At 33.5% G+C, this 72,089-nt stretch overlaps 2 protein-coding genes and 1 long non-coding RNA gene across 3 annotated transcripts in view; 2 read left to right on the top strand and 1 right to left on the bottom strand.

The window, feature by feature from the left end:
- The window catches only part of LOC139857088 (enolase 1, chloroplastic), a 4,648-nt gene extending 3,645 nt beyond the window's left edge, over positions 1 to 1,003 (top strand). Inside the window, exons 5-7 of the mRNA XM_071845812.1 lie at positions 1 to 40; positions 155 to 205; positions 675 to 1,003. The exon at positions 1 to 40 is cut by the window's left edge and continues 107 nt beyond it. Of these exons, the coding sequence (XP_071701913.1) occupies positions 1 to 40; positions 155 to 205; positions 675 to 740 (157 nt within the window). The 3' untranslated portion in view covers positions 741 to 1,003. The remainder of the gene's footprint in view (positions 41 to 154; positions 206 to 674) is intronic.
- Positions 1,004 to 1,092: 89 nt separating this feature from the next.
- Positions 1,093 to 3,891, bottom strand: LOC139857863 (plant cysteine oxidase 3). The gene is made up of 5 exons (XM_071846705.1): positions 3,575 to 3,891; positions 2,813 to 2,964; positions 2,316 to 2,478; positions 1,691 to 1,891; positions 1,093 to 1,523 (listed from the first exon to the last, which is right to left on the bottom strand). Exons 1-5 carry the CDS (start codon positions 3,795 to 3,797, stop codon positions 1,402 to 1,404), a joined length of 861 nt encoding a protein of 286 aa, XP_071702806.1. The 5' UTR covers positions 3,798 to 3,891; the 3' UTR covers positions 1,093 to 1,401.
- Positions 3,892 to 32,538: 28,647 nt separating this feature from the next.
- LOC139858822 (uncharacterized) lies at positions 32,539 to 39,945 on the top strand. Its single transcript, XR_011763089.1, has 3 exons — positions 32,539 to 33,064; positions 39,587 to 39,647; positions 39,744 to 39,945. It is a non-coding gene; the product is annotated as an uncharacterized lncRNA (long non-coding RNA).
- Positions 39,946 to 72,089: the final 32,144 nt, after the last annotated feature.

The raw sequence follows: 72,089 nt of genomic DNA, 5'->3' as shown, positions 1-72,089 counted from the left end.
CTTTATTGCAGATCTTTCCGTTGGCTTGGCTAGTGGACAGGTTTCATTTTAATTTCTTTTACTTCTACAGTACTATTTTTTTTTTTTTTTCAAAGGCAAGTTGATGTTTTATTTTTTCGCTTTTAAACTTTGCTATTTTTCTCATTGTATCCAGATCAAGACTGGTGCTCCTTGCCGAAGTGAGCGATTGGCCAAGTATAACCAGGTAAGGTTCTATTCTGTTGTGGCGATTCAGATCCATTTACTATAAATAAACAGCCAGCCAATTTTGGTTTTGGTATGATCCTTAAAGGGGTCAAATTGATTACTCACCTTACAACAAAAAAGTTTACAAAGTTCCCATAAAATAGTCGCATAAAAACTAACACGTTGGCATTAACACTAAAAATTCATGTGGATAACTAAATGTTTTCATGATTTTTTTCCGGCATGCTATGCGAATACTTCGTGATCTGTTTATTTCAAAATAAAAAATGCACAAAAAGGTGTTTTCATGTCATATATACGTCACCTGATCGGTTTTTACCCACTACTAAAACCAACTGCTGTCACTTGTTCCACTCTAGCCTTAACTTTGTATCAAATAGGAGCTGATGGACGTATAGTAAAATGCAAGCTTTATGAATTGCCAACTTAATGTTACTTGTACTAAGCTCGGTTTGAAATTGGTGCAGCTTCTGCGCATTGAAGAGGAACTTGGAAATGTCCGATATGCGGGTGAAGCATTCAGATCACCATAAGAAACAACGAATTAAACGTCAAAATCAAATTCAGAATAAAATATGGAGCTAATTGCCAATAAGCTCTGCAGAATATCAAGAGTATTTTTCCGGTTGTCAACTCAACTAGGCCTTTTACCATTTTGTTCTAAATATCAAAGTTTAACCGAGTGTATCGACCAAAGAAAACCTTTAATGTTTTGTACATTCAGATATTGGCATTGTATGTGCACTATTGTATTTGTGGGTTACTGGTTTTACCACCTGCCTTTGGACCTTTTATTGGAGATGTTTGCATACTTGTCATGTTTTCTATTATTTAGTATACAACTCATACAAAAATTAAAGTCAAATACACATTTATCTAACAGAACTGGGAATCACTTAATTATAAGAAAGATAAAAAAAATACATCACTTAAATTATACTGCAGTTGCTTGCAAAAGTTTATATTTTAGTTTACTAGCACTTCCTACTTTTCACAATCTTACACATGCTAGGCATCACAGTGATGCATAACTTGATCTTTGGCCTACAGAAGCACTTGTCCGGACAAACATGATGACAAATATATGGGACAAATGGGACTAAATAAACCCGCTAAGTACTGCAGTTTGAGCAACTGAGCCACAAGGGTTTAGTGACAGTATCAGATGAAGTAAGCACTCAACAGTAACAAATGCTAGATCCGGATGGGTGGGCCTGCATACATGCCTGGTCGCATATAGAGATCATCAGGTGTCTCTATCTCTTCAAGCCATACATATTCATCTTCTTTACCATCAATCGTCTCACCTCCACTTCCTGTCGTTGTAATTAATAATTTAAATTTAGTTTCATTTGAGAAGAATGTAACAAAACTTAACCTGTTCAAGTAAATGCATATTAAACTGCCAACTATAAGGATCTCACAGGAGTTGATACTATGAATCAGATTTACAAATTGGGCTGCAAAATAAGTAAGAACTTACGAAAACTGGAGTACGGATAATCACGATAGTAGGTACACTTTCTGCCTGCAGATTCTTCATATGGAGGTGTTAGAATGTCAAGTACAGCACACGAGGTGACAGCTGTAAAACAATGGATATTGCCACCTGTTTCTGGATATAGAACTGAAGTACTACATGGTGCTGAAAGAACTTTGTCGACTGCCAACTTTGCTAACTTAACTATAAAAAGAATACCATCAACACTATGCATAATAAGTAAGTTTTAAGTAAAGCAGTAATATGAATCAACATAATGAGGAACATGTGGTGCAAATAGCTGTATATGATATCACGCAAATTGTGAAATCGAAGACCAGCAAACTGTTGAATGATTATGTTATGATACACAGAGACTAGAGGTGTTGAGTTAAGACTAAATTATTTTGTATAATGATTAGAAAATAGCTAAAAGTAAGGTATATAAGGATATTGTGATTATTTATTCCTAGAAAGATCCAAAAGCATTATTCTTTCACATCAGTATATCACTAAATTATTAAGTATGTAACCATAGTACCAAAAGCTGTAAACAACTGAAAATAGGACAATAAAAAATGGGAACTAATATCAATGAAAGCATTTAATTTTAAGTTGTAGATAAGACCTGGAGCTCTAGTTTTATCCTTTGAATGCTTGATGCATGCTGGTTCAACCCAATCATAGGCTTTTACGTGTAAGGAACCATAAAGGACCTTGCTTAAAACAGTCATTCTTGGATGGTCATGAAGCGGTATAACTGAAGAAGTGGGAAAGCAAAACATACACATCTGCATTCAAATCATCTTCTTTCAATCGATGCCTGAAATTACTATTAAATAGCTTCAAACCTTGTATTTATTTTAAATTACCACGAGTCCAATCTCATGTAGAATAGTGGTGGACTCCATAAAGAACATGTTTGACTTAAGAAGCTAAGAAATCCTAAAAATTCAACAACTTTCTTTCTGACTACAAACAACATACATAAACGAAAACTTCCCTTAAACTTAACATGATATATCTATTTTATTACAATAACAATTACTAACCAAACATTTGAACAGTTCGTGTAAATGCATAGACAAAATTGAAGCAAGATATGAGGGAAAGAAGAGAGCTTACTGTAAAACTCTCACTTTCATTAAGTCCCACATATGTTATCGGTTGGGCCCAACGGTCTACTCTATTGAGCGTGTTCGCCGTAGAGAAACCATGACCACGATCATCCTCTTGTTGTTCTTCTGTCAGCCCAACATCTGCAGGACCAAGTATATCTGCAGAAACAGTATTTTTGATCAATATCTGTACCTATAGAAGGAAAAAAAGAGCACCTTGTGACAGATTTTAGTCCATTACTCAATAGGTAACACTTAGATGCACAACTTTTAACGTATTAACACTTGGTAACAGAGTACCAACGTTATAGCACAAATCGCATGGTAATAACTCAGCTGAGATGTACAGCTTTATGAGAAAATCAATTTATCAGAGACTTATGTGCAGCAGGATAAACTTATCCAGTACAAAGTAATTATTAAAGATTGAGCTGGATGAATAATTCCGTATAAACGGAATATTTCGCACAAAAACTGAATTGAAACTCCACACACTAACTAAATTAATCACCAAAAAAATGCACAAAAGCTGAAAATCTCTCGGACAGAAATGAAAATTCACAAATAGGTAACTAATAATATTTCTAATAGGTGCTACAAAATATCCTTTATTAGTTTTAACGGGATTTAAACTACTTCATGCAGCATAGGTGCTATAAGGGCATTATTTTATTAAATGTTGGTGCAAAACATGCTAGAAAGTAACATTCTGTATTCAAACTAACTATTTGCTATGCGTATAAAAAAGAAGTTAGGTTATAATAGATACCGAGTAAGGAAGAGAGTTCATGGACGATTTGAGGAGAGGGTGAGGTTGAAAGGCTCAAATTCTTCTTACAGGTGTTATATACATCTTGTATCGAGGTTTTAGGGTAAGAAGCTGATGATGATGAAAAGCTGTAATTCGCCATTGCAAATAGTCGTTGGAAGAACATGGTTGTAGAATTAGGGCAAAATGATTTGGAAAGACGAAAATTTGGGATTCTACTCATTAGGATTAGGATTGTGATTGTGATTTGGTGCAATTATTAGTGGATTTTGGTGATTTACGTTGTGGAACATGTTAATCTACATATGAGCGTGTGTGAGAAGATCCAGTGGAAGATGTGTTTTTAATTACGAAATTGACCTTTTACAACTATGTTTGGTTAAAGGTTTTATCCGAAGATTTTGAGGTCGTGTTTTGAAATGAGGTTGTATTTAGATGAAACTGGCTGGAGCTGAAACATATTTTTAAAGTTAGTATCTGAAATTTATTATTTTTTACAAGTATTTGGTAAATTAGTTGAAACTTATTTTCTAGCTCATAAGTTTTACTTTTTTTTTCTTTCATAAACTGTTATGAGTAGCTTATTTTTACTCTATTTTTATGTCTACCAAACAAAGTTTATGATTTACAGCTAATTAAAATCATAAATTCAAACTCCTATAAGCTCCAACAAGCTGTTGCGCCAAACACACATAAAGTAAGTCTTATCTTATAAAAATATAAAAAACTTTTGAAAGGACACGTTCATATACATTATAAACGATTCACAATAGTTGATTACATCGCGAGGTATTTTACCTCTATATGATACGTTTTACAAACATTGCATTCGTTTTTAAAAGACAAACTTTCTTTACATCAAAAATTGACGGCATGTATACCATTTCATATTACATCCAACTATAATTGACTTAATATTAATCTTGATGAACTCAACGACTCGAATGCAACGTCTTTCAAAGTATGTCATGAATGACTCCAGGTAATATCCTTAAAATGAGCTAATGCACAGCGGAAGATTTCTTTAGTACCTGAGAATAAACATGCTTTAAAGTGTCAACCAAAAGGTTGGTGAGTTCATTAGTTTATCATAATCAATCATTTCCGTAATAGTAATAGACCACAAGATTTCAGTTTTCATAAATATCCGTACAATCGCAAGTGTATAAAAGTATTCTATAAGTTCTTGAGCGCTTCGGTAACCATACTTAACAATTAATGTGGCATATTCCCTTTATTATGAAATCTCCCTACACTGTACCAAGTGTAGTAAAAATGAAGTACTATGCAACCGTTTAAGATACTAGAGCGACTAGCCCGGTTGGGGTTGTCAAACCCGATAGATCTATCAATAGGATTCGCGCTTACATGCCCTTACAACATGTAAATATTAGTTACCAAGCTATTAGGAAAAAATATGCAAAGTGGTACAACTCAACGTAGAATATGTTTTTAGTACTTGTGTCCATTTTGTAAAACGGTTATAAAACAGTGCATGTATTCTCAGCCCAAAAATATATATAAAAAAGGAGTAATGAAACTCACAATACTGTATTTCGTAGCAATTATGTATATGACGGCACTGAACAAGTGCAGGGTTTGTCTCGGATTCACGAACGTATCAATATTGTGATTAAATATTGCAGAAAAGTACGTAGACGCAACGAAAATGATAAACGTTAGATTGACCTCACGAGCAATACCCTCGATCAATACCCATAACCTCCATAGCTATAACCCATAATTTCCTTAGCTCTATCCCGTTTGAAAACTTATTTTGAAATCGTCTGAATATAACTCCGTCGTAGTATTTTATGTATACTAATAATATCTTGAAATAATACAAAGAAAATATATATATGTAATTCGATTGAGAGAGTTTAGAGAAATATATTTTCAAATTTCTATGAAATAATGAAACCTATTGAATTCTATTTATAATAGAATTTTGAATTATTAAAGTGAATTATTAAAGTATGAATTATTAAAGTGAATTATTAAAGTATGAATTATTAAAGTGAATTATTAAAGTATGAATTATTAAAGTGAATTATTAAAGTATGAATTATTAAAGTATGAATTATTAAAGTGAATTATTAAAGTATGAATTATTAAAGTGAATTATTAAAGTATAAATTATTAAAGTGAATTATTAAAGTATGAATTATTAAAGTGAATTATTAAAGTATGAATTATTAAAGTGAATTATTAAAGTATGAATTATTAAAGTTAAATTAAAGTAAAAGTAAAGTAAAGGTAAAGTTAAAGTATAGTAAAAGTATAAAACTATTTACGTATACTACGCGTATAAATATATATAATATTAATTTAAATATTTATATATATTTAATAAAATAAAATATAAATATCGTTATCTTTATCATGCTGGTTAAGTAATGAGTTGTCAAAAGTGGTTCTAGATATTTATAAAAGATATATACATTTTAATAATAAAGATTTTTTTTAAACTGAAAACGTTTTTTGTACTTTTGAAACTAAATCAAATAAATATGATAATTTTGTTTTCCAAAACTAAATATATTTAAGAATCATTTTGTTAAAAGATTAAAATAATGGAAATCGTTATATCATAAAACATTTTAGAAAAGTAGAATTATATATATTCATAATAGGTTTCAAATTTTTAAATTACAGTCTATTGGTGAAGCATGGGATAAAGTCCAAAGGTTAAATAAACGTATGAAATCATCTTAATGAAAAATGTCGAGTTACTTAACTTGTCGATATCCAACATCTAAGTTATTTACACTCCACGTTCTTATTTTCATATTAAATAAAATGAAAGTTTACATAGTTATCTTATCAAGGTCACGAGGAAAATATTATAAAACATGCCTTAGAAATTAAACAGGAATTTCCACTAACCCTTGTCTAGTTCCCGTTAATTGTGTAACATCCCGCCTTTTTCCATTTACTTTTCCGTTATACTAATATAAAGTCCGTTATATGTTTATAACATCTCCCGTTGATACGCGTTTTAAATTATCTCGTTTAGGTAATTCCCGCACCCGAACGAAAGTTGAGGGACTAAACTTGACAAGGGATCAAACCCTTGACTAGGTCAAAGGGTCAAACCCCTTTCACCCATTCATTTCATCTCCATCTCTCTCTCTTTCTCTCTAGCAAGAACACACACACCCAAAACCAAATTCATTCAATCATCATCTAAATTCGATCTAGGAGGCTTACAACAAAATAAATTACATATTCGTGATCCTCTCTTCATCCTCTTCGTTTTGGTACCAACTTCATCTCATTTGGGTAACTTTCTAAAATCACTAGATTTTGTGTTCTTGATGTTTTTAACTTATAAAAGTGTTAATTAGTGTCTATGGCTCAAGTCTAACATGAATATATGATTTATATGCTCGATCTCGTTGTTTTAGTGTAACTAGCATGAACTTGAATTTTGGTGTGTTGTTCTTGAGTTTTGGATGATCATATGTTGTTAGATGTTAAAAGTTGATGTTTTAATTGTGTTACTAGCATCACTAGCTTCAATTTGATGTGTAGGTTGCCTTAGAAAACTTCATGAACTTGATTATTGATTTTGGTGAATTTGGGTTAGGGTTTGATGAACTTGAAATGGACTTTTGATGCATTGAATGCCATGGATTATTATTGGTAAGTGTTTAGTTGGATTGTATGCTTGATTACCTTCGAAACGGCATATCATTCATGTAAATTGGTTGCCCGAATCATTGAATTGCATTTATGAACTTGTATGCGGTTAATGTTAAGCATTAGATGCGGTTTTGGTTGTTGTAATAGGTAGATTGATTGATGAAATGTGTTTAGTTGTTTTCCTCGTCAAATTACCTTCCCAACGGTATAAGATACTTGTCTTGATTGTTTGCGGATCAAAAATGGTGATTGTTTGAAGTTAGGTTCGTGCATAAAACTTAAAAACTGCCAGAATTCTCTGCACAGGTACCCGCGCGGCGCGCCATATACCCGCGCGGCTCGCCATTTGGGTCTGTCCAACTTGGTCAATTTTTGAATAATGTTTGCTATGCTACGCACCTCCGATTCACATGTAACTTGTTCTAACATGCTCATACATGATTAAAAACCTCAGAAAAATAGTTCGGGACACGACCCGAACGTGTTGACTTTTTCGTTGACTTTGACCGACCGAGGTTTGACTTTTTGTCAAACTTAACCAAATGATTATGCAACCTTCCTAACTTGTTTATATACTTGTATCCTACATGAAACTTGACAATTTGATTTCACATGCTAAATAATCGAGTCGTAACGAGCCATAGGACTAATTGAACATCTTTGACCTATCGTGTTTACCATTATTGATACGACCTATTTGTTTAGGTCAAGACTAGCACTATCCTTCACACACGCTATTTTGTGAAGTACTTTTCGTACGTGCACTCAAGGTGAGATCATAGTCCCACTTTTACTCTTTTTGAACTTATATTTGGGATGAGAAAACATAAACGATTCTTTTGAACTAAGTGAACACAAGTACAGGAAAACAAACATTCTACATACGAGTTTAGAACAAAATCCTCAATTCAATTATCATTAGTTACACTTGCCGGGTGTAAGCGAGAACTTATGTTGTATGGATCCATATGGGTTTGACAAACCCTCATTCAAAAGGTTCGCTACCGTTTACGAATGAAATATATTTTCGAGAAACAGTGTATGTTCTAGCACTAAGTGATGGGGTTCAATGGAAGGAAATGTTAAGTATTGATAATTGGGTGCTCGTGAAACAAACTTTTGGAATGTATTACTATTACTTCATTGATGCAAATCTTGTGGTTCACTTGTACTTACTTACTTAAACCTATGATTTCACCAACGTTTTCGTTGACAGATTTCTATGTTTTTCTCAGGTCCTTGAACGATACATGATACATGCTTCCGCTCATTATTTTGATACTTGCATTGGATGTCGAGTATACATGCATAGATGGAGCGTCTTTTGAATACTTTTAAATTGTGTCGCATAAGTTTCATTTGTACTTAAAACTTCGTATCGTAACTTGTGGTGGAACTATTCTTGTAAACTTGAACAACCTTTACATTTGAAATGAATGCGACATATCTTTTGGTCAAACGTTGTTTTAAAGACTTATGACCACGTAACGGGACCTAAGTAGACGGCGCCGTCAATGATGATTTGGTCGGGTCGCTACAGATGGTATCAGAGCGTTGGTTGTAGGGATTTAGAGTTCATTAGTGTCAACCCCGAGTCATAGGGTACATTGGTGAGTCTAGACTACAACCGGCATATAGACTTGAAGTAGGAATTACTTGACTACTTGTGCATTTATACTCGAACGCTTCTACTCATATCTACTCTTAGTTCATCTTAATCTCACGTTGTTTAATTTGATTGACGCGCCACCTTGACTATATGAAATGATGTCGAATGCACATATGAATCAGGGTAATATAATTTCCGGGATTATATTACGGTGACTCATATGAACGTTCCGACATTATGACATAAAGAATTTAAGGCGAGTCGAGGAAAAACTTCTCTTTATCTTTATTCTATATCACGGTTAGTATTATTGAGAATACTAATCAATGATATTCTTGTGTCTTGAAGGAACAATGGCTCCTCGTCGTGTACGCCGCAATGAAACTCCCGAACAAGCTCTCGAACGGATGATAGCTACCGCCGTAGATGCGGCCATGGCCGGTCACTCATCCAACAACAATAATAATAACAACCACAACAACAACAACAACAACAACAATGGAGCTGGAAACTCAAACGAGGGATGCTCCTATAAAGCTTTCATGGGGTGCAAACCTCACACTTTTGATGGAACCGGGGGACCGGTCGTGCTCACCCGATGGTTTGAGCAAACGGAAGCCGTCTTTAGCATAAGCGGTTGTCGGGACCAAGATAAGGTCAAATACTCCACTCACACTTTCTCCGGAATTGCTCTAACATGGTGGAATACCTATGTTCAATCGGTGGGTACCGATGAAGCTCATGCCCTCTCTTGGGCCGATCTAAAGGAAAAGATGATTGTTGAATATTTTCCGCGCGAAGAAACTCGAAAGCTTGAGGAAGAACTAAGAGCTTTGAAAGCGGTAGGAAACGATCTTAAAGCTTATAATCAACGCTTCGCCGAACTATCCTTGATGTGTCCTAATCTTGTTAACCCCGAATCTCAAAGGATTGAGCTCTACATGCTCGGTCTTCCAAAAAGCATCAAACAAGGGGTGATGTCATCCAAACCCACTACTCATCAAGCCGCTATGAACATGGCTCGCCAACTAATTGAAACGGTTGACGAAATCGTAGTTCCGGCACCTAAGGCCGAGGATAAATCGGGCGGCAACAAAAGAAAGTGGGAACCCTCCCAATCAAGCAACAACAACTTTGCCAAGAAATCTTTCACTTCCGACGGCAAGAAGGGTTATGCCGGGAATCTACCTCTTTGCAACAAATGCAACAAACATCACTTTGGTGAATGTGGCAAGTTAATTTGCCACCGGTGCCAAGGAGTTGGTCATAAGGCCAACGATTGTAAAAGTGCCACTCCCGTTGCTCGAAAGTGGCCCAATGCACCAAAGACGGGCACTTGTTACGAATGTGGTCAAACAGGTCATTATAGAAATGCATGCCCGAAAAGGAAAGATAACACCAATACGCGCGGCCGAGCTTTCAACATCAACACCGAGGAAGCCCGGGATGACACTGAACTAGTCACGGGTACGTTTCTTCTCAACAATTCTTATGTCTCCTGTTTATTCGATTCGGGTGCCGATAAATGCTTTGTATCCAAGACTTTGACTCATTCTTTTAGCACTCCACCTCTTCTAATTAGATACCACTTATACCATTGAAGTGGCTAACGGGAAACTATTAAGTGCCAACACATATTACCGGAGGTGTACGTTAAACATTTTGGGTAAGGAATTTGAAATTGACTTGATACCCATGGAACTAGGAAGCTTTGATGTAATAATCGGTATGAATTGGTTAGTCAAAACGAAATCTCACATTCTTTGTGATCTTAACGCAATCCGAATTCCTATCGAGAATGGTGAACCTTTGATCGTCTATGGCGATAAGAGTTGCACCGGACTCAACCTCGTTTCGTGTGTTAAAGTTAGAAAACTACTCCGTAAGGGTTGTTTTGCGATCCTTGCTCACGTTAAGAAAGTCGAGTCCGATGAGAAGCCCATCGATGATGTGCCAATTGTTAGTGACTATTCCGATGTATTTCCCGACGAATTGCCGGGTCTTCCGCCTCATCGACCGGTTGAATTCCAAATCGATCTTATTCCGGGAGCCGCACCCGTAGCACGTGCACCATATAGACTCGCTCCATCTGAAATGCAAGAATTGCAAAGTCAAATCCAAGAACTACTTGATCGAGGTTTTATCCAACCTAGCCATTCACCTTGGGGCGCTCCGATTTTGTTTGTTAAAAAGAAAGACGGATCCCTACGAATGTGCATTGATTATCGTGAACTAAATAAATTGACGGTTAAGAACCGATATCCTCTTCCTCGCATCGATGACCTCTTTGATCAACTACAAGGGTCTTGTGTATATTCGAAAATCGATCTCCGCTCGGGTTATCATCAATTAAGGGTTAAGGGGGAAGATGTCTCCAAAACCGCTTTCCGAACTCGTTATGGTAGTTATGAATTTCTTGTAATGCCATTTGGTCTCACTAACGCACCAGCGGTGTTCATGGATCTTATGAACCGCGTGTGCAAACCGTATCTTGACAAATTCGTTATCGTGTTCATCGATGATATTTTAGTCTATTCAAAAAGCGAAGAAGAACACGAGGAACACCTCCGACTTGTGCTTGAACTTTTAAGACAAGAATAACTCTATGCCAAATTCTCCAAGTGTGAATTTTGGTTAAAGGAAGTTCAATTTCTTGGTCATGTTGTAAGTGATCAAGGTATTAAAGTCGATCCCACGAAAATCGAAGCCATTAGCAAATGGGAGACTCCTACTACTCCTACTCACATTCGTCAATTTTTGGGTCTCGCCGGGTACTATCGTAGATTCATCGAAAATTTCTCTTTGGTTGCACGTCCTCTAACCGCATTGACTCACAAGGGAAAGAAATTCATTTGGGCGACCGAACATGAATCCGCATTCCAAATCTTGAAAACGAAGCTAACCACCGCTCCTATCTTGTCACTTCCCGAAGGCAATGATGACTTTGTCGTATATTGCGATGCCTCAAAACATGGTTTTGGGTGTGTATTGATGCAACGAATGAAAGTCATTGCTTATGCTTCTCGACAACTCAAAATTCATGAACGAAACTATACGACACATGATCTCGAACTCGGAGCCGTTTTCTTTGCACTTAAAATGTGGAGACACTATCTTTATGGAACCAAGAGTACTATCTTCACCGATCACAAAAGCCTTCAACACATTTTCGATCAAAAGCAACTAAACATGAGACAACGAAGGTGGATTGAAACCTTAAACGATTACGATTGCGAGCTTCGTTACCATCCTGGGAAGGCAAATGTAGTAGCCGATGCCTTAAGTCGAAAAGAAAGAGCGGTGCCTCTTCGTGTCCGAGCCTTAAACATCACCATCCACACAAACCTTAATAGCCAAATTCGGGTATCCCAAGATGAGGCTCTCAAGGATGAAAACATCTCTCTCGAACACTTGAACGTCCTCACCTCTCGATTCGAAGTTAAAGAAACCGGACTCCGATATTTCGCCGGAAGAATTTGGGTGCCTAGTTATGGGGATCTACGAAGCCTTATTTTAGATGAAGCCCATAAGTCACGATACTCGATTCACCCCGGTGCCAATAAGATGTACCACGATCTTAAACAACTATATTGGTGGCCGAACATCAAAAGGGACGTAGCTACGTATGTTTCCAAGTGTTTGACATGTTCCAAAGTCAAAGCCGAACACCAAAGACCGTCCGGACTACTTCAACAACCCGAGATCCCGCAATGGAAGTGGGAAAGGATAACGATGGATTTTATCACCAAGCTACCAAAAACGACGGGCGGTTTTGATACCATTTGGGTTATTGTTGACCGTCTCACCAAATCCGCACACTTCCTTGCCATGAAAGAAACGGACAAAATGGAGAAACTTGCACAACTTTACATTAAGGAGATCGTAGCCCGACACGGTGTACCATTATCGATTATCTCCGACCGAGATGGCCGTTTCGTTTCTAGATTTTGGCGTACATTGCAAGAAGTGTTGGGAACGCGTTTAGACATGAGCACCGCATATCATCCTCAAACCGATGGACAAAGCGAACGTACAATTCAAACCTTAGAGGACATGTTACGAGCTTGCGTGGTTGATTTCGGAAAAGCTTGGGACAAGCACTTACCTCTCGCCGAGTTCTCTTACAACAATAGTTATCACGCGAGTATTAAAGCCGCACCTTTTGAAGCGCTATATGGCCGCAAATGTCGTTCACCTCTTTGTTGGGCCGAGGTAGGCGACGTGCAAATCACCGGACCCGAACTCATTCACGAAACCACCGAGAAAATCGTTCAAATCCGAGATAGGCTTAGGACGGCCCGAAGTCGTCAAAAGAGCTATACCGACAAACGACGCAACGATCTTGAATTTCAAGTCGGTGACCGAGTAATGTTAAAAGTCGCACCTTGGAAGGGTGTAATCCATTTTGGGAAACGCGGGAAGCTAAATCCGCGGTATATTGGTCCTTTCGAAATCTTGGAGCGTATTGGAACCGTTGCTTATCGTTTAGATCTTCCGCCTCAACTGAGTTCCGTTCATCCTACCTTCCATGTATCTAACTTGAAAAAGTGTCTTGCCGAACCCGATATCGTCATCCCTCTCGAAGAACTTACTATTGATGACAAACTTCATTTTGTGGAGGAACCGGTTGAAATTGTGGACACCTCCGTCAAGACATTGAAACAAAGCCGAATCCCGATTGTCAAGGTTCGTTGGAATGCCAAAAGAGGACCCGAGTTTACTTGGGAAAGACAAGATCAAATGCAATGGAAGTATCCTCATCTATTCGTGAATTCGGAAACGCAAGATCTCGAGGAAGAAACAACGACTACTACGCCTACCTAAATTTCGGGACGAAATTTCTTTTAAGGAGTAGGTAATGTAACATCCCGCCTTTTTCCATTTACTTTTCCGTTATACTAATATAAAGTCCGTTATATGTTTATAACATCTCCCGTTGATACGCGTTTTAAATTATCTCGTTTAGGTAATTCCCGCACCCGAACGAAAGTTGAGGGACTAAACTTGACAAGGGATCAAACCCTTGACTAGGTCAAAGGGTCAAACCCCTTTCACCCATTCATTTCATCTCCATCTCTCTCTCTTTCTCTCTAGCAAGAACACACACACCCAAAACCAAATTCATTCAATCATCATCTAAATTCGATCTAGGAGGCTTACAACAAAATAAATTACATATTCGTGATCCTCTCTTCATCCTCTTCGTTTTGGTACCAACTTCATCTCATTTGGGTAACTTTCTAAAATCACTAGATTTTGTGTTCTTGATGTTTTTAACTTATAAAAGTGTTAATTAGTGTCTATGGCTCAAGTCTAACATGAATATATGATTTATATGCTCGATCTCGTTGTTTTAGTGTAACTAGCATGAACTTGAATTTTGGTGTGTTGTTCTTGAGTTTTGGATGATCATATGTTGTTAGATGTTAAAAGTTGATGTTTTAATTGTGTTACTAGCATCACTAGCTTCAATTTGATGTGTAGGTTGCCTTAGAAAACTTCATGAACTTGATTATTGATTTTGGTGAATTTGGGTTAGGGTTTGATGAACTTGAAATGGACTTTTGATGCATTGAATGCCATGGATTATTATTGGTAAGTGTTTAGTTGGATTGTATGCTTGATTACCTTCGAAACGGCATATCATTCATGTAAATTGGTTGCCCGAATCATTGAATTGCATTTATGAACTTGTATGCGGTTAATGTTAAGCATTAGATGCGGTTTTGGTTGTTGTAATAGGTAGATTGATTGATGAAATGTGTTTAGTTGTTTTCCTCGTCAAATTACCTTCCCAACGGTATAAGATACTTGTCTTGATTGTTTGCGGATCAAAAATGGTGATTGTTTGAAGTTAGGTTCGTGCATAAAACTTAAAAACTGCCAGAATTCTCTGCACAGGTACCCGCGCGGCGCGCCATATACCCGCGCGGCGCGCCATTTGGGTCTGTCCAACTTGGTCAATTTTTGAATAATGTTTGCTATGCTACGCACCTCCGATTCACATGTAACTTGTTCTAACATGCTCATACATGATTAAAAACCTCAGAAAAATAGTTCGGGACACGACCCGAACGTGTTGACTTTTTCGTTGACTTTGACCGACCGAGGTTTGACTTTTTGTCAAACTTAACCAAATGATTATGCAACCTTCCTAACTTGTTTATATACTTGTATCCTGCATGAAACTTGACAATTTGATTTCACATGCTAAATAATCGAGTCGTAACGAGCCATAGGACTAATTGAACATCTTTGACCTATCGTGTTTACCATTATTGATACGACCTATTTGTTTAGGTCAAGACTAGCACTATCCTTCACACACGCTATTTTGTGAAGTAATTTTCGTACGTGCACTCAAGGTGAGATCATAGTCCCACTTTTACTCTTTTTGAACTTATATTTGGGATGAGAAAACATAAACGATTCTTTTGAACTAAGTGAACACAAGTACAGGAAAACAAACATTCTACATACGAGTTTAGAACAAAATCCTCAATTCAATTATCATTAGTTACACTTGCCGGGTGTAAGCGAGAACTTATGTTGTATGGATCCATATGGGTTTGACAAACCCTCATTCAAACGGTTCGCTACCGTTTACGAATGAAATATATTTTCGAGAAACAGTGTATGTTCTAGCACTAAGTGATGGGGTTCAATGGAAGGAAATGTTAAGTATTGATAATTGGGTGCTCGTGAAACAAACTTTTGGAATGTATTACTATTACTTCATTGATGCAAATCTTGTGGTTCACTTGTACTTACTTACTTAAACCTATGATTTCACCAACGTTTTCGTTGACAGATTTCTATGTTTTTCTCAGGTCCTTGAACGATACATGATACATGCTTCCGCTCATTATTTTGATACTTGCATTGGATGTCGAGTATACATGCATAGATGGAGCGTCTTTTGAATACTTTTAAATTGTGTCGCATAAGTTTCATTTGTACTTAAAACTTCGTATCGTAACTTGTGGTGGAACTATTCTTGTAAACTTGAACAACCTTTACATTTGAAATGAATGCGACATATCTTTTGGTCAAACGTTGTTTTAAAGACTTATGACCACGTAACGGGACCTAAGTAGACGGCGCCGTCAATGATGATTTGGTCGGGTCGCTACAAATTGACACATTTGTTCTTACTTATAAATCACTTTACCATTTTCCGAATGTTGTCAAAAAGAATAGATTTCTTAAATCACAGTGGACCTCATAACATAGGCCCGTAATCATATCATAATGTATCTGATAATTCAATCATTTGATATTATCTCTTAATTCTGTCGATAAATATATCGAAACAAATACGTTCATGTAAAGTATCATATATCTAATACTTTGTTAATGTTTTCAGTTAATATTATATATTATATATACATATCTATATACTCATAATTGTTCGTGAATCGTCCAACACGGTCAAAGGGTAATTGATTACATGAATGTAGTTCCAAACTTTTTGAGATTCAACATTACAAATTCTGCTTATCGTGTCGGAAACATATAAAGGTTAAGTTTAAATTTGATCGGAAATTTCCGGGTCGTCACAACTTTCGTTCGATTTAAAGAGCTTAAAATTTTAGACAGATGAGAAGCTAAAAACTATTAGAACTGGTGTTTAAGAAAAAAAAATCTAGCTTTTTGTCCGTTTACTCTTTTTTAACATCTACTCTGTGAAACAGTTAAATAAATCTAAAAAGCTACTAGTTACCACCTATTAGACCATCTTTATCCCTGAAGGGGATGATGGGCGTGTTGCTGGGTGGGGTGGGGTGCTTGATGAGCGTGCTGCCATGTTGCTGGGTAATGGGTGGCATGCTGAGTGGCGTGTTAGGGGTATTTTTTATTTCTTTTTCATTTTTCTTTCAATTTTATTGATTTATTAATTACTTTATACTATTATTTTATTAATTAAAAAGAAAACAAATACGATTAAATTAAAAATGATGCGATTAAAATTAAATAAAAACGATACGATTACATAATAAAGACGATACGATACACGATACTAAAAAGAAAAGTCATAAACTAATAAATAGAATTCTGACTCACGTAACCTTCTTCAAGGCTACTCGAATCAGAGGGCTCCCGATTAACCGGAGTAACGCCCATGTTTACAAGATACAAGACAATTCGACATGGTCGTGTCCTGGCTCGCTCTTTTTGCTCATCCCATTGCTCATCCGTAAACAAAAACATCAACGATTGATACTCTTCATCGAAATACACAATTTGCGTAAATACGTATGGTGTTTCTTTTTGGAGAAACTTGGACAGCTTCGTCCAATCTTCAATATCGGAAACGTCAACATCTTCAAATGATTTTTTTTCCCCGTCTACGTACGATTTCCAGTCGTACTCAGCTAGGCCCCCGTAGTGAACGTCAAGAGAAAGTTTGGTGGAAGACATTATGTTTTGATAAAATATAGAAGTGTATATGTTTGTGTTGTGTGAATATGTTTGTGTGTATCTGTATGTGTGTATCTGTGTATATATATAGAAGAAGAAGAAACCGTTGCATGAATTATATCTGTTGCAAATAGAATACGTGTATGAATTATATCCATTTGCATGAATTATTACCCAAACACGCCTAAGATTTTCCCGTGTTAACTTGGAGCACGCGGCCCCTTATTCCACCCAACACGCCGCGCTACGGCGTGTACGCCGGCGTGTTGGTGCAGCACACCACCGAGCATGCTCGGTTAAAGAAGGTCTTAGCTACCAGCTACGAGCTATTAGTTAACAACTACCAACTATTAGCAGCTAGCTACCAACTAGTTTTGTCAAACATAGCCCTACTCTAATCTTCTTATCGTAAATAGTTCCAATTATAAAGTTGTAAGTTCCGTTAAACTTAATTTTTATTTTTTTTGAAAAGAATGAAATGTGTTAAAGAAATTGGAGTCCAAATGAATTAAAAATGGATGATTTCAATTGAATTAATAATGGATCATTTCATACAATGTATTCCTAATTCCACTTCTACTGTTTCAAACTCCAACTCGTCTACCTCTATTATATCGAATACGTCTTATGTGTCATCTAATACCAATACTCCTCTACCACCTACTCGCATAATAACAACACGAAGCATGACCATTTTTGGGTTTTTGTTCTTTTTTGTAAAACACAACATAAGGTGCGGTGTATCATAATGCAGGTGCGGCACACCAGGTGCCCATTGTGGCGCACCTTAACACTGATTTTTGACAACTAAAAGTCAGTAGCAAAATTCACTTTATGGTGCGACGCATCCCTTTCGGGTGCGGCGCACCATGCTGAAACTTCAGTTTTGGCCTTTAAAACCCAATTTGACTAATTTCCAAATACACTCTCGACACTTGTAATAACCCGACTTTTTTCGTTAAATACTTAACAATCATTTATTAAATTTAATGATTTTTCCACGCCAAAATATTTTTTTTTGTATATTAAGGAACATACTATTTTTGATATGTGTTATTTATCACTAGAAAATTTTGAAAATTATTAATAATAAAGTTAATAATTGAAACTAATAACTTATGAAGGATATATAAATACTTTATATAATAAATGATTAAATTGAATTTCGACATCACTAGATTCGTATCTATTTCTAGTCATTATTTAGATCCAAGTTGTAAGAAATTTTTATACTTTTTTTAATAAAACACTACGGTTAGTGAAACCAGGAAAATATCTTTTCAGACAACGAAACGTATGAGTACTTATTTTAAATATTATTTTATATAATAATTGAGTTTTAAATATTATTTTAATTAAGTAGGATATTCTTAAATTAAACTCGAGAAAATTAGTTTAAACATTCATATTTTCAGTATTTAATTTAAAAATATAATAAATAAGTATTTTTATGAAACACATCAACTAAGTATAACGTCAAGATTCTAAAAGGTTTTGAACAATATATGAATGTATTTTTTTTAATACAAAATAAATCAATTAAGTAAATCATATTAAGGTAAAATACATTGGGTTTTAGATAACGAATAAGAATTTAATAGAACCCGTGACTATACAATTAATAATCGCGACATCTATAATTATGATTGAGATAGATATAATACCCGTGGTTAACTAATTATTACATCCGTGATTTCTTATATCTATACCCGTGATTATATAGTATAACCCGTGACTACCTAATTATAACTCGTGACTTACCTAATCTAATTATATATTAGATCCAAATTCATTTCATCAGACACACATGTACACACATTCTTCCTCCTCAAGAACACCCACATTTTTCTTCACTTCCAACCTCAAATTCTCCTTCAATATTTGCTTGATCACAAAATCGTTTACATATTCGGATTCCTCTCGAAGAGCTCTACACATCCATACCAACAATTTTATGATTAGGGTAAGTTTTAAAAACTCTAATTTTTGGGTTTTCATGGTTTTGTTACATATTAGGGTAGATATAGTGTCTAGTGCTCAAGTCCATGTTTGTATGCTTGATTTTAGTCGATAATATGATCTTTTTATGAATTATTGTTAAATCACGTTTTTATATCGTGTGATACTGATATTAATATGTTATAATATGTATATTAAAGAAATATAATTGAATAGCTCTTGAAAAATAGTTAATTTTTCATATAGATATTGCATGAATTCGATTTCTAGATCAAAAGATATGATTAATTGATTTTGGTTTGAAAATTCGTATTTGAAATTGAGATTCTGGAAAAATTGAGTTTACAATCTGTTCTTGACATGATGATATTTTAAAAGAGCTAGAAAAATTATTAAGTTTTCATTTAGATATCGCGTGGATTCGATTTGTGAGTCAAAAGTTATGATTAAAATAAGGTACCTTTCAGGATAGGCTGAAAAAGTACATTTTTAAAATAAGGTACCTTTCGGGATAGGCTGAAAAACTTTGCGGACTCATAAGTTAAAATCAGTTAAGTTTGGATAAAAACTATTAATTGGTATTGAAAGTATTTACGGCAAGCTTTAAAATTATATATTATATGTATGACATTGTCGAGCCTAAACTAGTCTAAAACGAGTACGAAAACAGGATCACGCTGCTGATCCATGATGTTAACAGCACCAAATTTCAGCATTTTATGTTTTGAGGGGCAGTTTTCGCAAGGCCATAACTTTTAAACCGTAACTCCGTTTTTGTCAAATAAACTGGCTATATAAAGGTGGGATGGTATACTTTCCAATAGCCGTGACCAAAGGTATTATTTTGAAGTCGGTGGGACCTAAATTCATCTGCAAATTATGTATATGTGCATATACATATATGTTTTAAAAATATATTATTTTGCTATATAAAAATGGGTAACTTAAGTTTGACCTATGTTTGACTATTTAACCAACTTGAGTAATATTATGAGATTGTGACTTGTGTTAACCATGTTGAGTGTGTTTGACTTGCGTTTGACTTACATTTGACTTACATTGACTTACGTTGACTTTTGTTGACTTTTTCTAAATTTGTGAGTCGGACTTGAGCGATAGGACTATACTTACCCTATGGACCGACCTAGATTATTAGACACTTATTGACAAACATATGTTCTCTAGGTTGAGGTCTACGGTTACTTGCATTCCGATTTTCGGTCACATCTCTGTGATTTATTTCTGAAGTTGTCAGGTGAGTTTATAGATTCCCTTTTTAAATGCTTTAAATATTTTGGGATGAGAATACATGCACTTTATTTTATACGCAATGGACACAAGTACATACTTAATTCTACACTGAGTTTGAACCAAAAATTCCTTAGCTTTGGTAACTAGTAACTGCCGATTATAAGAACTGGTGGGCGCGAGTAGTTGTATATGGATCCATAGGGCTTGACATCCCCGTCCATTCCTGGTATAGAGACCCTAGCCTGAACTATAAAGCGGACGTATGCTATTTGAGTTTAGTACACGTTGGTTTGCGTGTATTATACATGTTGGTTGCATGTATGTTAAAACAGGGGTACTTATTATATATACGTTAAGTTTAGTTACCAAGGTGCTCAATTTCGTAGAATATTTTGATAAACCTTTTGGATGAAACAACTGAAATCTTGTGGTCCACCTTTATATACAGATTATGCGCAATATTAAACTATGAACTCACCAACCTTTGTGTTGACACTTTTAGCATGTTTATTCTCAGGTCCCTAGAAGTCTTTCGCTATTTGCTTATACGTTATACAAGCTATGTGCATGGAGTCATACATGTTTTATTCGAGAAAACTTTGCATTCACAAAATCACCACCATGTATCTTATTTTGACTGCATTGTCAACGGACGTATTATTGTAAACTATTATTTACAGTGATTGCCTATATGTAGAAATCATCAGATGTCGAAAACCTTGGATTTAGATATTCATTTATGGTGTGCTTTTTCAAAAGAATGCAATGTTTACAAAACGTATCATATAGAGGTCAATACCTCGCAATGAAACCAGAAAATAACGTACTGCGTCAATAGCGATTTTGGCGGGTCGTTACATGTGGTATCAGAGCGTTGGTTCTAGCGAATTAGGTGCATTAATATGTCTGACCTAGACCGTTAGGATACATTAGTGATCTAGTCTAGAACCGTTTCGTTACACTTATATGTGATTATGTGTATAGTCTGACATTAATATAATATTATTATTACTATCGGTGAGAAAGTATTTCTCCTTTTGATTACAAGCCTTCTCCTGCTCAAGCGAGTTCATTTTCAACACCCCGGTTATTGAAAAACCAGGAAGCGTCATTCAGGACTTTCGAAATTTCCGACATACCTACGTGAGTTATTACTTATATAATTTTATAGATATCATTTGCGTTATATTATGTGCTTATGTGCTTCGATTCAAAAATTCCAGACATCTCGAATTGTGAATCGGAAGAAGTCTTTTCCGACTCACGAAGATTGTCAATAGTTTCAAAGACATTCTTACGTCATTACCCTTTCAATATTATTAATTATAATAAATATTATATTCCCGTACTATTTTTAGTACACCTCTTTTTGAAATCATTTTAATTTATAAATTCTGGAAAACGACACTTGTTTCATATCCATAAAAATTTTGGAGTAGTGTTGGAATGGAAGCATGAGATAATGTAATATAATGACGCATGATGTCATGACCCGGAAATTTCGGTCAAATTTAAACTCTGATAACTCCGACAAGATAAGCAAATTGATGTGTTGCATTAAAATATTTTTTCATACATTTAATTAACCATTGGACTTTACCCTACGATTCACGAACAACCTATAATTTAAAACTCGAACTTGTCATGATTTATATATGATTTTACTTTCTTAAATGAAAACGTTTTATGATATAATAATTTCTATTATTATAACCTCTTAATAAAATGATTTTGAATATAATTAGTTCTAGAAAACTAAATTTTATAATATTTATATATGAAATGATAAAAATTTACTATTAAACGATGCTATTTCAAATTAAAAATTTTACGTATTAAGTCGTTTTATTTTTATGATATAATTTTTGTAATTTTTTTAAGAAACGAAGTTAAATTAAAAATGTACAATTTATAAAGCACAACGTATAGCTTAAATAGTTGAATTTAAATTAATTCATTTACTATTCATTGAATAATAAATGAAACGAAATTAATTCATTTACTATTCACATGAAAACGACATGATTGAAATTATTAATTATAAGTTACATAAAATACTCCTGAAGTATTTTAAAAATACAACTTTTTAAAAATTTACGATTCATATTAGATTTTAGATTTATTATTATATTATTATATTTTATTTCAATATTATTATATTATTATATTTATTATATTATTATATTTAAATTAATATTATATTATATATCTTTGTCCACTCAAAAACTAGGAAAACACATATTACGCTTATAAACTTTATAAACGTACCTTTTTACAACTAAATTTATAAAGCTTAAGACCAAAACAGATATATATATATATATATATATATATATATATATATATATATATATATATATATATATATATATATATATATATATATATATATATATATATATATATATATATATATTCAAATATAAAAAGTGGAATTTTTATTCATATTTTTACCCATCAATTATTAGCAACAGAGTACGAAATGCCGGTCCGTGAAAACTGTCGGCAGATATTATTGAATTCTAATTCACACGTTTTTATTTTCATATTATTATTATATTATTATATTATTATTATATTGTCACTTTATTATAATATTATATTATTATATTCTATTTCAATATTATTCTATTATTATATTTACTTATATATACTACGTTCATGTTCTAGTTGAAATCACACATATCACATATAGATCATATGTTACTCCGCAATTAACTATATTATTGTTATTATTATTATAATTATTATTCTTAATATTATTATTCTTAATCTTATTATTAATTAGTAGTATTAGTATTATGGTTACAAAATATACATAAAATACTACGATGAGGTTAGGTTCAAGTGATTTCAAAATGGGTTTTTCAAATGGTTTAAAGCTAAGGAATTCATGGGTATTAAATAAGGAGGTTATGGGTATTGATCGGGGGTATTGATCGTGAATCAAAGGTCAACCTTGCATTTATCATTTCTGTTGCGTCTGCATACTTTTCCTGCAATATTGAACCACAATATTGATACGTGAGTTTTCATAGATCCCTTTTTATATATATTTTTGGGCTGAGAATACATGCGTATTTTATAACTGTTTTACGAAATGGACACAAGTACTAAAAACATATTCTACGTTGAGTTGTACCACTTTGCATATTTTTCCCTAATAGCTTGGTAACTAATATTTACATGTTGTAAGAGCATGTAAGCGCGAATCCTATTGATAGATCTATCGGGTTTGACAACCCCAACAGGACTAGTCGCTCTAGTATCATAAGCGGTTGCATAGTACTTCGTTTTTACTACACTTGGTACAGTGTAGGAAGATTTCATAATAAAGGGAATATGCCACATTAATTGTTAAGTATGGTTACCAAAGCGCTCAACAACTTATAGAATACTTTTATACACTTGCGAGTGTACGGATATTTATGGAAACTGAAATCTTGTGGTCTATTACTATTACGGAAATGATTGATTATGATAAACTATGAACTCACCAACCTTTTTGGTTGACACTTTTAAGCATGTTTATTCTCAGGTATATAGAAGCTTTCGCTGTTTAACTGCTATGTTCATGGAGTCTTACATGACATATTTTTCAAGGAAACTTTGCATTCATACATTAATATGTATTATATTTTGACTGTTTAGTCAACTGATGTATTATTATAAACTATCATTTATTGGGATTGTCTATATGTAGAAATCACCATAGGACGAAAACATTTATGTACATGCTTTAAAAATGTATACTGATTTAAAAACTTTCTTATATAGAAAGCGCATCTTTTGAAATGAATGCAATGTTTGTAAAATGTATCATATAGAGGGCAAACCTCGCAATGGGACCGATGAATGATGTGATGCGTCAATAGGGATTTTGGCGGGTCGTCATAGTTGGTATCAGAGCAGAGGTCTTAGCGAACCAGAATCTGCATTAGTGTGTCTAACGGGTCTTTGTTAGGATGCATTAGTGAGTCTGGACTTTGACCGTATATGTTTAGTTATAAGTTTTGCTTATCATTCATTGTCGTAAATTACCTACTTATCATTCTAGTCTTGACATGTCTCACTGCAATTATTGCATAGATAGTGTATAGACAAAATCATATCTTATCGTATCTATTATAGTAAATATGCCTTACATATTCCGTAATTTCCTCCGTAACTTGTAGGATTTTGATATTATATATACATATGTAAAATATGTATTTAGAATATCAATTTAAGTCCTATAATCTTTTTCATATCAAAAATCATTTTCTATAATCGTGCAAAGATGTATTCTGCAACTAGTTCGCATTCCTCGGATTCCAACAGCTATTCCGCTATGGAAATCCACTTAAGCTCCGAAAGCAGTGTAACCGGAATGGACCAACCAATTAGTCATCATCTTTTCTGGATGGATTGGGGGTGAGTTCATGGATGACTTAATCAATTTTGACAAGAAGAAGGTGATCCCTTCTACGAGTCGTTTTCGCCTCTTGGCGGAGAACCTGAGGCGCTCACTGGCGAACCCGTTCGCAACACCATTTTCTCTCTCCTTTCCAGGATATGTCACCACAAATATAATATTACTAATATTATTGAGGCTATCCGACCTTTACTCCGCTTAAACAATCAACCGAACCTGGTAGATGAAGTGAATCAACTTCGTGCTCGAGTAGTGGCACTAGAGAATACGGTGCACAATTTGCAAGCACCGCATGCACCACCGTAGGTACCACCACCACCACCACCACCAGCAGTACATGTACCAGCAATAACGATACCACCAACAACAGCGTCAACAGCATCACAAGCCTCAACATCACAATCTGCGCCACGAACATCAACATCATACGCACCATAGATACCAAGAAATACCAATAAAAATGAATGATGAAGTATTGATTCATAACTTCATTTATGTTGGAGAAATATTCCACAGTGATTATGTAATCTCTAAAGTTTTAGGGATTATTCATTTTTAGTTCTAACTGTAAACCAAATGAGATTAATATAAAATTAACTCATTAAATTCATATTACATCTGAAGAAAATATACATACATATATTTTCATAAAGACTGTAATAAAAATTCTTTTGTACAAAATATTACTTGTGAAATTTTATTTTAACGGGTAGGTAATACCCGAGAAATACTTAAGTTCACATTAATATATTACACTGTACATTTTCAATGATGTTTCGACAATCGTTAATTATACTCTCTCCTTTCATAGCAATATACATCATTTCACAAAAATCAAGACAACCATTTTTCATACCAATTCAATTACATATTCTGATTTTGACAGATCAAAATCCAATTCAAGATTTAAGAAGTGTCATCAATCTTAAATTCCTACATCCTTCGAAACCATACTTTGAATTCAAAATGTTATTCATAAAATCGAGGAGAATATTATTCGTATCTTTCATAATTCACGATGATTTCACTTCCACAATCATATACTAACGGATACAACCTGCGTTCAAACACTCCAATTCAAAATTTTTGAAATCACCTCGGATTGAAAATCAACGAATCGGACTCGTTATATATGAGAATGCGGATGAAACAGCCAAAGCTGTTGATGGTCTTAATAGTCAAAAGTTGATAATAAAGAAAAGTATGTTAGAAAAGAAATTTAGAACTGAAAAACGGATTAAGCAAACTATGAAGGAGGCTATTGACAAATCACAAGGACTAAACCCGTACCTAAAGAATTTAGATAATTCAGTTTCTGATGGAAATCTCAGAAGATATGCAATCTCTTTACGTATTCTAAATCCTTGCGGAAGAATTTTCTTCATCATCTTTTGATTTTTTTTAAATTCTAAAATATCATCGTATCTTCCATTATAAATATCCTCAATATTTCTGAAAAATACATTCATAACTATACTTGTCTGAAATTAGTTATCTCTTCGCGTTATCTGTATTACATCATAACGGAAAATGTTTTAGTTTTAAAATTTTTGTAACATTCGAATTTAAATTCTTGATACTTGGAGTAGTGTTGGAATGAAAGCATGAGTTAGTATAATATAATGACGTCCGATCAATGTGATTATATTGCAGTAAGTCATGTGGAAGTTCTAATGGCACATGATGAAGGTAGTACTTGATCAACATTACCCTCACCATGTACCATGTTACGCGAATCTTTTATTTTACTTAACATCTGAATATACCAAGAATGTATTTTCTTGATAGTTCTATACTTTCAGTGATTCCAGCAGTTTGCTAATATAATCGTGCCATTACATTTTTCTTTCTGCGTATAACACTAGTTATGCTCATTTGAAATCCTATCTATCGTATTTTCGGAGAAATCTTTATCATTTCATTTGTATTTCTCAATAGTGAGAAATTATCTATTTATTGAACTTGTGCTTATCATAAAACGGAACTCGACCCATTTAAGGTACTCGAAATACTCCATTCATCGATCTTATCGTTTTCTTTGATAATGATTATACTAACAATCGAATTCATTTAAAGAATTCAAGTTATATCATATTTCATGATAAGAAAATATCCTCGTTTTTGTTATCAACTTTCCTTATCCAAATTTCGGGACGAAATTTCTTTTAACGGGTAGGTACTGTCATGACCCAGAAATTTTGGTCAAATTTAAACTCTGATAACTCCGACAAGATAAGCAAATTGGTGTGTTGCATTAAAATATTTTTTCATACATTTAATTAACCATTAGACTTTATTTTACGATTCACGAACAACCTATAATTTAATACTCGAACCCGTCATGATTTATATATGATTTTACTTTCTTAAATGAAAACGTTTTATGATATAATAATTTCTATTATTATAACCTCTTAATAAAATGATTTTGAATATAATTAGTTCTAGAAAACTAAATTTTATAATATTTATATATGAAATGATAAAAATTTACTATTAAACGATGCTATTTCAAATTAAAAATTTTACGTATTAAGTCGTTTTATTTTTATGATATAATTTTTGTAATTTTTTTAAGAAACAAAGTTAAATTAAAAATGTACAATTTATAAAGCACAACGTACAACAACGTGTAGCTTAAATAGTTGAATTTAAATTAATTCATTTACTATTCATTAAATAGTAAATGAAACAAAATTAATTCATTTAATATTCACATGAAAACGACATAATTGAAATTATTAATTATAAGTTACATAAAATACCCCTGAAGTATTTTAAAAATACGACTTTTTAAAAATTTACGATTCATATTAGATTCTAGATTTATTATTATATTATTATATTTTATTTCAATATTATTATATTTATTATTTTATTATATTTAAATTAATATTATATTATATATTTTTATCCAGTCAAAAACTAGGAAAACACATATTACGCTTATAAACTTTATAAACGAACCTTTTTACAACTAAATTTATAAAGCTTAAGACCAAAACAGATATATATATATATATATATATATATATATATATATATATATATATATATATATATATATATATATATATATATATATATATAATATAAAAAGTGGAATTTTTATTCATATTTTTACCCGTCAATTATTAGCAACAGAGTACGAAATGCCGGTCCGTGAAAACTGTCGGCAGATATTATTGAATTCTAATTCACACATTTTTATTTTCATATTATTATATCATTATTATATTATCACTTTATTATAATATTATATTATTATATTCTATTTCAATATTATCATATTATTATATTTACTTATATATACTACGTTCATGTTCTAGTTGAAATCACACATATCACATATAGATCATATGTTACTCCGCAATTAACTATATTATTGTTATTATTATTATAATTATTATTCTTAATATTATTATTCTTAATCTTATTATTAATTAGTAGTATTAGTATTATGGTTACAATATATACATAAAATACTACGACGAGGTTATGTTCAAGTGATTTCAAAATGGGTTTTTCAAATGGTTTAAAGCTAAGGAATTCATGGGTATTAAATAAGGAGGTTATGGGTATTGATCGGGGGTATTGTTCGTGAATCAAAGGTCAACCTTGCATTTATCATTTCCGTTGCGTCTGCATACTTTTCCTGCAATATTAACCCACAATATTGATACGTGAGTTTTCATAGCTCCCTTTTTATATATATTTTTGGGCTGAGAATACATGCGTATTTTATAACTGTTTTACGAAATGGACACAAGTACTAAAAACATATTCTACGTTGAGTTGTACCACTTTGCATATTTTTCCCTAATAGCTTGGTAACTAATATTTATTGATAGATCTATCGGGTTTGACAACCCCAACCGGGCTAATCGCTCTAGTATCGTAAACGGTTGCATAGTACTTCATTTTTACTACACATGGTACAGTGTAGGGAGATTTCATAATAAAGGGAATATGCCACATTAATTGTTAAGTATGGTTACCGAAGCGCTCAACAACTTATAGAATACTTTTATACACTTGCGAGTGTACGGATATTTATGGAAACTGAAATCTTGTGGTCTATTACTATTACGGAAATGATTGATTATGATAAACTATGAACTCACCAACCTTTTTGGTTGACACTTTTAAGCATGTTTATTCTCAGGTATATAGAAGCTTTCGCTGTTTAACTGCTATGTTCATGGAGTCTTACATGACATATTTTTCAAGGAAACTTTGCATTCATACATTAATATGTATTATATTTTGACTGTTTAGTCAACTGATGTATTATTATGAACTATCATTTATTGGGATTGTCTATATGTAGAAATCACCATAGGACGAAAACATTTATGTACATGCTTTAAAAATGTATACTGATTTAAAAACTTTCTTATATAGAAAGCGCATCTTTTGAAATGAAAGCAATGTTTGTAAAAATGTATCATATAGAGGGCAAACCTCGCAATGGGACCGATGAATGATGTGCTGTGTCAATAGGGATTTTGGCGGGTCATCATACATGATCAACGTGATTATATTACGGTAAGTCATGCGGAAGTTCTAATGGAACGTGATGGTGGTAATGCTTGATCAACCTTACCTTCACGACGCACCATGTTACATGACTCCTTTATTTTCTCTGTTGTCATCTGAATATACTGAGACTCTATATGTGACATCATCGGAGGTCACACATAATTTCCTTCTCATCAGTGGGTGTCGGTTAAGAAAACATATTAGGTTTTATTATAATTATAAATTTCAAGCCACATGGCCATTTACAACATAGAGCTTTTTTCATTTATTTATTTACTCAATTTTCAATTTTTCAAGTTTATACAAAAAAACAAAAGTGAAACTAGGGTTTTGGTTAGGAAAATATTTTCAGGTTTTAAATGCCTTTCATTAACATATTAAATAGCTAAGGTCCATTTTTAACATATTAAATAGCTAAGATTCATTAACAATTTTATGAGTTTGAGCCTAGAAGTTATTAAAAGCTAAAATCCATTAACATATTAAATTGATCATAGATTTTTTTTTTCTATTACCTTTATTTTCTTTATCTATGTACATAGCTAATTGCCTAATTACATATTACAATAATAAACGCAAATGACCGACAATTCATAAACTCGACGCACCGAGGGGCATACCACTAGCTTGCAAACAAAAAGCCAAACACAATGTATTTTAACTTTAAGTTATAATGTAATTGTAATTGTAATAGTAATTAACAAATTACGCTTAAAAGGTTTCTTCTTGTTTCCTCAAGGAATATGCCTAGTAGAAAAAAAAAACGTTCTTTATAGAATTTATTGAGCTTTACTAATTTTTTTTTTTATATAATAATATCAAGTGCTTAATAGGAGTTCATCGTGTGGACTTTCAACTTTAACTACGTATAAGTAGACTAGTATGGTTAATGGCTGTTCTACGAACAGCCCAACATAAAATATGCTGTACCATTTAAGGATGATAATATAATACTTTGTTTTATTTTATTTGATAACAACTATAGAAACACAAGAAAAAATTAACAAAATACTAAGTATACTCCCTAGAAATTAATAAAGGTAAAGTGTTTTTATTGGGCCTTGTTAATTCAATTGTTTGTTTGTAATTTAATGGGTTGGGCCAACGGGCCAACACAACCATTAACACTGAACTTAATATGGTGGAATGAGAAGGTGAGAAGTGATTCGGCAACACACCAAAGTTCACCAAGAAGATTAGATTGAGTTAAAAGAAATGACACGTGGCAATTACAGGAGCGCTACAATAATAAGAGGCCTTTCCTTATATAGTATCAAAGGGCCTACTCCGTAAAATTTAACCGTATATGAAGAGTCCATCAATCAAGAGTTAATAAGTTTAAACTTCGTAGAGCCGTGCAATAAAAAGTAAAAAGATTATATATATATAGTAGATATATAATACGGAAGTAATCTTACTAGCATCAAAGGGCTTACTCCGTATAATTTAACCATATATGAGGAGTCCATCAATCAAGAGTTAACAAGTTTAAACCTCGTAGAGTCGTGAGAGTCAAGGCCGGTCCTGAAAGTTTTGTTGCTCGGTGCGAGATGATAATAAGATGCCCCTATTAAGATTTATGTACTTATGTACTTACTACATGGAGTGTTTGAAACGTTAGTTTATATTGCTCATACTCACATTAATATCTTAACAAATACTCCGTACAGTATAGTGTAATAGTTTGAAGAGATAAACTACACTTAAAAATCACAATGATAATGATAATATAATTCATATTATAAGTCAAGTCTGAGATCGATATATTCAAAAACTAATTCTAATATCAAAACTAAGTTCTTTTCTAGTCGGAATAGTGTGACTTGATACTAGAAAAATATTATATTTCAAAAATATAATATAATTTTTTACTAAATTATTACATACTATGTATAATTTATTTAAGAGGGCATAATAATCATAACTTATTATATCAATAAAGTAAAATATTATTTCATAAACAAGAGTTATTTAAAGTAAAACTACTCCATATAATTCTTCTATTTAACGAAATCTAGAAACATAAAATTTGTATAGAAAAATTGTGTAGCTCGTTTAATATAACAAAGAATCAAAATCGAAGGGAAAAAAAGAAATATAAAGATAAATAATTTTACTAAGCTAAATATATGAAGTTTTGAAAGTCACGAGAACTCCTCGTCATTTTATAATTAACAATTCATTGTTACTTAAAATATTCATATAGTTTCAAAAGATACATATAAATGCATTGCCTACTTTTACTATAAAACAATGTACACATTTTCTCCCTCTAGATCACTCCACATTTCTTTTCTTCCTTATTCTCATTCATCTCTCTACCCAATCACTGCAACTTGATTTTTTTTGAAGAAGAAAAAAATCTGAATGCCATATTTGATGCCCTTTCTAACTTGATGCCCAGTGCGATCGCACCCGCGGCTCTACCCCAGGTCCGGCTCTGGTGAGAGTCATATATGTGTGTGCGCGACATAGATATACTACGTGGTGAGAGCCATATTAATCTGTATGCGATATAGCTATAGTATGTGAAATTAGAAGTAAGATTTTTTTTCTTAATAAAAAATATAAACATAATATTTATTACTCCGTAGTAAATATAAAGATAAATATAAATTAAAAATTATACTTCTTCTATTTATTGTCTGTGTTGATTTTTTGTTAGATTTATAATATATTTGTGATTTGTCTATTGTGCTCTTGATTATATAAGTTGTTTTTTTTTAAAAAAAATTATTAATAAATGTAATTTGTAAATTTATTTCTATATTAAATATTACATTTTCAATATAGAAAGGTGATCCTCACACACTATAAATTGATCCATCTACACTTATTTGTATGAAATTCCTATATTACCCTTAAACTTAATACTGTATTTAATTAATTTTGAGATCAAGCCATCGCACTGCAGTAATCACCACCACTATTCTTCGCCCTTCTTTTTTATTTTTTCTTTTTTTACGTTTTCTTTGATCCGGGGTATCTGTAACATATCATGTTTGGTTCATATATATATATTTCTAAAATTGATTGAATTATATAATTTTATTTGGAATCATTTTTCTTATGACTTTATAATCTGTATATTCATTTTCAACTTTATAATCTGTATATTCATTTTCAACCACATAAAATGATAATATATACTTACAATTGTTGGGATTCTTAGTTAAATTGAGTTTCTCACAATCATGTAGACATCGAAAGTCTATATATCTAAACACATACAAGTTTCAAAAAAAAAAAAAAAAAAAATACGGAAAAGAAGAAGCGTCAGCGTCATCACCATGTCTTGGAATTTTGGTCACCGGTGATGGTTCAAGTCACCATTTTGAACAAGTCTGTTTCAAGGTGTCTTCATGTTGAAAACTTTAAGCAAAGATTTAAAAAAGGGAGATATAGAGATATTAAAGCCTCAAAGTTTATTGAACAAGATCCGGTGGCGATGGGTTTTATATTGCGTGGCGGCGCGTCGATGATCCAAAGCCTTTAAAATTTGGTGGGATAAGTTCGTACATGGATTACGAGTTAATTGGTGGTGGTCGCGTCCTCTAACTTGTAGGGGGCTGGAAGTAATCGTCGATCAAAGCATATTGGGGGTGGACGTCTTGAATGTTGAGGTTGGAAGAAAAGAAGTCAGAGAGAGGTATTAAAACCCGTATTATTTGTGTTTTCAATTTAATCAAAGGGCAATATAGGAATTTCATATAAATGTGTGTAGATAGATCAATTTGTGGTGTGTGAGAATCACCACCCTTATGAAAATAGTACGTAGTAAAATTGAAAATTAAATGATTTTTTATTTTTATTTAAAATAAGAGATAAAATTTTTGAGATAATAAGGTAAATAGTTTTGAAACAAAATAAGTAAATTAATAGAAAACACAATTATTGATGTAATGACATCATTGCTTACTTCACTCACAATTATTGATCTAATTACATCATTGCTTACATCACTCACAATTATTGATCTAATGACATCATTGCACACATCACACCACACTATGACATCATTGCATACATAATATTACACAAATACATAAATACGTATTTTAATCTGTATCCGGCCACTCATCACTGTCGAAATCATCTCTAGGGTGCCTGTACTGTTCTTCTTCTGATGATGTTTCATCCATGTGATTGTTTGGATCTGTATTGATTATGGTTTCCATTAAATCTCTTTCACGAATAGTATTCTTAACAAAAGCATCCAAAGCTGTTCCTGGTGACTGGCTTAGAGGGTGATCTGCTTGTCGAAAAGATGTTGAGTCAATGAATGTATGAGGTAATCCGTTGAGCTGACTCATTTCTACCTTGAATAATAACCATTGTTCTGGGTGAACATCTTTTGTACTGATGAGATTATATCCATACCAGCCATGGATTTTTACAAATGAATCTTGATGGATTATTGTGCCGTTTGGAGACTGTGAACATCGGACCAGGTTCTGATGGAAAATAATTACAACATATGTAGTGAGGAAATTACCAAATATTGATTCCCAATAAGACATTGTTTGATATCTTAGAAGGAATTTGAGAGTATTTCGAAACATTTGTTGTTCATCTTGGGGATTTCCTACTTGTGTTAAGAACAAATATCTGTTCATCACTTGTGCATTGAATACAATTGCAATGTAATGACACCTGGATAGATTGAGGAAGAAAGGGATTGCTTCAGGGACAAGGTGATATGGATCATGAATGTGGAAAAGGTTGAGAAAAGGGTATTCAGAATTGAAGGTCATTCCTCGAAATGGAGATCTTCCATATTTTCTAGCAAGTATTTTCCAATATGCTGTCCATGTTTCATGACAGTAGACAGGAATTGACTTTTCTAGGATTTTTTCTGTGATTTCATGTGGGAGTTGATCCATTCTTTGCCATACTGTTGATTGAGGTGCTGATGATGAAGATGAAGATTCTGCATCTGGTTGTAAAACTGCTATAACAGGAATGAGTAAATTGCTTTGTTCTGCACCTTTTCTTGAAAGAAAATTGGTTGATCCTTTTATGTGTTTGACTTCAAAATCATATTGGGAAAACCATTCTGCCCATCTGAGTAATTGAGGATGTGGGATTGTCTTGTTCTTGAATTGTAACATTTTAGGAAATGAAGACATATCCATTTCAATAAGAAATTTATGACCAATAAGGTGAAAAGCAAACCTTTTGATACCATTTTTGACTGCAAGGATTTCTTTGAAAGTAGAATGGTAGTGTGTTTCAGAAGGTTTGAAATGACCACTTTGATAACCACAGATGTTGCGGTTACCATTAATTTCTTCTAAGAGGACTGCTCCCCAGTGTTCATCACTTGCATCTGTCTGCAATATTCTTTTTCCATTGGATGGAATTTGGAGGGGAGGGAGATTATCAGTTAGTCTCTTAAGTTGTTGCACTGCTTTGGTTTGTTGAAAATTCCAGGGTAGAGGGTTCTTTTTGAGCATATCATACAATGGTTTGGTTAAATGGGAAAGGTTTTTGATGAATGGGGACATGTAATTTACTATACCAAGAAATTGTTGAATTTCCTTGGTAGTGGAAAGCATGTCTGGGAATTCAAGTAGTTTTTTCGCTACATGAGGTTGAAGGTGATATTGAGAGTTGTTGATGGTCATTCCCAAGAAATCAATTTGAGTTGTTGCTAGAATCATCTTTCTTTCTGAGAGCATAATTCCATATTGCAAAAGCAATGAATGAAATTTGTTTAGCAGTACTAAATGCTCTTCTTCATTTTTTGAAAAGAGAAGAATGTCATCAATATAAATTACTGCACTTGAGAGAATTGGTTCAAAGATCTTGATCATTGCTTTTTGAAAAGCTGAAGGAGCACTTTTTAGACCAAAGGGCATCACTGTCCATTGATAGTGATGATCAGGGATACAAAAAGCTGTTTTGTATCTTTCTTCAGGATAAATGCCAATTTGCCAAAAACCTGCTTTAAGATCAAACTTGAAAAAAACTTTTGCATTGGTTAGGCTTTGGAAGAGAGTCCATCTGTTTGGAAGAGGAAACTTATCATCTGCAAGGAATTCATTCAAAGGCTTGTAGTTGATTACAAGTCTTTTCTTGCCACGTATCTGCTCTGAATGTTTGTTGACATAGAAAGCTTCACACGCCCATGGGGATGTTGTTGGTTCGATCAGGCCTTCTTGCTGGAGTTGGGAAAGTTCTTGGACTGCAAGTTGTAAGTCTTCTGGATTCATTCCTTGGTGGCTTGCTTTTGTTGGATTGACATCTTCATTGAGCTTGAAAGGTAGTTTGATGAAAAACTCTGGATTCTGCCATAAAGGATTCTTGCATTTTTGAAGAAATTCTGTATGTGAATTAGCACAGGATGTACTAATTATCTTTGTTGAAAATTCTCCAAAATTGGTGTCAATTGTGTGTACCTGCAAATGGGTTAGTGATAACCAGGGTAATACAAAAGACTTATATTTTAGACCTTGGTTTGACCATGAAAGATTTTTGATTTGACTTAAGACATCAAAACCTAATAACAAATCTTTATTGGGAAGATGAGATCCTAAAACTCTATGACGTATTATACATTGTGGAAAGAGTTTTATGAGTAAAGGTTTACTAATAAGTTCTATAGAAAGAGAAGAACTATTAGCTGTTCGAAAGGTTTGAGAACATGGTTGCCACATATGAGAGGGGAGGAGATCTGGATTCATAATGGTTGAAGAAGAACCTGTATCAAAAAAAGCGATAAGGGTTTGAGGTTTTGAATAGTGGGTAAGGAGTATTTGGACTGGTGCATAAGGGACACTTCTTTCAACAGGATAGATTCCTTGAATATCTATCATCATCGATTCATTTTCTGAAGTATCTTCTGAGCAATTTGATTCAGAATCAGACAATTGGATCATTAAAATTGTTTCATCATTGGGCTCATCATCTAATGAAAATAAAGATTCGACGTCATGATCAGACGAGTCTTCTTCTGTAATCATCGAGACTTGTTTCATGAATTTATCTTTTTTCTTGTTTCTGCATTCCTTTGCAAAATGACCACTTTTGCCACAAATGAAGCATCGATTTTTCCCTTTAAAAGAATTTTTATTTTTCTTTCTTAGGAATTTCCATTTTCCTCGTTTGAAAGGCTTCATCTTGTAGTTTCTGTATTTCTTGAATCTTGTGGATCTTTTGGAAGAACAATTGCACTTTTCATCTTTGCACTTTATCTTAAATCTTCTGTCATCACATGCGTTGCCAAGCTTAGAGCCAGTTTCTTCAACGTATTTGAGAAATTTTTTGTGATTACAAAAATTTTCCAATGCTTCAGTAATGAATTGGTATAGAACACCTAATGAAACATCTTTTAATTGCTTGCCTGTTTTCTGGATAGTTCGTGTTGCTTCTATTGCCAGAGGTTCAGGAAAAGAGTTCAAGAAAACTTGTTTGAGATTAACATCATCTATTCCACCAAGCATATAAAATCTTTTTGACATTCGGTTATAATGCTTATTCAGGTGTTTTGATTCGAAGGAGCAGCATTTCATTTTCAAAAATTCTTCACGAGCTGCAGTAAGCATCTGATCTCCAGTACCAAGAAATTCTGTGTGAATATAATTCATGAGATCAATTGGGGATCTTGCTGAAAGGATTTCTATCTGTCGGTATTCTGTCGGTATTCACCAAGAGAATGATACCAATCAGAGAGTCTGCCTTCAAGTCTTGCAACAAATCGTCTACAGACTTCATGCATATCATTTTCCTCTAATTCAGCCGTGCACCATGCAAGAAAATGTTGCATGCGATCTCGCCATTGCGAAAAAGGAATATCATCAATAGTGAAACTTTTGAACGTTATAGATTGTGGTGTTTGGTGGGTTTCTGTGTAAGGAGTTTCAAGATCATCAAAGTGAAGTTCTTCTTGATCTGCCATGTATAGTTCTTCAAAGGCTTGAAATGGATCAAATGGTTCTGGAATTGGCCTTTTTGGCTTGATATGGGGTTTTGGATTTGGTGGTTGTATGGTAAGAGATTTCAAAAATGCACTTATCGGGTTTTCTTGTTGTAGGGCCATGGTTTCAAGGGTTTCATTTGCTGTTGAGGTTGAGGTTGAAGCACCAATAAAAGCATCGGGTTCATCTGGTTCAGTTCTGGGTACTTTTGGTTTAACTTGTGGTTTGGAGTCTATGGTATGTTTTGGTTTTAGTGAGAACGGGTTAACTGATGGGTGGAATGAAGAGTTTGCTTGAAGTGTTTGAATCTGGATGTTTGGTTGTGAAACTCTTGGGGAAAAAGGGTTTGAAGGAAAAGATGAGGGTTGATTTTGTTTATTCTGAAAATAAAATAACTGGTTTTCAAGGGCTTTTTTCTCTTGTTCTTTTTGAGAGAGGAGTTCAGAATAATTTATGGTACCTTTCATTGTAGTAACCACCATCATCAATTCTTTATGAAGTACATCAATTTTGGCTTTGATTTCTGCAGTAGTTGCTTCTATGGAAAAAACTTTAGATTTCATTTTTTCATTGTCATCTGAAAGCTTTTTTAATACTTTATTTTGAGCAACTTGATTTTCTGATTGCCAATTAAGCACTTGCTCAACAAGTGGTTGTTGAGTTCGTCTGCCTTGATGGTCAATAGCTACAGGGGCTTCTATTTTCCATGAATGAGAGATTTTCTCTGGGTTTTGAAAAGGTTTAAGAGGTGGGAATTCTTGTTCATATGATGGGTTTTGTAGTTCAAACATGTTGCATTCCGGTTGTAGGATACGATTAGATCTGGTTCTGGGGTTTCTTCTTGATCGTCTGGTAGATGGTTGAGGATCTTCTATATCTTCATCAGATTCAGAATCATCTTGATGATTTAGACATAGATAGCATTTACAAATGGAATCATCATACCATATATGTCCTGTGACTGGATCTTTACCATGATAAACAGGATTTCTTTCACTTGTAAAATATGCAACTTTTAGTGGATCAGAATCTAATACGTTTAGTTCTGAGGGAACCACTGGACAATTTTGAACAATATTTGGTTTTGGAAAACGGATCTCAACTAGACCATCTGATCTAGTGTGGAAAATTAGATCTGTTGATTGGGCTGTTTGTGTCTGGGAGTGGATTGATTCATAATTTGTTAACCAAGAAGAAGGGAGTAATTCACAAAGGGCTTCTTTGGTTATTTGTTTTGGGATGTTGGAAAGACTAGGTGTAGCTGTTGAATCTATATTAAGAAATATAGCATCTTCTGTGTTTATGTGAGATGGAACTGGTATGTCAAAAGCATGGTTTTGTACTCTGTAAACCATTTGGTAGTGAAGAGTAGCAGCATATGTGTTTACCTGAGGTGCTCCAGTTATCTGCATCTGGACTTTCAAGGCTGTCAACAGTGATGGATCTGTGAGAGGCATATTGAAATTTGGAAAGAAAGTCAGGAAGACTGTTCCAGCATTCAGAGTTGTTTGTACTGTTGCAATACAAGCATCTTGATATCTTGTAAACCTTGAATCAAGGAGAGCTATTCGAGAGACTACTCCAAGTCCTTTTCTCCCATGAAAAGTAAGAGCTAATCTGATAGCATCAAAGTGCATATGTGTGTAACCTGCTCTCTGCCAATTAGGGATTAAATGTTTTGGTAATTTTAGGAAATGAAGACATGAAATCACATTAAAATTCTATGCAAAGAGTCACTAAACACCACAAACATATCCACCAAAGTTTTACCACCATCAGAGAGTACATCATATATATTTACAAATCATATATATTTACAAAGAACTCCAATACTCACTAATTGTATACACTGATATCACTTATGGTTGCTAGAATATTTACGTTAGCAACAATACACTAACTATATTGACAAAATTTCATTCCTCGTTCCTGAACTTTACATCGACTTTGACTCCCGGTCCTTTTTTTTTTTTGTGCATTCCGCATCCCTAAACTATGAAAAGAGTACATCCCTCGTCCCCCCGTATACTTTCTGTCAAAACCTGCCGTTACCCCTTATCACGTGCATGTCATGTGAGGGTATTTTTTCATTGTTTTTTCTTCTTATATCATAAAAACCCCCAAATCTTCACAATTCACTCTTTATTCCTCGTCCCCAAATTAGGGTTCTCTCTTTCTTAAAATCGGGCACGCAGGTCGTCCTCGTCGTAAGCAATTAACGATGGTTTATTGTAATTGTGGTATACTTGCAGCTCAACGAACGTAACAACACGAAAGAATCCAGATAGGCGTTTCTTCAGATGTCGAAATCAGGTTTTATTTTTTACTAATTTTATTGTAATTTTATTTCTGATGTCGAATCCAGAAATGTGTTTTGATTAAATGCTTTGTAATCTTTTATATTTGCAGTCTTCAGATTGTGGTTTCTTTTGTTGGATTGATCCACCTACGAGGGTTGACGCTATCAGGGATGAGCCACAACAAGATTTGCTTCAATTGGAAAAGGATAAAACAAGAAGACTAAAGTGGATTATTTTTCTTCATTGGGTTGGAATTATATTGTACTTTATTGTATTTTAAGTTGTCAATGGTGCTGTTTGGGATTGTAAAATGTTGGTAATGTATGCTGAAGTAAGCAATGTGCCAATGTTGTGTTTTAACATCAATAAACATCAATGTCTCTAGCCTCACATAGCCATCTATTTAGCACTTCACAATGATTGTTTAACAATATGTCTGAATGTGCACGGCCTATGGAACAGAATATATAAAAAATTCTTAAAATGCAACTGTAAATGGTACCAAACTTTAAATCTAAATGAAGTAAAGACCAATTTTACCTGTAAAATGACTTCTTGCCCATTGTGCAGGTTGAATTTTAGAAAGATACATATGTGCAGGTTCACTAAACTCTTTAAACTCAGCCATTTTCCTTTCAAACTGAGGCACAGTGGTGGCACTTGCACAAGCCCACAAATGATTCTTATATGCAACCCCACTCCAATACTTCTTCATATTCTATTGAATGTGCCTCAAACAGAATCTGTGTTCAGCCACAGGAAAAACTTTACCAACAGTAGCTATTAGTCCCTGTAACCAAACTATATAAATTAGACATTTAAAAATAAATAATATATGACATAAATGGTATAAATGGTACCTTCTGCCTATCACTTATGAAAGTGAAATTAGACATCTCAGTTAGATCCAAATCTCTAGCCAATAATTCAAGAAACCACAACCAAGAACTGTAGCATTATGATTCCACAATTGCATAAGCAAGAGGATAAATTCTATTATTGGAGTCAAGACCAACAGCTGTTAACATAAAACCACTAGCTGGTTCTTTCATAAAAGCTCCATCCAACCCAAGAAGATCTCTTCCAATAGCATTAAATCCTCTTTTCAATGGACCCAAGCATATGTAAATCCTTTTGAACACTCTTGTCATTGATGATGGTGTATCACAATCTTCTACCTCAAGCTTAACAGTGCTACCAGGGTTAGACCTTCTCAGTTCAAGTATATAATCTCTCAGTTCTCCATATTGATCCATGTAGCTTCCCTTTATCAATTGTCTGGCTTTTTGAAGTGTCCTAAAAGCTTTATGTGGATGTATTTTGATCTCCAAATCCTTCTCTAATTGGACTTTCACTGCTTTCACTGGGATTTCTGGGTTTGTTTGTAAATGATCAACCAACTGTTTAGAAAGTAATTTTGATGTACATTGCCTAATTATTCTTGATTCAAAACAATCATGTAGATCTTTGTATGTTTTAACCACCCATGTATCTGCATTAGGTTCCTTGGACACATGTAAAACCCAGTCACATTCAATGTGCTTTGCCCTATGATGTGAGTTTTTATTCTTATCTTTATTGGTTGAAGTGCTTTTTATTTTCTTTTCCTTGGGTGTAGTGGATGTATTTGTCTTTTTCACTTTATTTCTCACCTTTAATTTGGTCCCACTAGTCTCACCTACCTCCACATCTTTTGAAGTTTGACCAGATTCTTTCCAAAAAACACCCTCACATCTTGCCCTCACTCTAATCCTATCATTTTTCACTATTACCAGATTCCTTCTACTCTCAACTGCATGCAAATTAATTGCTTCTGTAACCTCTGCCTTAGTTCTAAACTCTTGACCATGAATGAACCTAATAGTACCAACTCCAGCTGGTCTTTCCTGCTCTTGTGCCTTCAATTCTTTAAAAAAAATTTCCTCATAAAAGCAGGGTCATCCTCATCACCAATATCACTATCAAATTGATCAATACCAAAATCTTCATTATCAACATAGTCATCCTTTTGTGCTTCAGTAGGTTGTTTAGTTGAATTTCCCATGTATTCAACATCAATATCAATATTGTTTACAAATTCTCTCATGTCAACAAACTCATCAAATATATCATTCTCTTCATCTACAATAAACTCAGCATCATCTTCATCATCATTATCACTTTCATTTAATGCCTCAGGTTCATCATCTTCAACACCTTCTTCCCTAACCACTGGAACTTCACTGGATAGGACCAATGGTTCATCATCTTCAACATTATTAGCTTCTTCCCTAACTACTGGAACTTCACATGCAGGGACCAATGGTTCATCAACTTCAACATTAATATCACATTCCTTAATTACTGGAACTTCACTAGATACGACCAATGGTTCATCATCTTCAACAATTAGTTTACCTTTTAAAACTTCAGCTCCTTCTACAACTAGTTTCTTAGCAACTTTACTTTTTTTACCTTTTGGTTTATTCTTAACTGTTATTTGCTCTTCCTCAACTATCTCCTCTAAAACAAATTTACTTCTACCAGCTGGACTAACAAACTCAGGCACAATCACCTTTGGATTGAGTTCATGTTCTGTGTAAACAGACATTTCCACAATCCTATTCTTCTTCCTACTTTCTTTGACATATTTAAGCATATTTCTAACATCATCATCTAAACCTAAGGGTTCTAAACCAAAATTAAGGTCACTATCAGGCCTAAGAAAGTGATATACTATCACCTTAAAACCATCATATCCCAGGTCCTGAATGAGATGGTCAAGCTCATGTATTGAAAACATATCCATGTCAATAAAATCAATGTAACTTACTTTCCCATTCACATATTCCCTTCCTGGAGCATCAGTAAACTCTCCACCATGATGAATCTTTAGTGTAAATAGTAAATCATCACATCCTGTTAAAAATAAAAGACAAAATAAAATAGACAAAATTAGGGTTTAAAAGGATATCGAGTGTGAAATTACAGAACAAAAAATGCAATTAAGATACACAGACACTCACCATAAATAAATCTAAGATCGTAATCAGGATCTTTAGGTCGAATTGTGTAATCCATCGAATACGAGCTTCACATGCAGTCTAATGAAAAAGTTAAAGAGAACCCTAATAAATTTGGGGACGAGGAATAAAGAGTGAATTGTGAAGATTTGGGGGTTTTTATGATATAAGAAGAAAAAACAATGACAAAAATACCCTACATGACATGCACTTGATAAGGGGTAACGGCAGGTTTTGACAGAAAGTAGACGGGAGGACGAGGGATGTACTCTTTTCATAGTTTAGGGACGCGGAATGCACGAAAAAAAGAAAAAGGACCGGGAGTCAAAGTAGATGTAAAGTTCAGGGACGAGGAATGAAATTTTGTCAACTATATTTACAAAAATTCGCATAACATTGACCTTAAACCTACTCGAGTATATCTTCAAATAATCTCTTAATAAGAAGAAGTGACTGTAGCCTAACTTCTTAGCCAATTCCATCCCTACTGCTAACATAATTCGAATAGATTTTGGGATCTTAGATGCATTGCATCCAATCAATCGATCCTTTGTTCCATCTATTTGAGATCGATTCAAAACTTCTTAGTTGAGTCTCTTTAAAAGCAATCGAACTACTCCATCTTACTTTGCTAAAAACAAGTTAATTTCTAACTTGCCAAAACATATAGTCACACGTTGATTCTATAGTTTGCCACAATTTTTTACCCATTAAAATGTTTTTACCCATTAAAATGTTAACTCCCAAACCAACATCTTTAATAGTTTCACCTATGCTTAAGTTTGCAAAAGTGCCCATATCCCACCACTTATAAACCATCTCAAATATCCATAGTGACTTTGCAAAAGTTAATAAAACGTTCCACCGATTCAATGACTTCACTACACATAGGACAAAGAATCGAGTCTAAATCAGTACCTCTTTGTCGAGTTCTTCTCTAACCGGTGGTCTCTTTCTTGAAGCACGCAACACAAATATTCCAACTTTTTGAGGGGTTGGCGAATTGCGGGACAACTTTTTTAGATATCTAATAATGATATTTGATCCATACTTATTGTTTTCCATCATGCATATATGTACAAATATATTTCAATTCAGTTTATTTACAATGGATTATGCACATTACCTGAAAAAGAACCATTATGAAAGCTTAGACCATAAAGCAAAAGTAGTAATATGATAACGGACAAAATATAATAAACCTGTCTAGGCCCAAACAAATATATCATTTGGATCTGTTCAAGCCAACCGTATTGGGTTCTGTACTATAGGCAAAATCTCAAATGGATCAAAAATAAAAGTTAGCTTATACAGAGTAAAAGGTTAAATGGTTTGAACTAATATGCTGCAAGTCACTTAAGGAAACATACTTGAATGCCACAATGGTAGATAAAAACTAATTCAAGAAAACATACTTAAATGACACAATGATGAAAAAGCCACGACTGCCTACATGTAACCGAACAATGTCATCTTACCAGTCCCCTCCTTTCGTAACAGTTTGGGGTGTAACTGAAGTTTAATATTAACTAAAATATTTTACCAGCACAATACCTGTTTGTGTATCCTTTATCAAACATCAAGTCAACCACCCATTTGTTGGTTTTGTTATAGGATCCAATTCACACAGTCGTATGGTAGTAGTGGAATTCCATTTAATATTTGAAAATAATATTTTCATCAGTATGTAATATAATAGTCAAATACCATTCAACTTTTGTTGCTAACTTAATATACTGAAAAAAAATATTTCAGTAAAGGGATTAAAATTTTCACATGCTTATCGAGTTGCATCATGTTGTGAATATGAAAGGATCGCCTGGACTTTGGTAGACACAAATTTGAGAGAAAATAAATCTATTACTCACAAGAATAGATTACAAGAGTATTACAAAACTCAAATAAAAAAAAACTCTCAAACTCACATGCACTAACTAGGTTGTTGATAACTCCTAAATTATACAGTTTTTTAATAACATTTTGAGGAGTTATCTTAGTATTTTAAAGTCATTTTAACCCCAAAACACGCTAAAATGGGTAAAAATGGGAAAAAGGTATTTCTAATGATTTTATCAAAGTTATGTATTAAACAGGATAAAAAACACAGCAAGTTGCAGAACAGCTACATGAAGCCGCCGGCATGGATTCAAGAAAGCCGTCGGCTTTGGAGTCACATGTGTCAGAATGTTTCAGAATCTTCGTAAAATTGAAAGAACTTGTTGATCAAGCAAAAGGCAAAGGAAGCCGCCTGCTTGGCACTGAAGCCGCCGGCCTAGTTGACACGGTTTCTCAACTTATCGGCCAAGTTCAAGCAAAAATGGAAATGAAATCAAAAAGATTTGGCGGATCTACGAAGCCGCCGGGCTTCCCTGAAGCCGCCGGCTTAGTAATGACGGCTAAAAGATTTTATCTTGCAGATTAAGTTTAACTTGTAAAAGGAGTCACCGACCCAGGGCAAGCCACCGGCTTCCCTCTGAAGTCGCCGGCTTGGCCACCGAACTTGAACAGTATAAATACAGGCCTCTGGTCTCAGTTTTCATATGCATTAGATTTCAGAATTCAATAATTCTGATTAGGTCATTTTTAGGGTTTTCTCTAAACCCTTAGGTTAGATTTAGTCATTGTAATCAAGATTCAAGTTTTTTATTCAAGTTATTTTACATCTACCGTCTTTTTAAGGTATGATTCTATCTTTATTTTATTATTTAATTTATTTTATTCACTGTATTCGTTTCTGTTCGCCTTCTGCTATGAACTAAACGTTCATAGTGGTTACGTAGACGAAGATTGACTTCATCTGGGAATCAGATGAAGCCGCCGGCTTGATGAGGAAGGATGCCGCCGGCTTCAGTACTTCATCCGTACAGTTTCTGGTTCTTTTCCAGACATGTATGGTCGAGTTTCTGTGATGATATTTGAACTGTTTTAAATCTGTTATGCTTTAATATGCTTGTTTGCCATGCTTAATGATTAGATAACATGATTTTATGATTGATTAGTACTTGATCCGATGATCTATTACTCGATTCAGGCTACTTGTTTAGATCTAGTCCATCAAACTTGTTAAATTGAATTGCATGCAACTAGGTTAAACAACATAATAGTGATAAACTTGTTTAATTTGAATTACACTTATATAATAGAGTTTGATATTGCTAGGCTTAGTCGAAGATCCTCTGTTTGGATGTGTTTAATTAATGATTGCATGAAAACTAAGTAGTAATTAACTTTCAGCTAGTAACTTGAGTTGATCTACTTGATGTTTAATAGCTTATATAATTTGTCTGTCTATTTGCATATTGATCCGCATCATAAGATTGATATGTATCATGTAATTGAATTGAATGCTAAGAATTGAGATATTAGTCATGCACATCACATGTCTAGTATCTGCTTTAAGTCCTGCTTATTAAATGATATGCAACACTTGTCTTAACCTGCTTAGGGATAATAATTGGTCTATGATTGTTATCTTGATTTGTGTTAATATAAGTTATGAAACTTGCCCAATATGATTTTCGTATGAGTTATTCGTTCATGTAGCTGCTTTTATTTATAATTATTTAATTTGAATCTTTTACTTTATTGCTTTATTTTGTTTATCTTAAATTATCTCTTTCCTAAGAGATAAGAATCTATCCCATAAAAGACATAAAAATATATCTTTAATTCTTTAATAAGAATTAAACTATTTAATAAAACAACTTTTATCCGCATCTACGCTCTCTTGGGACGATAACCTAAAATACTACATCTGATCGGGTTTTGTTGCTCGTTAGAGTATTAAAAGTGTATTAATAAAGGTTTTATAAATTTAAATGTTTGAAAGGCAAATTAAGCACTGCACACTTTTGCACATCAATTGTGATTACTCTTTTCTGAATGAATTACAAAGGAGGTTTTCACCCCTATTTATAGAAAACTTTGAGGAGGTGGAATGGTGTGAACGCGTAACGGTGTGGACTCAAAATGGTGGCTAGCCGTCATTGTGTTCAACTTTGCTACTTCCATGTGTTGTCAAAGTTGGCTACTAGCCGTCATTGTTTCCAATTTGAATACTTCCATATGAGTTGTCAAAGTTAGCTAGCCGTAATTGTTTCCATCTTTGCTTCTTCAACTGGCTTCTTTGAACATCTAGAAAAATCTAGATTACGGCTGGAACTTATCAATTCTCCCTCTCCAGCTGTATACAAGAAAATACATCTCGGTTATGTCTCTGCATGACTCTAGCTTCTCTAGAGTCATCACCTTTGTTAACATATCTGCAAGATTCTCCTTTGCATGGATCTTCACTAGTCTCAACAGTTGTCGATCAATTACCTCGCGTATCCAATGATAGCGAATATCAATATGTTTTGTACGAGAATGGTACATGGAGTCCTTGCTCAAATCTAGATCACTCTGACTATCACAATGTACCTTGTGCTCCTTTTGCTTGATTCCAAATTCTTGGAGATAACGCTTTAACCACAACATTTTTTTCCAGCTTCCGCGGCAGCAATATATTCTGCTTCGGTTGTGGGTAATGCAACACATTTTTGCAGTCTTAACTGCCATGAAACAGTTCCCCCTGTAAAAGTGTAAATGAATCCTGAATTAGATTTCTTACTATCAAGATCTCCAGCCATATCCGATTCTGTATAGCCTTCTAAGATTGGATCTGCTCTACCGTAACAAAGAAATATCTTCTTGTACCTTTAAGATATCTAAGAATCCATGTTACATCATTCCAATGCTCTTTCCCGAGGTTCAAGAGAAAACGAAACACTTTTCCCACTGCGTGAGCAATATCGGGCCTCGTACACACCATTGCATACATCAAACTTCTAACAGCTGAAGAATATAGTACTGACGACATCTCCCCGATCTCTTCCATGGATGATGGGCATGAACTCTTACTTAACTTGAAATGATTGGCTAATGGAATGCTAACAGGCTTGGCGTTGTTCATATTGAACCGTACAAGTACTCGTTCAATATACTTCTCCTGAGATAGCCATAACCTTCTATCCTTCTTGTCTCGGGTAATCTGCTTTCCCAAAAATCGTTGATCTTGTCCTAAGTCTTTCATATCAAAAGACTTAGAGAGTTCCTTCTTCAGCTGGTTCGTTTCGTCTTTCCCTACGATCAAAATATCGTCTACATATAGTAAAAGAGCAACGAAATTTCCTTCAGAAAACTTCTGAATGTAGACACACTCATCTGCTATAGTTTTCTTGTACCCTTGACACACCATGCACGAGTTAAACTTCTTGTACCATTGCTTAGGTGCCTGCTTCAAACCATATAAACTTTTCTTCAGCTTGCATACGAGGTTATCTCCTAAAACCTCAAAACCTTCTGGCTGCTCCATGTAAATTTCTTCATGTAAATCTCCATGAAGAAAAGCTGTCTTTACATCCATCTGTTCAAGCTCTAAGTTTATACTTGCGACCAATCCAAGTATGACTCTAATTGAATTCATCTTGACTACTGGTGAAAATATCTCGTCAAAATCAATCCCCTTCTTCTGTTGGAATCCTTTGACTACAAGTCGTGCTTTGTATTTCACCACTTTTCCACTGCTATCCCTTTTCAGCTTGAACACCCATTTATTTTTCAGTGCCTTCTTCCTTTGTGGAAGTTCTACGATCTCATAAGTCTGATTTTTCTGCAGAGAATCCATCTCATCCTGCATTACGAGCAACCATATTTCTTTGTCCTTATGAGATACTGCTTCATGAAAACTCTCTGGTTCTCCATCTTCAGTAAGTAGAAGGCACTCGGATTCCGGATATCTACTCGATGGAATCCGGCCTCATTCAGATCTACGAACTTCTGGAATATACTAAGGAGATCCACCATCATCTTTGCATTGTGATGGTCCTGGAATGTATGGCAGATGGGGTTGTGGCTCCCCCTGCTCAGCACCATCATTTTCCTCATTATCTTCTACTTCCGGTATTTCATCTTGCACTGTATGTTCATTTCTCATAAATAATTCTGTTGTTGCCTCTGGCTCCTGAGCAACAACATTTGAATTCCGAGATATTGTGGGCTTTTCAATATCTTCTATTGTCTGGCTTTCATGGAACACCACATCCCTACTTCTGATCACCTTCTTCTCCTTTGGATCCCATAATTTGTATTCAATTTCTTCATCTCCATAGCCTATGAATATGCATGGAGAGGTCCTTGCATCCAGCTTCTGTCTGAGCTATTTGGATACATGTGCGTACGCCAAACATCCAAATAATCTTAAGTGAGAATATGATGGGTCCTTTCCAGACCAAAGTTTCTCCAGAACTTCAAAATCTAATTGTACTGATGGAGATCGGTTGATCAAGTAACATGCGGCTCTGACTGCTTCTCCCCAGAATAGATTTGGCAGATTAGCCATACTGAGCATGCTCCGAACACGTTCCATGATTGTTCGATTCATTCTTTCTGCTATACCATTGTGTTGAGGGGTACGTGGAATTGTCTTCTCATGTCGGATGCCATATGAATTGCAATAGGCATCGAACTTTCTGGAAGAGTATTCACGGCCATTGTCGGATCGAAGACACTTTAACTTCTTTCATGTCTCACGTTCTACTATAACATGGAACTGTTTGAAGTAATTGAAAACCTGGTCCTTCGTCCGCAAGAAATATACCCACACCTTTCGAGAAGCATCATCGATAAACGTTAGAAAGTATCGGTTGCTGCCAATTGATTCAACCTCCAAGGTACCGCAAATATCAGAGTGTACCAGACTGAGTAACTCTGATCTTCTATTTGAAGAGGAATTAAACGAGACTCTATGCTGCTTACCAAACAGGCAATGATTGTAAGGATCTAGTACAACGTCCTTATCTACATTCATAAGCTCCTTCTTTATCAGGGTAGACAACCCTTTCTCACTCATGTGACCGAGTCTCTGGTGCCATAAATTTTGTGAAGCCTCCTTTTCTGCAACATTAAGGATGTCTGTACAGATCTTCATATGAGTTTTGTATAGTGTGTCACGGATGTGTTCTCGAGCGACTATCACATCGCCTCTTGAAAATTTCTATGTGCCTCTACTGAAATGACTATCATAGCCTTGTTTGTCTAGAGCTACTCCAGAAAGTAGATTCAGCCGAAGATCTGGCACATGGCGGACATCCTTCAGAGTGATTGTGCTCTCGAAACTTGTCTTTATCGTGACATCACCAATTCCAACAATCTCAGCGGAACTGGAATTTCCCATTTTCACAACTCTGAAGTCACCAGCTTTGTATGTTGTGAAGTATTCCTTGTATGGAGTCACATGGTAGGATGCTGCAGTACCTACCACCCATTCCATGTCTTCTAATGAGACGTGAAGGCATGTCTCATCATGGGTTGAACAATAAGTTACATCACCATTGATAGTAACTAATGTTTCTCCACCCTTATTCTTCGATTGTGAACTGCTCTGACCTTGTTCTTCTTTCCATCTGTAGCAGTTTTTCTTCATATGTACCTCTGACCCACAATGATAACTTCTATATATTAGTTTTCTGCTATCAGCAGACCTTCCCCTGCTCTTGCTTCTGTCTCTCCATTTGTTTTTGCTACTCATTCGTTGTCTCCCTCGATTTTCTGTGACAAAGGCATGGGTCTGATCTGTGCCCATGTCCTTTCTCCTTGCCTCTTCACTGAATAGAGCATCCTTGACCATTGACATGGTAAGTTTGCCATTCGGGGCTGAGTTGCTTAGTGTTACGACCAGCGTCGTCCCAACTATCAGGAAGAGAACTAAGTAGCAGTAGCGCCTGAACTTCATTGCCAAGAGGCATCTCTACAGACGATAACTGGTTGACTAAGCTCTAGAACTCACTGGTATGCTCGGCAACTGAAGCCTCCACTTTTAAGCTTCATGTTGACTAAACGCCTCATCAACAGGACTTTATTCCGAGCAGTCTTGGCCTGGTACATGTCCTTCAACTTTTTTCACAGGACATATGCGTCTGTCTCTTGTGCAACATGGTGGAAGACACTATTATCAATCCATTGACGGATCTGATCGATAGTTTTTCGGTTTAACTTCTTCCACTCGTTCTCTTTGGCGGAATCAGGATTTGTACCGTTTAATTCAATAGGGTCAAACTGAGACGACCCGTCCTAATCCATAAGGACGAATACAATAACATATGGTTACATTGCGAGGTATTGACCTCTATATGATACATTTTACAAACATTGCATTCGTTTTTAAAAGACAAACTTTCATTACATCGAAAGTTGACAAGCATGCATACCATTTCATAATATCCAACTATAAATGACCTAATCTGTCATTTATTTAGTAATAATCTTTATTGAACTCAACGACTTGAATGCAACGTCTTTTGAAATATGTCATGAATGACTCCATGTAATATCTTTAAAATGAGCAAATGCACAGCGGAAGATTTCTTTAATACCTGAGAATAAACATGCTTTAAAGTGTCAACCAAAAGGTTGGTGAGTTTATTAATTTATCATCAATATTCATTTCCATCATTTTTAATAGACCACAAGATTTCATATTTCCATTTCTCATAAACATCATCTCATATCAGGCATTTCGCAAACTGCATAGTGATAAAAATCATTCATATGGTGAACACCTGGTAATCGACCTTAACAAGATGCATATAGAATAACCCCATCATTCCGGGACATCTTTCGGACATGATAAATTCGAAGTACTAAAGCATCCGCGACATGGATGGGGCTTGTTGAGCCCGATAGATCTATCTTTAGGATTCGCGTCAATTAGGGTATCCGTTCCCTAATTCTTAGATTACCAGACTAAAAAGGGGCATATTCGATTTCGATAATTCAACCATAGAATGTAATTTTCGAGTACTTGTGTCTATTTCGTCAAACATTTATAACGATAACGATAACAATAACGATAACGATAACGATAACGATAACGATAACGATAATACTAATCATTTTAACAATAATACTTAAATTTATAGATAATTCAATTGACGATATCTTTTAATCCGTTCATCGAAATCATACGCTTTCTAAATGAGAAGTTATTAATTTTTCGCCAGCTTTCCAATGACATGCATATCGTATACCTTATCTCAATCGCAAAATTATCAAATTCATGATTTATCATAAACTATCTAACGACAAAAATTAAACATACAAGCATGCATAAACCTATAAAATCGAGCACTAGTCAGAGATACACTATTAATATAAAAGTTAAGTTATGAGTGCTCACGTATCAATATTGTGATTCAATATTGCAGGAAGGTACGTAGACGGAACGGAGATGATAAACAGTAGGTTGACCTTACGAGCTATACCCCGAATCATACCCATAACCTCCAAAGCAATAACCCATAATTTCCTTAGCTCTATCCTTCTCAAAATTTCATTTTGAAAACATGCGAGCAGAACCTCGTCGTAGTATTTTATGTATGATACTATTAATAGTTACTCCTAATACTAATAATAATAATCATATGATTAATAATAATAATAATAATAATAATAATAATATTAATAATATAAATAAATATAGAGAGATATAGATTGATATGTGTGTGTGTTGAATGAACCGAACTCGACGCGTTTTATAGACTTTTGCTGAATCCATGTGCCATACGATCGCATGGGGTCCTTCTCCAGCTCATGTTGCACTCGATCAAGGCTGCCGACACTTTATAATATTATTATATATATAATATATTTAATTTATATAATTATATAAATATTATATTATATTTACGTATATAGTTAACGTGTAAAATTAGTTCCATTGTCTTGAACGTTGTCACTCGACTAATGTCCTGGTTCCGGTTTTTCAATCGAAGTTTTGTACGCTTAGAAAATTTGCACTATACGTTACGCGAAGTGTACCTTTATTAATAATTAGACTTAACTTATCAATACATATATCACTCCAAGTGTAACCTAATCATTCAAGTATTTTGGTCATTTGCTTCTATAAATCAATGTCTCGTTGGTTATCAAAATATGTTATTTTAAATCAAACGTTTTATAGTAAAGTTATATTTTATTATTTGGAATATATATATATATATATATATATATATATATATATATATATATATATATATATATATATATATATATATATATTCATTTAGGAATATAAGTTTATATATATTAGAAATATTTATTTACTAATATAATATTTAGTTTTTCAAATACTAATTATATTTCAAAGTGTAACTTAAGATCGTTTACATAATAGGAGTTATTATATTATATGCCGTTTTCATTTTAAAACTTAACTAAGTATAGTTCATTTATGTACTAGCGTTATTTTAACCTCTTAATGCTCTAATTGACAAATCTAAATATCAATCGAATCAATAAGCGAGCGTTACAATCGTTTGCTTAATTAATTTGAAATCAAAATATATCTAATGTACGTAAACACGTTTTAAATACATGTTGCAAGTTATCAACCAATATACGTTATTTAATCAAAGACATTTTAAATAAACAAGTTCTATTATATCGAAAAGCGTTTTGACACTAATTGATTATTATGTAATTTAGTCTTCCACTAACTTTTGTCCAATTCTCATTATTTGACACTTTTGTTCTTACTTGTAAATCACATTACCATTTATTCTGAATACTGTTAAAAAGTAAGGTTTCCTAAATCAAAATGGACCTCTCAACAGAGACTCATAATCATACAATGTATTTGATAAATCAATCATTTGATATTATCTTCTAATTCCATCGATAAACATATTGAAACAAATACGTTCATGTAAAGTATTATATGTTTAATACTTTATTAATATTCTCAAGTTATAATATATACATATACATATATATACATATTCATATCCAATTATATAATGGTTCGTGAATCGTCGGAATTTGGTCGAGGTTAAATGAATGTATGAACATAGTTTAAAATTCTTGAGATTCAATATTACAGACTTTGCTTATCGTGTCGGAAACATATAAAGATTAAAGTTTAAATTTGGTCAGAAATTTCCGGGTTGTCACAGTACCTACCCGTTAAAGAAATTTCGTCCCCGAAATTTGATCGAGGTCGTCATGGATAACAATAAGAATGTTTTCATGACAAATATGAGTTGATAAATAGAATTTTATCATCATTGAGTAGTATGGATAAAACAATCCGTTTATGTGAAGAGTATGAGTGAAGTTATCACAAAAGAGTGAAATGAGTAAATGTAGGTTAGTTTTAACCGGTGACGTAGTCACGGTTGATTTTCGGAATTCAAGGGATTTAGAGGAAATCTTCGTAATAAGATTTGGTTCTTCGGTAATTAAGGAAATTAGGATCCACTTTGATTAAATACGATAACCTGTCACGATTTCTCTGTCAGATTTTTTGCTATAAATCCACTCCATTCGTTTCTTTATTTCCACAGCTCACCTTCTATTCTTCTTCCCTCAACTCATACTTTAAAGTATTCATCAATATTCTCCATCCTGTTCTGATTCTTGATATACTCCTAACCTTCATATCTGTCATTCTCCTTTTTCATCTGCCGCCGGAAGAATCTATTCACTTCTACTATACTCTTGGTTTTATAGTGTTTTTAGTTCTCCCGTGTCTTTATATTGCTATACACATTGATATACACGGTTTGTAATTTCTAGGTTATTGTTGGGCTTTATATCTTCCCTTATATTTCGATATCTCTGCTTCTGTTTTGCTATAATCATTGACATCCATAGCTAATGCTCCCTTTTATTTGCTGCGATTTATACTCCTATTTATATTTCAGAGCTTCATTCTTTCATTTTTTCTTCTTGCGATTAAACATCGTATGTAATGGTCCAGAATTCGTAGATATGAATTTCGGAATGAACATAGTTAATGTTCTTAAGAAGGAAATGGTAATGGCACGATCTTGATTTTTCAAATTACTAGAATACCTCGGAAAAGACCGAATCATCAAGAAAAATATTTTCTTGATATTTTTAGAGGTTAAATAGAATACCAGAGTCGTGTAACATGGCACATGATGACGTTATGATCTGTGAATTATCACGTTCCATTTAGAAACACAGCATGACTTACTGTAATATAATCACGTTGATCAAGTGTCATTATATTATACAAACTCATGCTTCAGTTCCTAACACTACTTCAAAATCATTCATATTTTAAACTCGAAGGTTTCATAATTTAGAAACTAAAATAGTTTCTTTTATGATGTAACACAGATAGCGTGAAGAGGTAAATGATTTCGGATGACAATAGTTATGAAGATATCTTCAAGAACATTGAAGATATTTATAATGAAAGATATGATGATATCTTAGAATTTCTAACATCAATGGATGATGATGAAAATTTGTTCGTAAAGGTTTAGAGTCAGGAGCAAGGTATTCGATAATAATTTCAGCAGACACTGAATCATTTGGATTCTTTGAAGGCAGGTTTAGTCCTTGTAATTTGTCCACAACCTCCTTCATACTTTGCTCAATCCGTTTTTCAGTATCAATTCTTTTCTTTTTCTGAGCTTTGCCAACACACTATTCTTTATCATCAAACTTTTTACTGTTAAGGTCGTTTACAGTTTTTGCTGCTTCATCAGCATTTTTTAAAATTTCGAGAACTAATTCGTAGGTTGGGGTGTTTTTCAGAAACTTCACATTCGATGTATGTAAGTCTAGAAGATAGACGTTATATATATATATATAACTGTAGACATGCTGCGAGATTTCAAAATAATGACTGCTGATTCTCGATAATTGGTATGGCAATTCTTGTTACAAGATGCGGATGAGTATATGATAGGGTTTTAATGAATAAATATAATGACTTTTCGGAGAGGCTAAAGTCAAAGGGTAATGAAGTTGTTGGTACATCTGCTGATAATGTGGTGGAATGTAAAAGGTTTCCCGGTAACAATGATGAAGAGGTAATTGTTATAATAAGGCTTATTCGGATGAACAATTGAAGTTTGATTTGCTGGAGCTGTGACAGAATTTGCTACTTTGAAAAGGAATTGAAAAGTTATTTTTGCTAATAAATGCCAAAGGATTTGACACAGATACGTGTTAAACTATGACTTTGGTTTCGAGAGTTTTTCAGGTACATAACTGTGGGTAACATGTGGTTGGATCACCATCTCGATTGTTCATTACTTGAAGTGTCTTCAGGAATTTCGAAGGGTTTGAACACAGATTGTAATCGTTAATATACATATGATGTTCTAGGATTTTGAATGATACAAATATTTTTATGGGTTCTATGAATAGAAATGATGTTCTAGCACAGTTTCGAAGTCAAAGTATAGCTTTGAAAGATATAGGAATCTAAGAGTGATGATACCGATTATACCTAGAATTGAATTCTGAGATTTTTCAAAATCAGAATATGTAATTGGATTTGAATGAGTATGGTTGTTTGATTTTTATAAAAGAATGGATATTGTTGTGAAAGTAGTGAGTATAGTTGATGATTGCTGAATTAGAATCGAAGAATGTTACATATTAATTGTGAATTTATATATCTCTCGGGTATTACCTACCCGTTAAAAAAAATTCACAATTAATATTTTGTACAAAAGAATTATAGTCTTTATGAAAATATATATATGTATATTTTCTTCAGATGTAATGTAGATTTAATGAGTTAATGTTAAAATAAACTCATCTGATTTTTCAGCTGGAATCAGAAATGAATAATTTCTAAAACTTTAGAAATTTTCTAATTTTCGTGGATTATCACTTCATCGTAAATGAAATTATGAATCAATGCTTCATCATTCATTTTTATTGATATTTACTCGGTGAATGATGTTGGTGTTCGTGGGATTCTTGTGAACTTCCCAAGGTACGAATGATGTTCTCTAGAAAGTTTCGAGTATATCGAAAGTGTAAAATCAAATATGTAATTTAATAATACACTTAGTTTATTATGAAATGGAATTCATTGAATTGAAACAGAAATTGTAATTAACGATGGTTAAGTTGTTAACGAAGGATGTACATCATAGCATATTAATAATATGAATTTAACCGAGTAGTATCTACCCCTTTTTAATTCATACATAATAGCTTCGTACAAAAAGATATATTATGATTTAAAATTTATATATATAAAATATACATATAAATTCTTTTATAGGAAATGAGTTAATAACTCGTTGATATGACATACTTGTTGTTGATTCGTAATGATGTCCACGGTGATTTCTTGAACTGGCGGAGCTTGTGATGTTATGGGTGCTGCTGGTGATGATGATACTGCTGGTGTTGCTGATGGTGGTACTGTTGTTGCCGGTGTTGCTGCTGGTGCTTGTAACCTTTGCACCATATTCTCTAAAGCCACTACCCGAACGCGAAGCTCGTTGACTTCTTCTATTACTCCGGGATGATTGTCGGTTCGGATAAGCGGATAAATAAGATCTAGAATTTGATATAGTATGTAATTGTGACGAGATACTCTAGAAATGAGAGAGAAAATGGTGTTTCAGACAGGTTCGCCGGTAAGTGCTTCAGGTTCTTCGCCAAGAGGGCAATGTGGTGGATGGAAAGGATTGCCTTCTTCTTGTCTCCAATGATTAAGGAGGCTACAAACCCATCCTCAATTCATCCAGAATAGATGATGGCTAATTGGTTGATCCATTCCGGTCGCACTGCTTTCGGAGCTCGAGTGAGACTCCATATCGGAATCTGAGGGACTTGAACTAGTGGCGAGTTCCATTTTGTACGATTGAATAAAGGATTTTTCGATATGAAATGATTTTCCGACTATCGAGTGGTATTCTAATTACATAGAATATCTATATATATAGAGCAAAAGATTTCATAGATTACGGAGGAATTTACGGAATATGTCAGGCAAAGTTTACAGTAACAGATACGCTACGATATGAATTAGCAGATACGCTAAGATATGAATTTTGTCTAAACACTACTCATGCATTCAATGCAATAAGATGTGTCTAGACTAAGAATGATAAGCAAGTAATTTCCTACGGATGATAAGTAGATGATTTCCGACTAGAAATGATAAGCAAAACTTTTGACATGCAGACACGGTCGAAGTTCAGACTCACTAATGCATCCTAACAACTACTAGTTAGACACACTAATGCAAGACCTGGTTCACTAAGACCACCGCTCTGATACCACATGAGACGACCCGTCCTAATCTATAAGGACGAATACAATAACATATGGTTACATTGCGAGGTATTGACCTCTATATGATACATTTTACAAACATTGCATTCGTTTTTAAAAGACAAACTTTCATTACATCAAAAGTTGACAGACATGCATACCATTTCATAATATCCAACTATAAATGACCTAATTTGTCATTTATTTAGTAATAATCTTTATTGAACTCAACGACTTGAATACAACGTCTTTTGAAATATGTCATGAATGACTCCATGTAATATCTTTAAAATGAGCAAATGGACAGTGGAAGATTTCTTTAATACCTGAGAATAAACATGCTTTAAAGTGTCAACTAAAAGATTAGTGAGTTCATTAGTTTATCATCAATATACATTTCCATCATTTTTAATAGACCACAAGATTTCATTTTTTCATTTCTCATAAACATCATCTCATATCAGGCATTTCGCAAACTGCATAGAGATAAAAATCATTCATATGGTGAACACCTGGTAATCGACCTTAACAAGATGCATATAGAATATCCCCATTATTCTGGGACATCCTTCAGACATGATAAATTCGAAGTACTAAAGCATCCGCGACATGGATGGGGCTTGTTGAGTCCGATAGATCTATCTTTAGGATTCGCGTCAATTAGGGTGTCTGTTCCCTAATTCTTAGATTACCAGACTAAAAAGGGGCATATTCGATTTCGATAATTCAACCATAGAATGTAATTTTCGAGTACTTGTGTCTATTTCGTCAAACATTTATAAAAGCATCGCATGTATTCTCAGTCCCAAAAATATATATTGCAAAAGCATTTAAAAAGGGAGCAAATGAAACTCACTATACTGTATTTCGTAGTAAAAATACATATGACGTCATTGAAAAAGTGGAAGGTTGGGCTCGGATTCACGAACCTATATTAAGTGTATATATATATATATATATATATATATATATATATATATATATATATATATATATATATATATATATATATATATATATATATATATATATATATATAATGGTCAATATCTGTCTAACAATCAAGGTCAATTCATAGTGTACCACAATCCTAATGCTCGAGATCGATATGCAAAAGTCAACAAAAGTCGGTTTGACCCAAAATGACGTTCAAAATCTATACATGTTTATTATATAACTTAAATAGTCGTTTTATATATTTAAATATATTTATCAGATTTTATTAAAGTAAAAAACATACAAGTCATTTATAAAAATTTATATACGATAAAAATATATACTTTGATATATAAAATTTATAAAGTTTACTTAATATCATAAAAATATAATGGTACGTATTATTAATGTAATTATATTACATGTGGTAAAATATCTTGGTATCACATATTCATTTGATAAAATAATATTGATAATAATAAAAATAAATAAAAGTTATATTATTTTGTGATAATAATAATATTAATTATAATAATAACAATATTTATATTTACTAATAATAATTTTGATAGTTAATAATAATCTTTTATAATAATACTAATGTCATAATAATAATATTACTAATAATGATAAAAATATTATAATCATGTTAATGATAATAACAATGTTAATAATGTTGTTGTTATTAATAATACTAAAAATGATAATTTAATTGAAAATATAGTTTTAAGATTTATAATGATATTTTCTAACAACCATGATAATTATAATAATAACGATACTTTTTAATATTAACCATAGTAATAATAATATTTTATATAAAAATAATAATTCTAGTCAAAATGATAATTTTTAATAATAATAATAATAATAAAATGATTATAATAATGATATTTTATAATAACAATGATATTTCATTTAAAATCATAATTTTAATAAAAAAAATGATAGTTTTAATATTAATGATACTTTTAATAATAATAATAATAACGATAAAAATAATAAAATGATAGTCTTGATAAAAATATTAATTATTTTAAAAATAATAATAATAATAATAATAATATATTGATTATTAGATAATAATAATAATGACGATAATAATGACGATAACGATAACGATAACGATAACAATAACGATAACGATAACGATAACTATAATACTAATCATTTTAACAATAATACTTAAAATTATAGATAATTCAATTGACGATATTTTTTAATCCGTTCATCGAAATCATACGCTTTCTAAATGAAAAGTTATTAATTTTTCGCCATCTTTCCAACGACATGCATATCATATACCTTATCTCAATCGCAAAATTATCAAATTCGTGGTTTATCATAAACTATCTAACGACAAAAATTAAACATACAAGCATGCATAAACCTATAAACTCGAGCACTAGTCAGGGATACATTATTAATATAAAAGTTAAGTTGTGAGTGCTCACATATCAATATTGTGATTCAATATTGCAGGAAGGTACGTAGACGCAACGGAGATGATAAACACTAGGTTGACCTTACGACATATACCCCGAATCATACCCATAACCTCCAAAGCAATAACCCATAATTTCCTTAGCTCTATCCCTCTCAAAATTTCGTTTTGAAAACATGCGAGCAGAACCTCGTCGTAGTATTTTATGTATGATACTATTAATAGTTACTCCTAATACTACTAATAATAATCATATGATTATTAATAATAATGATAATAATAATAATAATAATAATAATAATAATAATAAAAATAATAAAAATAATAATAATAATATTAATATTAATAATATAAATAAATACAGATAGATATAGATTGATATGTGTGTGTGTGTGTTGAATGAACCGAACTCGACGCGTTTTATAGACTTTTGCTGAATCCATGTGCCATGCGATCGCATGGCTTGGTAGAGGGATTCCCATGCGATCGCATGGGGTCTTTCTCCAGCTCATGTTGCACTCGATCAAGGCTGCCGACACTTTATAATATTATTATATATATATATATATATATATATATATATATATATATATAATATATTTAATTTATATAATTATATAAATATTATATTATATTTACGTATATAGTTAACGTGTACAATTAGTTCCATTGTCTTGAACGTTGTCACTCGACTAATGTCCTGGTTCCGGTTTTTCAAACGAAGTTTCGTACGCTTAGAAAATTCGCACTATACGTTACGCGACGTGTACCTTTATTAATAATTAGACTTAACTTATCAATACATATATCACTCCAAGTGTAACCTAATCATTCAAGTGTTTTGGTCATTTGCTTCTATAAATCAATGTCTCGTTGGTTATCAAAATATGTTATTTTAAATCAAACGTTTTATAGTAAAGTTGTATTTTATTATTTGGAATATATATATATATATATATATATATATATATATATATATATTCATTTAGGAATATAAGTTTATATATATTAGAAATATTTATTTACTAATATAATATTTAGTTTTTCAAATACTAATTATATTTCAAAGTGTAACTTAAGATCGTTTACATAATAGGAGTTATTATATTATATGCCGTTTTCATTTTAAAACTTAACTAAGTATAGTTCATTTATGTACTAGCGTTATTTTAACCTCTTAATGTTCTAATTGACAAATCTAAATATCAATCGAATCAATAAGCGAGCGTTACAATCGTTTGCTTAATTAATTTGAAATCAAAATATATCTAATGTACGTAAACACGTTTTAAATACATGTTGCAAGTTATCAACCAATATACGTTATTTAATCAAAGACATTTTAAATAAACAAGTTCTATTATATCGAAAAGCGTTTTGACACTAATTGATTATTATGTAATTTAGTCTTCCACTAACTTTTGTCCAATTCTCATTATTTGACACTTTTGTTCTTACTTGTAAATCACATTACGATTTATTCCGAATACCGTTAAAAAGAAAGGTTTCCTAAATCAAAGTGGACCTCTCAACAGAGACTCTTAATCATACAATGTATTTGATAAATCAATCATTTGATATTATCTTCGAATTCCATCGATAAACATATTGAAACAAATACGTTCATGTAAAGTATTATATGTTTAATACTTTGTTAATATTCTCAAGTTATAATATATATATATATATATATATATATATATATATATATATATATATATATATATATATATATATATATATATATATATATATATATATATATATATATATATATATATATATATAGACACACACATATATATACATATTCATATCCAATTATATAATGGTTCGTGAATCGTCGGAATTTGGTCGAGGTTAAATGAATGTATGAACATAGTTTAAAATTCTTGAGATTCAATATTACAGACTTTGCTTATCGTGTCGGAAACATATAAAGATTAAAGTTTAAATTTGGTCGAAAATTTCCGGGTTGTCACACAAACAAATCCTTACAGCTGAGGAGATCTTCCATCCAAGGTTTCCACAACGTGTAGTTGGTGGCAGTGAGCATAATCATGGCTCCGGACGATGATCCTCACTCTTCAGTGGACATTATCACCTTACAAATAATTTTTCAACACAAACGGGGTTGAAAACTTCAGAAAACTCAAAAACTCGACCAACGCCTTTAACCTAGCTCTGATACCACTTGTTGTGAATATGAGAGGATCGTCTGGACGTTGGCATACAAAAATTTGAGAGAAAATAACTCTATTACTCATAAGAATAGATTACAAGAGTATTACAAAACTCAAATAAAAAAAAACTCTCAAACTTACACACACTAACAAGGTTGTGATTACTCTTTTCTGAATGAATTACAAAGGAGGTTTTCACCCCTGTTTATAGAAAACTTTGAGGAGGTGGAATGGTGTGAATGCGTAACGGTGTGAACGCAAAATGGTGGCTAGCCGTCATTGTGTTCAACTTTGCTACTTCCATGTGTTGTCAAAGTTGGCTATTAGCCGTCATTGTTTCCAATTTGAATACTTCCATATGAGTTGTCAAAGTTAGCTAGCCGTAATTGTTTCCAACTTTGCTTCTTCAACCGGCTTCTTTGAACATCTCGAAAAATTTAGATTACGGTTGGAACTTATCACATCATATAATTTGTTCAACTTCTAATGTTGTTGTAATGGTGACTAACTTTTATATTATATTAACATCAATAACTTTGGTCATCATAAAGTAATAACACAAACATAAAGAAAAGCTAAATTTAATCAAAAGTGCATGAGGAGAAGAGTGTTCATAAATGTCTAGCTAATAAAGTTCTTGTAGCAAACCAACACTAAGAAAATTTGATTTTGTAGTAATCTAATTATGAACTCAACATATAATATCAACTATGCTTATTTGAACGACTATGAGATAATCCTATAACCTTTGCACATACAACTTTACTAATATGGAACTATTTTACCGAAACTCATTTGAGTATTGCAAATCTTAACACATGATCAGAAGCACTACTTTAGAAAGGTAAACATTTATGTATACTTAAAATAAAATTTATGTATGACTTTATGTATAATAAATAAGAAAGGAAATTAACCGAGCACATGAAATAATTACCTAGCATCCTCATTTGGTTAATGAACTTTTTTTGTCAGGACCCCCATAATTCTCAAAAAAGAGGAAAAAAGGTTTCAAGATCATCAACTTCAACCTGCACATGAAAAGAATTTTTTTTTCTTTTTTTGATATAACCAGACAATACGAACATAGACGTTTTAACAAACACTAAGAGTGTTAGGATTTAAGATCCAAACAAGACAAGTGATTTAAACTAACCACTAACCACTAACCCACGAACGAAAAACGTATAATTAAAGCAAAACAATAAATAAACGACACAAGATTTAACGTGGTTATATCGCAACTCCAAAACAAGGAGAAGGGTCTAGTCCACGGGCGCAAACCAGAGATATTTCACTATTAATTTCGTGCACACATGTTAGGGTTACAATAGGGTGTTTATAAAGGCATATCTAAACAAGGAAACAACTTAAAGAGCAAGAAAACACGTTTTTTCTCGTCAGACTCCCGCATAGGCTTAAGTCGCGTCGCGGCTTAAAGCATGATTTCGAATCTGCCAGCATTGCAACCTTCGAACCTCAATCCAAGTGTTAAGCCATGGCGCGCCTTAATGAGTCACGGCGCGCCTTAATACTAAAACGCACTTTTCTTGTTGTTTTGATATCCTTCACACATCCAACAAAGAGTGCATCCAAACATAAACATCATTCACATAACGATAAAAAAATATAATATCAGCTTGTTCGGTTTTAAAATTTAATCACAACAAATTATTAAACAGCTACTATTCACCCAAGAAAGCTAGACTTAAATCATAAATAAGGGAAGAAATAACAATAGTATGTGGAGTATCGTAAATTTCTACTTCCGAATTGATTTTGATCATCATCTCCGTTGTTGAAACATCCATTCAGATGCCTTCTAATAAAAGTATCAAAAACAAAGATAAGCTCAAATAATATATAAAAAAAAACTCAAATATAAGAAGATTAAACTTTAAAGGCTAACCTTGACTAAGCGAGAATCGAAAAAACTCACAAACTGCTTCGCAGCGGAAGGTTAGAAGGGACACTAAGGGAAAACATAATATTAAAAAAACAATGTGTATGAATAATAGCCCGAGATATTTAGCGTTTTTTGAGAAGAGTCCATTTTGCGTATAGGTAGTTGCGTTGTGTTCGTAAATTTATTTCAAGTTGAACCGTGGTTTCGGAAAAACTTAACGTGTGGCGAGCGAGAGGATGTGGTCCCTTGAAGATTTGGGTGAGTTTTTTTTAAGTTTTTTTATTTAGAAATGTAGCGACCTGACAAAATCATCATTGACAGCGCCGTCTACTTAGGTCCCGTTACGTGGTCATAAGTCTTTAAAATGACGTTTGACCAAAAATATGTCGCATTCATTTCAAATGTAAAGATGTTTCAAGTTTACAAAAGTAGTTCGACAACTAGTTACGTTACAATGTTTTAAGTACAAATGAAACCTATGCGACACAATTTAATGTAAAGCCAAAAGACGCTCCATGTATGCATGTATACTCGACATCCAAGCAAGTATCAAAATAGTGAGTGGAAGCATGTAACACATATTGTTCAAGGACCTGAGAAAAACATAGGAAATCTGTCAACGAAAACGTTGGTGAAATCATAGGTTTAGTAAGTGAGTACATAAGTAAGTAAGTTGAACCACAAGATTTATAACGTTGAAATAATAGTAAACCATTCTAAAATTTGTTACCACGAGCACCCAATTATCAAGGCTTAACTAACGTTACCCCATACACATAGTGTTAGAACCTACACATATTCTTGAAAATATATTTCAACCGCATAACGGTAGCGAACCGTTCGAATGAGGGTTTTTCAAACTCATATGGCCATACAACATAAGTTTTCGCTTACACCCGGCAAGTGTAACTAATGATAATCGAATTGAGGCATTTTTGTTCTAACTCGTACGTAGAATGTTTGTTTTCGTACTTGTGTTCACTTTGTAAAATGAAACGTTTATGTTTTCTCATCCCAATGTAAGTATAAAAGAGTAAAAGTGGGACTATGATCTCACCTTGAGTGCACGAATATAAATGTACTTCACAAAGTAAACGTGTACAAGAAAGAATGCTAGTCTCGACCTACACAATAGGTTGTATCAATATCGGTAAGCATGAAGTTGGTCAGAGTGTTCAATTAGTCCTATGGCTCATTAGGACTTGATTATATAGCATGTGAATCACGTTGTCAAGTTTCATGCAAGATACAAGTATAAAAGCAAGCTAGAATGATTGCATAAGTATTTGGTTAGGTTTGACTAAAAGTCAAACTTGGTCAAAGTCAAAGTCAACGGGGTCGGGTCGGGTATCTGACAATTTTTCCATGATAGCCAAATTTCATGTTAATCGGAGTTGCGGTTAAGCAGGAAAGAATTTGTGAAAAACAAACACGAAGTAAAATTGGCCTGGGGGAAATGCGCGGTGCGCATTGGAGTGCGCGGCGCGCATTATAGCGTGGAATCAGGTCAGGCACCATTACAGGGGCTAAACATCTGTGCCTTCACATTTGCGTGGCGCGCTAAAGGTTGCGCGGTGCACTTTACTGGAAAAAGTGCTGTTTGCTGCATTTTTGTTAAGTCTCGAACCAAACTTCAATTTAACATAACTCATGAACCGAAAACATTTAAAACGCATGCCATACATCGTTGGAAAGGTAATTTAATGAGGAATAAAACTAAACACATTTCATCAACCAAAGTCATTATTTACAATAATCAAATCCTAGTTGAAAGTTCTTTAGATGTTCACCATAAATGCTTTCAAGTTCATAAATGCACTTTGATGATTCGGAAATTAAATGCACACACATGATACGCCGTTTCGTAGGTAATTATGCATACAATACAACTAAACACTTACAAACAACATTGCAAAGCATTCAATGCATCAAAAGTTCATTTTACTTATATCAAACCCTAACTCAAAATCACAAATTTAGCAATTAAGTTTATGGAGTCTTTCTAAGTCAACCTACACATCAAATTGAAGCTAGTACATGCACTTTTAACATCTAACAACATTTAAGAAACCAAATCTCAAGATCAAACACACACATTTGTCAAGTTCATGCTAGTTACTCAAAACAACAAGATCGAGCATATAAATCATATATTCATGTTAGACTTGAGCCATAGACAATAATTAACACACTTTTAAGTTTTAAAGATCAAGAACAAGAAATTTAGTGTTTTTAGAAAGTTACCCAAATGAGATGAAGTTGGTATGGATTCGAAGAGAAATATGCAAGGATTCCAAATATGTAATTTGTTTGAGTTGATGCTTGCTAGATCTTGAATAGATGATGAATCTTTGTTTGAGAGTTGAGAGGATTTGGAAGTATCAAAAGAAGAGAGAGGAGGTGAATGAGTGAGTGGAGGAGAAAGGGTTTGACTAGTTGACCTAGTCACTAGTTTGACCCTTTGGCGACTTTAGTCCCTCGAGTTTAAAAGCGGGTGCGTGAATTACCTAAACGAAATATTTTAAAAATGCGCATTAATGGAAAATGTTATAATTATTTTACGGACTTTAAAATAATCAAACGGAAAGTAAACGGAAAAATACGGGATGTTACATTACCTACTCCTTAAAAGAAATTTCATCCCGAATTTTAAGTAGGCGTAGTAGTCGTTGTTTCTTCCTCGAGATCTTGCGTTTCCAAATCCACGAATAAATGAGGGTACTTCCTTTTCATTTGATCTTGTCTTTCCCAAGTAAACTCGGGCCCTCTTTTGGCGTTCCAACGGACTTTGACAATCGGAATTCGGCTTTATTTTAGCATTTTGATGGAGTGGTCCACAATTTCAACCGGTTCTTCCACGAAATGTAGTTTTTCATCGATAATAAGCTCCTCGAGAGGGATGACGAGTTCGGGTTCGGCAAAACACTTCTTCAAAATTGATACATGGAAAGTAGGATGAACGGAGCTCAATTGAGGCGGAAGATCTAAACGATAAGCAACGGTTCCAACCCGCTCCAAGATTTCGAAAGGACCAATATACCGCGGATTTAGCTTCCCGCGTTTCCCGAAATGGATTACACATTTCCAAGATGCGAATTTTAATATTACGTGGTCACCGAGTTGGAATTCGAGGTCGTTGCGTCTAGTGTCGGTATAGCTCTTTTGATGACTACGGGCCGTCCTAAGCCTATCTCGGATTTGAACGATCTTCTCTGTTGTTTCATGAATGAGTTCGGGTTCGGTGATTTGTGTGTCGCCTACTTCGGCCCAACAAAGAGGTGAGCGACATTTTCAACCATATAAGGCTTCGAAAGGTGCGGGGTTGATACTCGCTTGATAACTATTGTTGTAGGAGAATTCAGCGAGAGGCAAGTACTTGTCCCAAGCTTTTCCGAAATCGATAACACAAGCTCGTATCATGTCTTCCAAGGTTTGAATTGTGTGTTAGCTTTGTCCGTCGGTTTGCGGATGGTATGCAGTGCTCATGTCTAATCGTGTTCCTAACGCTTCTTGTAAAGTACGCTAAAATCTAGAAACAAAACGGCCATCTCGGTCGGAAATAATCGATAATGGTACACTATGACGGGCTACGATCTCTTTAATGTAAAGTTGTGCAAGTTTCTCCATTTTATCGGTTTCCTTCATGGCAAGGAAGTGGGCGGATATGGTGAGACGGTCTACAATAACCAAAATAGTATCATAACCGCTCGCCGTTCTTGGTAGTTTTGTGATAAAATCCATCGTTATTCTTTCTCACTTCCATTGTGGGATTTCGGGTTGTTGAAGTAGTCCGGACGGTCTTTGGTTTTCGGCTTTGACTTTGGAGCAAGTTAGGCACTTTCCAACATAAGTAGCAACGTCTCTTTTAATGTTCGGCCACCAATATTGTTCCTTGAGGTCGTGGTACATCTTATTGGCACCAGGGTGAATCGAATACCTTGACTTATGGGCTTCGTCTAGAATAAGGCTTCACAAGTCCCCATAACTAGGCACCCAAATTCTTCCGGCGAAATATCGGAGTCCGGTCTACTTAACTTCGAATCCAGAGGCGAGGACGTTCAAGCGTTCGAGAGAGATATGTTCATCCTTGAGAGCCTCGTCTTGGGCTACGCAAATTTGGTTATTGAGATTGGTGTGGATGGTGATGTTTAAAGCTCGGACACGAAGAGGTACCATCCTTTCCTTTCGACTTAAGGCATCGGCTACTACATTTGCCTTCCTGGGATGGTAACGAAGCTCACAATCGTAATCGTTTAAAGTTTCAATCCACCGTCGTTGTCGCATGTTTAGTTATTTTTGGTAGAAGATGTGTTGGAGGCTTTTATGATCGGTGAAGATAGTACTCTTGGTCCCATAAAGATAGTGTCTCCAAATTTTGAGTGGAAAGACAACGGCTCTGAGTTCGAGATCATGGGTCGTGTAATTCTGTTCGTGAATTTTTAATTGTCGGGAGGCATAAGCAATGACCTTCTTTCGTTGCATCAATACACACCCAAAACCATGTTTCGAGGCATCGCAATATACAACAAAATCATCATTGCCTTCGGGAAGCGACAAGATAGGGGCGGTGGTTAACTTTTTCTTCAAGATTTGAAATGTGGATTCTTGTTCGGTTGACCAAATGAATTTACTTCCCTTGTGAGTTAACGCAGTTAGAGGGCGTGCAACCAAAGAGAAGTTTTCGATGAATCTACGATAGTACCCGGCGAGGCCTAAGAATTGTCGAATGTGAGTAGGAGTAGTAGGGGTTTCTCATTTGCTAATGGCTTCAATTTTTGCGGGATCGACCTTAATACCTTGATCGCTTACAACGTGACCAAGAAATTGAACCTCCTTCAACCAAAATTCACACTTGGAGAATTTGGCATAGAGTCGTTCTTGTCTCAAGAGTTCGAGCACGAGTCGAAGGTGTTGTTCGTGTTCTTCTTCACTTTTAGAATAGACTAAGATATCATCGATGAATACAATAACGAACTTGTCAAGATACGGTTTGCACATGCGGTTCATAAGATCCATGAATACTGCCAGTGTATTAGTTAGACCAAATGGCATGATAAGGAATTCGTAACTACCATAGCGAGTCCGAAAAGTGGTTTTGGAGACATCTTCCCCCTTAACTCTTAGTTGATTATAACCCAAGGAGAGGTCGATTATTGAATATACACAAGACCCTTGTAATTGATCAAAGAGGTCATCGATGCGAGGAAGAGGATATTGGTTCTTAACCGTCAATTTATTAAGTTCACGAAAATCAATGCATATTTGTAGGGATCCATCTTTCTTCTTAACGAATAAAATCGAAGCGCCCCATGGTGAATGGCTAGGTTGGATAAAACCACGGTCGAGTAGTTCTTGAATTTGACTTTGCAATTCTTGCATTTCGGATGGAGCAAGTCTATACGGTGCATGTGTGTAACGACCCGTCAAAATCGCTATTGACGCGGTACGTTATTCATTGATTTCATAGTGAGGTTTTGACCTCTATATGATACATTTTGTAAACATTGTATTCTTTTGAAAAGGCACACCATAAATGAATATATAAATCCAAGGTTTTCGACATCTGATAATTTCTACGCATAGATAATCACCGTAAATAATAGTTTACAATACTACATCCGTTGATAATACAGTCAAAATAAGTTACATGGTGATGATTTTGTGAATGCAAAGTTTTTTCGAATAAAGCATATGCAAAGTTTTCTTGAATAAAGCATACGCAAAGTTTTCTCGAATAAAGCATGTATGACTCCATGCACATAGCTTGTATAACATATAAGCAAACAGCGGAAGACTTCTAGGAACCTGAGAATAAACATGCTTAAAAGTGTCAACACAAAGGTTGGTGAGTTCATAGTTTTAATGTTGCGCATAATCTGTATATAAAGGTGGATCACAAGATTTCAGTTGTTTCATCCAGAAATGTTTATCAAAATATTCTACAAGATTGAGCACCCTGGTAACTAAACTTTAACGTATATATAATAAGTACCCCTGTTTTAACATACATGCAATCAACATGTACAATACACGCAGACCAACGTGTACTAAACTCAAATAGCATACGTCTGCTTTATAGTTCAGGCTAGGGTCTCTATACCTGGAACGGACGGGGATGTCAAGCCCTATGGATCCATATATAACTACTCGCGCCCACCAGTTCTTATAACCGGCAGTTACTAGTTACCAAAGCTAAGGGATTTTCGGTTCAAACTCGGTGTAGAATTTAGTATGTACTTGTATCCATTGCATTTAAAATAAAGTGCATGTATTCTCAGCCCAAAAATATAGATTGCAAAAGCAATTAAAAAGAGATCTATAAACTCACATATCAATATTGTGGTTCAATATTGTAGGAAAAGTATGCAGACGCAACGGAAATGATAAATGCAAGGTTGGCCTTTGATTCACGAACAATAACCCCGATCAATACCCATAAACTCCTTATTTAATACCCATGAATTCCTTAGCTTTAACCCGTTTTGAAAATCACCCGAGCATAACTCCGTCGTAGTATTTTATGTAGTAATAATACTAATACTACTTAATAATAATACTAATAATAATAAGATTAATAATATTATTATTAATAATAATAATAATAATAATAATAATAATAATAATAATAATAATAATAATAATAATAATAATAGAATCTTACGGAGTGTATATATGAAAAACAAAATTGATATGTGTGTTCGATCATTCACATATATATAGATTAATAAAATAATAATATAATAATTTTGAAATAAAATATAATAATATAATAATATAATAATATAATAAATTAATAATATAATAATAATTTAAAAAAAACGTGTGAATTCATTTTGCCAATTTCTATCGACAGTTTTCACGAACCGGTATTTCTAACTCTGTTGCTAATAATTGACGGGTAAAAATGTGGATAAAAATTCTCCTTTTTATACTTGAATATATATATATATATATATATATATATATATATATATATATATATATATATATATATATATATATATATATATATATATATATATATATATATATATATATATATATATATCTTTTTAGGTCTTAAGCTTTATAAAATTAGTTGTAAAAAGGTTCGTTTATAAAGTTTGTACACGTAATATGTGTTTTCCTAGTTTTTGACTGGACAAAGATATATAATATAATATTAATTTAAATATAATAAATATAATAATATAATAATATAATAATATTAAAATAAAATATAATAATATAATAATAAATTTTGAATTTAAAGAATGGTAAATATTTTAAAAAGTTGTATTTATCAAATACATTAGGGGTATACTATGTAACTTATTTCTATCAAGTCGCTTTCATGTTAATAGTAAATTAATTAATTTCTTTCATTTACTATTCATATGAATAGTAAATGAATTAATTTCTATTTAACTATTTAAGTTACATTGTTGTACGTTGTGCTTTACAGATTGTACATCTTTGATTTAATTGCATTTTTTATAAATTAAGAAAACTTACATCATAAAAATAAAACGATTAAATACGTAAAATTTTTAATTTGAAAATTGCATCATTCAATAGTAAATTTTTATCATTTCATATATAAATATTATTCGCATGTTTACGTATATATATATATATATATATATATATATATATATACACACACACACACACACGCAATTATATAATTATCACAAGTTATGACGTTCGTGAATCGTCGGACAAACAAGGTGGTCAACCGTTATATAAAACTCATTTACAAAAGTTTCAAAACTTGTCAAAATGCATTGCTTATCATGACGAAAATATTAAATCATATAGAGAATTTGTTTAAATAAGTCAAAATTTTCCGGGTCATCACAACGTGCTACGGGTGCGGCTCCCAGAATAAGATCGATTTGGAATTCTA

Source organism: Rutidosis leptorrhynchoides, chromosome 7 (genome assembly GCF_046630445.1).
Source record: "Rutidosis leptorrhynchoides isolate AG116_Rl617_1_P2 chromosome 7, CSIRO_AGI_Rlap_v1, whole genome shotgun sequence".
NCBI lineage: Eukaryota > Viridiplantae > Streptophyta > Magnoliopsida > Asterales > Asteraceae > Rutidosis > Rutidosis leptorrhynchoides.
Note: the sequence above shows the minus strand (reverse complement) of the source record. Positions and strands in the feature narration are given on the sequence as shown.

Coding starts and splice junctions, on each gene's coding strand:
- LOC139857863 (XM_071846705.1), bottom strand. CDS start 3,797: ATGAGTAGAATCCCAAATTTTCGTCTTTCCAAATCATTTTGCCCTAAT. Junction 2,965..3,574: donor TGAACTCTCTTCCTTACTCG/GTATCTATTATA, acceptor CTGTTTCTGCAG/ATATACTTGGTCCTGCAGAT. Junction 1,524..1,690: donor TTATCCGTACTCCAGTTTTC/GTAAGTTCTTAC, acceptor TTACAACGACAG/GAAGTGGAGGTGAGACGATT.